Source organism: Odocoileus virginianus, chromosome 23, assembly GCF_023699985.2.
Source record: "Odocoileus virginianus isolate 20LAN1187 ecotype Illinois chromosome 23, Ovbor_1.2, whole genome shotgun sequence".
NCBI lineage: Eukaryota > Metazoa > Chordata > Mammalia > Artiodactyla > Cervidae > Odocoileus > Odocoileus virginianus.
Window position 1 is genome coordinate 11,919,241 of NC_069696.1, and position 69,135 is coordinate 11,988,375.

General features: G+C 58.6%; 1 protein-coding gene across 5 annotated transcripts; it reads left to right on the forward strand.

Moving 5' to 3' along the window:
- The first annotated feature begins 6,125 nt into the window (after positions 1–6,125).
- Positions 6,126–56,912, forward strand: PRR5 (proline rich 5). 5 transcript variants are annotated; one of them, XM_070453490.1, is made up of 10 exons: positions 6,126–6,231; positions 13,510–13,577; positions 32,989–33,111; positions 41,371–41,451; positions 43,320–43,368; positions 44,793–44,850; positions 49,456–49,542; positions 49,870–50,010; positions 54,324–54,459; positions 55,961–56,912. In XM_070453490.1, exons 3-10 carry the CDS (start codon positions 32,999–33,001, stop codon positions 56,367–56,369), a joined length of 1,074 nt encoding a protein of 357 aa, XP_070309591.1. In that variant the 5' UTR covers positions 6,126–6,231; positions 13,510–13,577; positions 32,989–32,998; the 3' UTR covers positions 56,370–56,912. The 5 variants fall into 5 exon arrangements, with proteins under 5 accessions (XP_070309591.1, XP_070309590.1, XP_070309589.1 ...); XM_070453488.1 differs by having other exon boundaries at positions 6,129–6,231; positions 49,451–49,542; XM_070453489.1 differs by lacking the exon at positions 13,510–13,577 and having other exon boundaries at positions 6,127–6,231; positions 49,451–49,542.
- Positions 56,913–69,135: the final 12,223 nt, after the last annotated feature.

The following is a 69,135-nucleotide window of genomic DNA, read 5'->3' on the forward strand; positions in this document are numbered from 1 at the left end:
TAGCGACTGAACAACATCAACAGTGTTACAGTCCTCAGCCACCAGCTGGCAGAATTGATTTCCAGGTCTGGTTTGCCTGCCCCCACCTCAGAGGTCCCCAGGGCTCCCCCCTGCATCCAGGCCCAAACTCAGAACCTAATGTGGACGAGGCACTTAGAGAACACTCCTTGACTTGAACCACGCTCAGCCCCTGTGACCATGGCCGGCGGGCCAGCCCAAGTCTTCAGAGGGACTGAAGCCAGGCGGAGGGAGGCCTGGCTTTCAGCTGGGGCCAGGGCTGGGAGCAGATCACTCCTCCAGGGCTGGAGCTGGAACCAGCAGGTGCAGAGCCAGGAGGCTGCAGCTGTCTGCTGGAGCCCCCACCCCCCGGCCGCCTGGCAAGTCTGCCCACTGCCCAGGTCGGGTCACCTCCCCCAGCCAGCCTGGCCCTGTCATCACAGCTCCAGCTCGGCTCCTACGTCTCACATCTTGTCTGCCCTATCCCTCTCAGCCTGAAAGTCGAAGAAGGGTGACCCACGGAGAGGGTCCCCACTACCAAAGCCCCCCCCGACCAAGATGGCCAGGAGCACCCCAGTGGGAAAACAGGGTGAGTGGCTCGCTGTTGCCTAGAGGGCGGACGTGCCTGGGAGCCGTGGGTGCTCGTAAGAAAGGATGTTGCTGGGTGATGGGTGGCTCTGAGTCCCAGATTGGACCTTCTCAGGAAGGGCGGGTGGTGCTGTGATCAGGACTCTTGGTAAGCCTTCTCCGCAGGGAGGGGAGCCTGGCGCGGGCAGTCACTCCTGCAGCCGGGAAGGGAGAGGTTTGGTCATTTTGTGGCCTGGCCGATGTTCACACTGTCATCTGTGTTCAGTGATCATCGAGCTGTTTTCGATCAGCTTTGTCTGGTACTGGTGTTCTGGGCAAGCTTATGTTCCGTGGGAGCGCAGGCTGTTTGTTCCGGGGAGGGAGGGGTCCTCAGAGAAAGGGGACAGCTGCATGGAGCACGGCCCCCTGAACATTCAGGAAAATTCCTGAATGCACCAGAGGCTTCAAAACCAGGGACACGCATGGCGTTTCATTTCCTCCATAGTATTTATGTGTATAATGGGCTTCCCTGGTGCCTCAGATGGTAAAGAATCTGCCTGCAATGCAGGAGACCCGGCTTCGATCCCTGGGTTGCAAAGATCCTCCGGTTGGAAGAGGAGCATGGCAACCCACTCCGGTATTCTTGCCTGGAGAAGCCTATGGACAGGAGCCTGGCAGGCTACAGTTTTATGTGTATAATATTCTTGTACCACTATGAGCACCTCATGAGAGGAAGATTAACCCGGAAGCACCAAGCCAATCTCCCGTCCAAGAGCCGCTGGACAAGGATCCAGGCCGGGGTAGAGCCAAACTCAGCTTCAGGAGACCTGACTCCCTGCCCTGGTCTCACTGCCTGTACCAGTTTCCTGCGGCTACAGATGGTCACAGGCTTAAAACACAAATTTATTCTGTTATAGTTCTGGAGGCCAGAAGTCAACAGAGCCACACGCCTTCTGGGAAGAATTCATTTTGTTGTTACTTTTTCTAGCTTTTAGAGGCCTCCTGCATCCCATGACTGGTGGCCCCTTCCTCCGTCTTCAAAGCCATAGGGGGAGCATCTTCCAATCTCTCTCTCTGTGCCTGTTGCCATAGCACCCTTTCTCACTCCTGCCTCCTCATAGGATCCTTGGGAGGGTATCAGGCCCACTGGGTAACCAGAATCATCTCCCCAGTTGAAGCTCCTGAATCACATCTTCAAAGTTCCTTTTGCCATGAAAGGTGATACCTGCACAGGGTCTGGGGATTAGGACATGGACCTCTTTGGGGGCCGTAGTGTGATGCAGGGCAAGTCAGTGCACGTTGCTGGCCTCCATCTCCCTGTCTGCCATCACTGGATAGGTGTCTCCAAGGCTCTTCCCCATACAGAAGAAGCTTGGAGAGCCCTGGGAGGCCTTGGGCTCTTTCCACATCCCACAAAAGCACCAAACGCCCCTCGTGGCCAAGTGGGATGTGTCAGGAGACTCCAGAAGGGTCCCCAGATCCACAGGGGCACTGTTGGAAATAGCAAGACTCACCCATCAGACAGCTAAGCTTTGCACAGGGCTTTAGATTTTTTTTTTCAGTATTGATTTTTATTTATTTATTTGACCATGCTGGGTCTTAATCGCCATACGTGGAATCTTTGATCTTCGTTGCAACATGTGGGAGCTAGTTCCCCAACCAGGGCTGGAACATTGGGAGTGTGGAGTCTTAGCCTCTAGCCCACCAAGGAAGTCCCAGGGCTTTAGATCTGCTAAGTAGGTCTCTTCCATGCCAGGCGGTGAGCAAAAGCTCACTAAATGATGTTCAGTGATTCAATCAGCCAATGAATAAGTGAAAGAACAAACGTGAAACTGACAAGTATGACCCTCCCCCACTGCACAGACAGGAGCCTGAGGCTCTGCAGAGTCTGTGTCCTTCCACACCAGGGCTGACCCGGCACAGGGCAGGGCTGGCCTCCTTCGGAAGGCAGGGAAGGAAACGGAAGGTCGGCGGCCGCCGCAGGGCTGGGCCTCACCTGAGCTGCCTGCGGTTTCCCACGGCCTCACGTGACCTGCAGATTAGCTCAGAGGAGACGTGTGTGCAGGCTGGGGTTTCCTGCCAGGCACAGGGACACATGCAGTTCTCACCCGGCAGCTGGAGGACGTGAATGGGGCTCTCGGGGTCGACTGCTTCTGGATAACCTGGGTCCCCTTCACACCTACCCTCCAGTCCTGGGCCCCTCAAGGGAGAAGAGCTCAAAGTCCCCCAAAACCAGAGGCAGACTTTAAACCAGGGGGTCCTGGGTTGGGACCACTGGCTCTGTCGTCACTTACTGACACGTGGTCCTGGATATCTTTTAAAGGCTTTATTTTTTTGGAATAGTTTTAGGTTTACAGCAAAATTTAGGTACAGAGATTTCCCATGTACTCTCTGCCCCCACACTGCAGAGCCTCCCCTAGTATCAACATCAGATGCCAGGGTGGTACATCTGCTAAAATTTGTGAACCGACACTGACACCTTATCATACAAAGTCTATAGTTGGCCTTAGGGACGGACATTCTTCGGGTTTGGACCAACCTGTAAGGACATGTATCCACTATGACAACATCATAGAGAAATTTCACTGCTGGAAAAATCCTCCGTGCTCCATCTGTTCATCCCTCCTCCCCTTAACCCTTGGTGACCTCTGATCGCACTGTCTCCATAGTTCTGCCTTTTCCAAAATGTCATCAAGTTGGACTCACACAGTATGTAGCCTTTTCGAACTGGCTTCTTTCACTTAGTAATATGCACTTATGTTTCCTGACTCTTAATGGCTTAATATTAATAGTTCCTTTCTTTTTAGCACTGAATAACATTCTACTGTATGGCTACACCATAGTTTATCCACTCACTGAAGGCCACCTTGGTTGCTTCCAAGTTTTGGCAAAATGACTAAAGCCGCTATAAATATTCGTATGCAGGTTTTGCACAGATTTAAGTTTCAGCTCCTCTGGGTAAATATCAAGGAGAGTGCTTGCTGGATTCTATGGTAAGAGTATGTTTAATTTTGTAAGAAATCTATAAGCTGTCTTCCAGAGTGACTGCACCATTCTGCGTTCCCACCTGCAATCAATGAGAACTCCTGTTGCTTCACGTCTTTGCCAGCATTGGATGATGTCAGTGTTCTGGATTTTGGCCATTCTAATAGGTATATAATGGTATCGCATTGTGGTATTGCATTTCCCTAATAATATTGGAGGCAAGGTATGTTTCATATGCTTATTTGCCATTTGTGTATCTTCTTTGGTCAGGTATCTATTAGGATATCTGGCCGGGCATGTTTTATAACCTCTCTGCTCCTCAGTTTCCACTTCCATAAAGTGGCAAAAATAATACCTATCTGTTCTAGTTCTGGTCCCAGGAAAAATATAATTTGCCCCAGGTGGTCCAAATAAGTCACGTGACTAAAGGGCCTGCTTACAGAGGTGTGGCAGTTTCAGGAGCACCCAGAGACTTGTGATGGCAGGAAGCTGCTACCATCCTTGGGCTGGAGGAACTATTAATAGCAGAGGAAATAATGTTTCCAGCAGAAGCTGGTGGGAGCTAGTCACAGAGGGCTTCCCAGCCAGAGTTGTGGTCATGGAGGTGAACAGATGGGGTCCATGTACAGCACATGGCAACAGGAGGAAAGGTCCCATCCTTTCTCCCTCCCCCTCTGATCTCCAGCTGTTGTCTCCACTGGCCAAACCCAAACAGGCATCAGCAGGGGATGCAGTCCACAGGACTGGCACAGAGTCTGGATCTAGGGGTGGCAAGGGATACCACAAGTGACAAGTGACTGGCACTGCTCCTCGTGGGGTCATTCATCCATGCATTCTTTCAACATCTATCTGGCACCTTACAAGTGCCAAACACTGCCCTAACCACCAGGAACCCTTTGGAGGTAGAAAAGAGACAAATCCCCACCTTGGGGAATTTACATTCTACTATCAAACTATGGGCCTCCTTGGTGGCTCAGTTGTAAAGAATCTACCTGCCAAGGCAGGAGGATTTGATCCCTGGGTCAGGAAGATCCCTTGGAGAAGGAAATGGCAACCCACTCCAGTATTCTTGCCTGGGAAATCCCATGGACAGAGGAGCCTGGTGGGCTACAGTCCATGGGGTTGCAAAACAGTCAAACACAACTTAGTGACTGAACAACAACAATCAAACTATATAATAAAGAAATAACCACTCAGAACGTAATGCCAAGTGCAAGTACTAAGAAGTCAAAGGAAGCAAGGCAAAAGAAGAGAACGGTGGGGCAATGTTAGATAGCTCAGAAAACATGCTAGAAATTCCCAGGACACATTCCATGTGCTTGCTCCAGCTGGTCCCTCCGTCCCGATACCCCCTCCCACCTTTGGGGATGCCAGGCCTGCTGCCCAGGCAGAGGTGCTCATCCCTGGGCCGTGGAGCACCCCTTCGGCACACTCCCTCTCCCGGACTTAGTCACCAGGAACGACTGCCATCCGACGGGCCCCGTTATGCCACTATTTCTGGGGGTTGGGTGGCTTAGCTGAAACCAGCACAATGATGGGAAAGATGTTTCAGTCCTGAACATGGACATACATATTTGCATAACTGCATTTCAAAACTTCACAACAATCACTACAGGTTAAAACATACAAGAACTGGTACCCATCTCTGCCAGCCCACCCCAGCCAGGCCACCTGGGCCTGGCAGCACTGTGACTTGGCTTCCAACCAGCACTGCCTGTTACTCTAACCCTGCCAGAGAATTCCTGGTGCAGGAGTCCCTCCCACCCCCCAACACTGTCAAAGAGGAGACAGAGTGAGTGTCTTTAAGTGAAGGGTGAAAAGAAGCCCTTTCAGACACTCTGGGGTGTGGAGCTGGGGCGCTGGGTGTGGGGTGCTGGGTATGGGGGTATTGGGGTGTTGGCTATTTCCACCGGAAGGGAACTTTTCAAACGTCCTGGGAGCTGGGGAATCACCAGGAAGGCTTGCTAAATCCCAGGTTCCTAGGCTCCATCTCCAGTTTCTGTAGGTCTGGGTGAGGCCGAGAATTTCCAGTTTCTGTTAAGTTCCAGGGTGATGCCCACGAAGCAATCGGCCACTCTGTGACGACCGCAAGCCCTGGGATATTTAGGTGCTGTGAGAGTTTGTCTGTCCCATCCTTCCCCTCTCCGCTCCACCCCACGCTCCCACTCCACTCCCAGCAAAACCCCAAGCCCCAAGGCAGGGACTGAATCTGAGCCTCTGATCTTTCTTCTCAGCTCCTGGAGCCCCGCGCGCAGGTTGCGGCTTGGGGAGGGGGCGCTCAGTGGGCGTTCGAGAGCGCCGAGGAGAGATGGATTACTGGCCCGAGAGCCGATGGGGCCGCCCGGGTGGCCGGGGACGCCCCCTTGCCCGGCGGGCGCCGCCCACAGCCTGCGCAGTGCACCCGGATGGGGGGATCCGGGGAGGGCACCCCCAGCTCGCGGCTCCCAGCTCCGGCGGGTCCCGGCCCCCCGGCCACCGCAGTGGGTGGGCGTGCCCGCGGCCCAGGCGGCCGCCTCCCGCCGGCCTCCGGCGGCCCCGGCGGCCCGGTGGCCGCGGCCGCGTCGGGCGCCCTGCGCGGGCCCGGGGGGCGGAGCGGGGCGGGGCCACCGCGGCCCCCTCCCCCGGCCCCGGGCTCCGGCTGTGCGCGGCGGCAGCGGCGGCGGAGGCGGCGCGGGGACCAAGGTGAGCGGCGGCGATGGCTCCGGGAGGCCCCCGCCGCGGGAGGGGGCCGGGGGAGGCGCGCGCGCCCCTCGGAGGGCTGGGGAGGGCCAGGCGGCGCCGCCGGGGTGGCGTGTGCGCGCGCGCGGGCGCGTGTCGCGTCGGGTGCGGGGACATGGGGTGGGGTGGGGGTCGGGCTGTCCCCTTGGTTGGGGGTCCAGCCTCTCCCACTCCGGTCTCCCGGGACCTCCGAGCTCATCTTCTCTCTCTCTGGACGCGCCCCCCCTCCACCTCGCCCCACTCCGCCCGGCTTCTCTGTCTCTGAGTTTCTCTCTGTCTCTGTGGGTGGGTCTCTGCATGTCCGTCCAGCCGCTTGTCCAGCTGTCTCTTTCCTGATCGCCCTCCCTACCCCACCCCGTCACTGTCCCCTCCCCCTGGCAGCTCTCCCCTCTCTTTCCACTGCCCCCCCCCTTAACAGAGCAAACAAAGATGGTCGAGGGAGGGAGACACCTCGTTTCTGAGCCCTGTCCTGGCTCAGCGTGGGGCCCCACCCCTCTGGCCTGTGGCCGGGGCCTGCCGCCACCTTCCTGCAGGGAGCTGGCCTGCAGAGCTGTGGGGGTGGGCTGGGGGCAGCAGGCACGTCTGAGGGCAGAGCCCCCCCCCCGCCCCCCACAGCGGGAGCATGTAGAACCTTGTGCCCACCACCTGGGGAGACCCCTCCCATCCCTTGAGAGGTGGCACTTGAGGCGGACCTGCCCGAACACAATCAGATCTGACTCTGGACCCTTTGCCCTCGGGCAAAATCAGATCATTCCCTGGACCCGGTTGGCATGAGCAGCACCTGACAGCTTTCTAAGATTCTTTTTTTTCCAATGGAGCTGAGGTAGGGGAGAACTTGCTGGGGCGGGGGAGGGTCCCTGGTCCCCGGGCCCTAGGGTGTGGTCCAGCCCTGCTCAGCCAGGCCACTTCCTGAGGGCGACCTCCATTTCCCCCTCCATGGCTCGGGGCGGCGGTCAGAGCTGCAGGCAGCTGCCATGAGGACCCCGTGGGACGGCCATCATGTCCCGGTGATTAGGTATGCTTGTGGCGAGACCAGGGCTGCACCCGGGATCCCAGAGGCCAGTCCCTGGACGCATCTGGAGGGGGAGGGGAGCGCCCTGTGCCCTCTTAGACCTGCTGCAAGGCCCAACCCAAGGCTTCTCCTGGAGCTCTGGGAGAAGAGGCTGGCACCTCTAGACCATCCTCGTTAACGACAGTGCCTGATACAATGCTGACTCCTGGGCTCCTGTCCTGACCTCTGATGGGGCACCAGGCATCTACATTTTACAGCTCCCCTCCGCCCTTCTGATGCACTTCAGGTGTGAGCGCTGCTGGGTGGTGGCACTGGGTGATCAGACAAGGTCACGTGGCTCCCTCTGGCTGGCAGGCGGTGAGGCAGACCCAAGAGGAGCCCATCCTAGGGGCATGGCCTTGCTGTGTCCCTGGGCAAGCCACTTGCCCTCTTTGAGCCCAAGTCCAATCGATCAGAGGAGGTTCAGGCCTCCTCAGCGACTTTACTGCTGAATGGGCTGGGGTTCTGAGGCATTGTTTAAACGGAGGTGAGGGGAGGCGAAAAACCCAAGCAGGCCTGGGTCAGCGTCCCAGGACCCCCGCTGGCTGGCTGTGTGGCCCTGGGCAAGTCACTCAGCTTCTCTGGTCCTCAGGTTCCTTATCTGGAAACTGGGAACCACAGCATTACCAACTCCTGGGGGGTGGTCGGGGTCCAAAGAGGCACCACGCCCTAGCACGGCAGAAGTCTATCTCGGATGGGGGGCTGTGGGGGGTTGGGCACCCGTCGTGCCAGTGGCTGGGATTCCTTGTGTCTCAGCTGTGCTCCCTGTCTGGTGATGGGAAGAGTCACATGGACGCAATTTCTCAGCAGCAGGGAAAGTGGTCTGTGCAGAAACGTTTGCTAGCTAATGGGGTTTTGGTTTCTAAAGGGCGGCTTAAAGGGCCTGTGGATGGCCACGCGGAATTGCCCGGACGGCACCAGGCAGCACTTGATGGCATCCGGCTGGGTGCCTGTGCCAGCTCTCTTGCTCAAGGCAGGCGCTTGGAGACAGCACGTTTGTCTGCAGGGCGACCCCTGGCAGAGTCAGGAGAGCGGAAACCCAGGACAGGCCGGGACGGGGGAGGAAGGAGAAAGCCCTGAGCCTTCGCCTGCTACCCCCAGTGGTGGGCATTCATGGACGTGAACAAAATCATGTTTGGGACATCTGTGAGGGGAGTAGAGCTCTTGAGATGCTCAGAGAGAGACAGGAAAAGTCATTCATTCATTCCCCAGAGCCTTCTCCAGGCCTGTTGGGTAGCGAGGGTCCCCAGGGAGGCAGAGAAACCTGCCCAGAAATGGGGAGGCCACAGACGTGAGCTGGTTGGGGATCTGTTGGGTCAGTCGGGCTGTCAGTGGTCCTCCGGGTGAAAATCGGGATCAGGACATCCTACGACAGGACTCACCCCAAGGCCCAGGGTGGCCCTCAGGGATACAGATACTGAGAAGAACCAGGGTCGTAGTCAGGAGATGTGAATTAGGGCTGTGGGCTATGATAAAGACCTGGGTTAGTGGGACAAGGAGGTGACTTCCTGGTGACAGTATAACCTTTTTTTTTTTTTAACCACATCCCTCTTTTGTCTCAAAGTCGAACTTCAGTGGGGGGAGCACCTGGGTGGGGGGGGCTTTGAACTTGGTGTGAGCAGAGTTCTGGTGACTCAGGAATCCTAATGTCTCAGGGGAGCAGCTTAGGGGGCACTGCCCATAAGACTTGGCTCTGACCCCAGAGCCCAGGTCCTGGGTGGCCTGGAGGAGGAGCCAGCAGGGGCCGACGGAGGGCCGCAAAGGCTAGAGACCCGAGAGCCAGGTCCACCTGGCACAGTTTATAGCTGTGTGGCTGCGGGAAAGTTGCCTAACCTCTCTGAGCTTCAGTGCTCTCATCTGCGTAGCGTGGATTGGAACACTCAGCTCAGGTGAAGGCCTGGGTTCTGGAGACAGGCTGCTTGGGTTCAAATCTCATCCTCTCCTCTCACCAGCTGTGTGACATCTCTGTGTGCCTCAGTTTTTTCATCTGTGAAGTGGGGTGCTCGTGAGGACGACGTGGCTTCAGGAAAGGGCCCCAGAAGGACAGGGTGCCCTGTCCCAGGGTGGTCGAGTGGACAGTGACACGGTCCTGCAGTGACAGTGACTTGTAGCCAGGCTGGCCCGGCCTTGGCCCTGGGCTTCCTGTCAGTATCAGTGTGAATGTTGGCATTGGAACCCACTTCTGGGGTCACATGATGACAGTGGGGGCTGAGACGTGTGCAGGGCCCCTCAGCACCCGGTGTGGGGAAGCCCTCAAGTGATGCCAGCCCCCATCTCTACCCTCTGGGGAGAGCAGAGGGGACCGAGGACACGTTTGCTACTGCGTTACTGCCGACCAAACCCAGAGGCAAGTGGGGAAGGGCTGGGGCCAAGTCCCTTCTGAAAAGGTTATCAAGAAAATCTATGTGGTTTGTTGCAGCGACAGGTTTTGCCCTCCGGGATTCTGACTCCAAAGCGTGGACTTGCCTCCAGAAGGAAGGAGGGGTTGACCATTCCCTGAACACTTAACTGTGTGCCGGGCCCTGTGCGAAGTCTTCCCCAGGCACCATCCCAGCCACCATCCTAGCCAACTCAGAAGGCAATCGTGGCCATGCCCAGTTAACAGATAGGCAGACTAAGGCTCACAGAGGCCAAGAGCTTCCCGGAGACCCTGGCAGCAAGAGGCAGGGCTGGGGCTCAAACCCCTGGGTCTCTGGCTTGAGGTATGCTTGCCGCTTTCCACGATGCTACATGCCTTAAGGTGAGGGAATGTCACCAAGACGCCTCACCATCAGGAGCTGCCACTATGGGCTCACCAACCCCAGCAGGGCTCCTGCTAATTTCTAGAAGGTTCTTGAAGTTTTGCTCTCTGTGTCTTCGGCTAGACTGGTTAAAGGCCTTCTTTATGTTGCCAAAGCAGTCTCTCCAGCAAAATCAATCTGCCTAGAGCCACTTACACCCATTTGAGTCTGCAATGGCTTATTCTCTGTGCCTCAGTTTTCAAACCTGTGGAATGGGAATTTTTATATCTGCACTACTTAGCTTCCCCCGGTGAATAGGTAAAACCGTGAAATAATAATAGTCAACATAGCCCTTGACAGGTATCTGGAAAGCATCTTCTATATTTGCTCTCATTTAACCCTCTGAGACTTCATGAGGTCATTGTATCAGATGAGGACAGCAAACCAGAGAGGTCAGGATCTTGTCCAAGTTCACACAGATGGTGAGGCTTTAGGTCTGATTAAGATGGACTGAAAACCAGCTATTGAGGCCACTCCTTGGTGGAGAGACATGAAGCTCCTTGTTTGATTTTCCCCAGTGACGGGGAGCTCACTACCTCATGAGCTCCTGTTGATTGTCAGTGCAGGACTTCAGTAGGTGGTGGTGATTGTCCCTGCTACAGGAGACTCCACACAGGGGAAGAACCTGAGCTTGACTTTGGCCGTGCTGGGTTTGCTGGCGGGCCCAACTGTGGAGAGGTGGAGAGGGTGTTTCCAGGTCCTTCTTCCCTCACGATGGTGTCCATCTCATCCCTCCCACAGACCTGATCTGAGGCTGAGTGAGGAGCAAACTTTCAGCACAGGGCGGACACAAGGTGCCCAATAAATCCTTGCAGTGGACCAGCCCTGTTTCTAAAGAAAATTTAAGTTATAAAACCCACATAGCTGTGCTGTACAAAGTCTGGAAAATAGGCCCCAGTTTTACCCATAAACTCTGTCCCCTGAGCTTCATCATCTTGTATATCATTTCCAGTCTGGTTTAAATAAACGCGTCTTGACGTAGAACTATTTTCCCATGACATCATCACACCACACGTAGCCCCGATCCTGTTCTTTTTCACTAACTGTAATTCTACAAGTGTTTCCCCCCAATTCCTTCAAAAGTCCATTAGTTCTAAAGAGTAGCGATTTACTGGCTGCATGATATCCTGTGGATATTTGTCGTCTGACTTGGACCGTCCCCCTTTTGGTGGCGTCTCCACGTGGACATTGATGTGAAAAGCAGATGTGGACCCCGAGGTCACACCCCAGAGGTCCAGCAGGACAGCAGGTCGGCCCTGCCAAGCTGTGTGAGCTTGGGCAGAGTCCTGCCCCTCTGAGTCTCAGGTTCCTGCTCTGCTATGAAACAGGGGTGAGAACCTCACGTCACAGGGCCTCTGGGAGGCGTAAATGAAGGGCTGTGATGTCAGTTGCCTGGCAGTGGCAGGGTCTTGAAATATGGTAGCTGTTATTCCTGTTGCTGTTATTATTATTATTGTTATTTAGGCCCTATCTCCCCAGTTAAATTGTGGAGCCCTGCAAGCAGGAGCTGGGCTCCGTACTTTCCTGCCTCCCACTCCTAGACATACTCCTTTGTATCTATTGATTTCATTCCTGGCCCCTTCAAAAAGAATGAGTCTCCATGTGGACCAAGAGCTGGGAGACGTTTCACTTACAGTCTCACCTGGTGCCCCATGAGTGGCGATCATCGGCCCCATTTTAGAAATGGCTCAGAGAGGGCAATGGCCCTGCCCAAGGCCACACTGTGGGAAGAAAAGAGCCAGGAATACTTCCTGGAGGAGGTGGCAGTGGCACGCGGCCGGCAGCATGGGCCGTCTGACCAGGCCAAGGGGCAGAGTGCTGGTGTTCTGGGGGTGGTGCAGAGGAGCCTCGGAGCTCTCCAGGGCAGGGCGGAGCCCAGCACAGTGTGGGGGCAGAGTGTGAGTGAGGCTCCGGGGGGCATCTGCTGAGCTGAGCTGAGCTGACCTGACGTGACACCAGGGCAGGAATGAGCTAGCCTTCTGGGCTCCTGACCCCGCCTGCACCCCTCCACCCAGCCACGTCCTTCTGTCCGGGCAGGAATGGGTGCTCTGCGGGATCCAAAGCTGCAGGCACCTTCCTGGGGCCTGCTCTGTGAGCAGTGATAAAATATTTATCAGAGATGCCGGCGGCCGGGCTTCCCCGCACAGGGTACCGCTGGGGGCGGCTCACCCTGGGCCTGCCGCCTCGTCGAGTTCCGCTGAGTCACGGGGGAGCCCGGTGAGCCGCCTGCCCGCGCCCTCCTCAGCCCCTCTGCCCTTTGGCCACATGCAGGCCTCATAATACGTAAGCCATTCGGCTGCCCACAGGGCCCCGGGCATCCAGCGAGGTTAGGGCTGAGAGTTTCAGAGCTCATTCGGCAGCCAGGGTCACGGGCAGAGGAGGCCAGCGGAGGGGATCCCCCTGCACCCACCCCTACGGGACCCCAGCTCCTCAGTCCCCACTGCACCTGGCAAGGTAGGTCCCCGGCACGCCTGTCTAGTGAGAGACCCCGAGGCACAGGGCAGGTCTCACGCGGTCAGTGGCCAAGCGCAGATGCGGCCCTTGGCTGTTCGGTCTCTCCCCCGAGGCGCCGGTGGACTGCGTTCCAGCCCCGCGGCAGGGCCTGGGTGTTCCGCCTGCCCCGAGGTGACGGCGGTCTGTGACTTCAGGTTTGTGCTTTCCATTTGCAGAGTAACAGCACCAACAAAAAACAGTAGCAGATGGCTCCTTCTTGCTGTGGGCAGGACAGGGCTTTCGGATTCTTTTGTTCGCTCATTCATAAAATACATTCTGGGTGCAGTGGCCAGGCCTGGGGACCAGTGGGGGCCACTGGGGCTGTGGTGGGGGGGCCCCTTGAGCCAGAGAGAGTTGGATTCTGGGCCTGGGCCCATGTACAGCTTGCTTACGTGCTGTGTGACCTCTGGCGGGTTGCTCCGCCTCTCTGAGCCTCCGTCTCCCATTTGTGAAGGGGGGTAGGGGTAGCCCTGCTTTCTCAAGTGAGGATCGCACCTGTGTCCTTGTGCTCCATCGCATCTTCACGTCGGCCTGACAGCATCCATTGGCCTTTGGGACAGGTCTGGTTTCCAGAGAGATCCCGGCAGGCCTTGCAGCTGGTTCTCCCAGGAAATAGCCCATAGCCTGTGCCCCGGGGCCTTGCACATCTGATGGATGAAGGTGGAAGATTCTTCCAAGCCCGGTTCTAAAGAACACTGGCCCCTGGAGCCACGCTCACTGCCCGCAGCTGTGGGAGGGAGCCCTGTGTGTGGCTGGGGTCATACCCTGGAGTCACCCCTCCAGGGTTACTGCCTGGAGGTCATCTCACACTCTTACTTGCTGTCCACCTTTTGCTCCTCTGGACTGTCCTCCCGCCCTTCTTCTGTCTGGAATTCTTTTCCTCCCTTCTTCACTGGGGGTTTTTCTTGGCTCTTTAAGCTCCTGCTGGAAGATGCCCTCCTCCTCCAGGAAGCCCTTCTGACTGCCCTGTGTGCACTCCAGGCAGGGTGAGTAGACACCCCTCCCCTGCCCCCAAGCCCTGGGATCTTTGCTCCTGTCTTTGATCCAGCACTGGACCTGTTCCCCAGTCTCCTTCCTGCCAGCCTGGGGCTCCAAGGGCAGAATTCTGCTTGATTCATCTCTGGGTCCCAGGGCTCAGCTTATGGCTGGCATAGCCCAGGAGTGTCTGAAAAACGAGGGAGTGAGTGACAGACCTCACGGCAGGGGTTTAGGAATGTGTTGCAAGAGACAGTAAGAGACCTGTAAAGTGTGCTCCATGTGTGAACTCGCTGTTTCTGTGGGGGACCCCTGTTTTCCTGGTCTTCACAGATGATGGATGTTCCGCTAGAGAGCAGATAATGACTTCGGGACCGAGACTCGTGGGGCGGGGTGTGCAGGGCCCTGGGGGTCAAGAGGGCTGGGCCCCTCCTGTTACAGCTGCGTGACCCCAAGGGACTCAGTCCCTCTGTCAGGCCTCAGGTCCATTCTGCAAGCCCAGCTTTTATTCATGGAAGAGAAGCAGGCAGGCTTGTGTTTATGGGGTGCTCACGGTGGTATCCAACATAGCCCAGCAAAAAAATAAATAAATACTGGAAGGAAATGCGCCAAGATGAGGGCAGTAACTTTCTCTGGGTGTTTGTTTCCTCTTCCAACTATTTCGTGTTTTTTCTAGTTTTCTCAGGTTCTTTCAGTGACTTTAGATGTGTGTTGAGAGCCTTGTGATGAACCCTGCGGGGCGACAGAGCCCCTGCTGCTGGGACACTCAATCTGATGGAGAATTAGTCCTTCGTCATCAGACTGACCTGACGCAGTCTGATGGGGGAGGCTGTCGGGACTCAGACCCAGGGTGTGATGGAGCTGTCACAAAGAGAAGCCCAGAGGAAGCTCTTGGCCCTCCCTGGGGTGGACGCAGGGCAGTCAGAAGGGCTTCCTGGAGGAGGAGGTCATCTTCTAGCAGGAGCTAAGAGCCTTGTGAAGCTGGGACCTTGCCGGGGGTGGTGCTGCAGGTGGGGGGTTGCTAGGGAGGCAGGTGTACTGGGGCTGGGAGGGCTGTTTGGCTGGAGACCTGGATGAGGGTGAGGTGAGGATGGTGAGAGATGCAGAGAGGGGCTAGACCAGATCCTGAGTGATGGGGGCAGGAGAGGGTGTGTGCCCCTGTTAGAGTCACAGTTGGCTGCATCCCCTGGGGGTCCACCCGCCAGCACCCCCCAGAGGGGAGGCACGGTGTGCTGAGGAGCCCGTGTGACCCTTACCTCTACGGAGACCCTAGGCTAGTGGCCCGGCTGTGGCCCCATTTTACAGAATGGGGAAACTGAGGCCAAGTGCAGTAAGTGACCAAGTTTCAGATCCAGGTCTGTTTGTCCCTAGAGCCCACCTTGGAACGGCTGGCCTCTCACCTGCAGCCCTTGCTCTGGGCTTCCGATTTGTCATTTGTAGAGTGGGGATTAGAACATGACGTCTTGGACCAAGTGACCACCCTTTGTAGAGCTGATTGTTAAGTCCAAGGATTGTTAAGTCCTTGACATTCACTGGGTCCACGATCTCTGTTGTCTGTGGTTGGAGCATCGCCCAGGGTGGCAAGTTAGGGGGACAGACGTGAGCACAGGAGGCACCTTGGGGTCAGGGCTCTCAGGAGAACCCTCAGAAATGGGACATGAGTTTGATGTCACAAGACCGACTGGAACGAGCTTCAAGCAGCCAAAAAGGACGTCAGCTCAGACCACCCCAAATGTGGACCCGAGGGAGTGTGGGCAGTGCGCCCTTGGGGGGCAGCAACCAGGCAGGCGGGTCAGAGAGGGGGCCGACTCTGCATGCTCTGGGTCTAGCCAGCTGAGGCAGGGGGGATCACGGGGGCCCACTGAGCCACAGCGGGGGCCGGGCCCGTGCAGATAGATGCCCTGTGCTCTACCTGAAGGTGCAGAGGAGAACCAGCCAATATGGAGAAAAGGCCTCCGTACTGATGGTCAGGGTCACCGGCCATCGCCTCGGTCTTTCAGCTGCAGGCCTTGGTGCCGGGCAGGGTGGGTGTGGGGGGTGTCGCTGAGCTCAGATGAGTTTCCTCTCTGCGTGTTTGCTGATACAGGAGGCTCTGGCAGGGGCTGTCGGCACCTGTGGGTGGGCAAGACAGGAGAAGGGGCGAGAGAGAGGCCTGCCCAGGCCCCAGCCAGGGCCCACCTTTTTCCCTCCATTGCTTCCGCCAGGAGAGGGTGAGGGTCCCCTGCTCCCTGTGGGTTTCAGTGGAGTGAACAAGGCAGGCAGAGGAGCCAGTGTGGGCTGCCGCCCCCCAGGGGCTTGGCCGTGTGCCCAGTGTGGGCCTCAGTCCCCGCTGGGAGAGTGAGGATAACTTCCCTCCGTCCCCCACAGCCTAGAGCAGTTACGAGGTCAAGTAGACGCTGAGGCCGCCACAGGGTACAAGATGTGGCCAAGGTCAGGTTCAGATCGCACGCTTGCTCAGGGGCTGGCATGTGTGTGTTAGATTCTCAAGAAGTACTTACTGACGGAAAGAAGGAAAGCGCAGACGGCCTTTAACAAGTTCTGTAACCCTCGCAGCCTCCACGTCCTCAGTGAGGAGAGCTGCCAAACGCCCCCCTCAACCCGGGAATGTTATGCAGACAGGCCTGCTATGTGGAGAGTACTGAACTGCTAGCCAGGTTGGAACTGCAGGAGCCAGCTAAGGAAGGAGACAGGAGCATGTCCTTAATAGTGAGGGATCTCAAAAAAATATATATATAGTGAGGGATCTCGCTCTCCGAGCCTCTGGGGAATGTGCCACTGCAGCAGGTGGCCTGGACAGTCCTGCCTTTCAAACGCACTTGTGTGTGGCAGGGCGGGGCTTGTGGAGAAGACATTGGTGGGGGAGGTCACTCTGAGCAGGGTTTTGCAGGATGAATAGGAGTTGGCCAACCAGACCAGGCTTAGGGAAAGTTACCTCAAAGAGTGAAGGGCAAGCATGTGGACATGCAGTGGACCAGGCCTCTGAGGACTGCACCTTCCACCAGGACACTGACTTCTGCTTTCATTTGTCCAGGAGGCTGCAGGGAGGCTCTTGGCTCCCTTCCTCTGCCCTCGGACAGCCCATGAGCTGACAGCCTACCTGGGAGGGGCTGTGACTGGCTGCTTCCCTGTTGTCTCATCTCTGTGGCAGAGCCCAGCAGAGCCCCCTCCTGCCCCCTGCCCCCGACTCTGGGGAAATCCCGTGGGCCCAGCCAGTGCAGGAGGCGCCAGGCGGCATGCAGTGGAGGCGGCAGTCTCCCTCCCAGACAGACTTCTCACCTCGGTCCCCACCCGCTCTGCCACCCGCACAAGGAACCTCAGAGAACAAGCCCAGGCCTCCGTGACTCAAAAACAGAAACTGCCAAGACCTGAGCGAGGAGCCGCTCGGGGGTCAGGCTGGGGGGCTGGGCAGGGCCGCCCTCCCACGCCCAGCGCCCCACAGGAGGCTGCCAGGGGGTATAGATGCCAGGGCACTCTGTCCCTGTGCCTGCTCTGGCCCGGCCCCCTCGGGCTGTGCCCCCTGCCTAGGTCTGGTCACTTGGGCGACCCTATGAAGGCCCGGGACCCCTGACGCTGCAGTTTCAATACACTCTCACCAAGGCAGCCAAGTCAACAAGATTCATTACTTACAGATCCCAGAAATGGGGTGGGAGCATAATGGGGGGGCAGGGAGGGCAGCCTGTCCTGTGAGCAGGACAGAGGGGGCCGGAGGGCACCCCTGTGTCTCAGGGGGACACTGACTTTTCTCAAGCTCAACTCTAAGTGACCCCCCTCCCTGCTGACAGCAGAGTAGGAACTTGGGGCAGGAATCCCGAGCTCAGGATGGTCCAGATTTGGGGCATGAGCAGGGTGGTCACCCTATAGAATACCTGGGCCGCAGCTCAAGACTCACCCGGGGCGCTTCCTGAAACCTTCCCCTCCCACCCCCTTAATGCATCCCGAGGCAGCACCGCGGTGCCCACGCTCCCTCCTAGCCCCTGGAGCTCTGGCTCCCGCCTCCCCAGGCTGCGTCTCCGGCCTCCGCTCTCTATGTTGCGTTCCCTCCCCTATGAGGCCTGGAGAAAGACCTTGCCCATCGGAGCACCAGCCACGCCCCCCCAGACCCCCACCCCGGAAGGCCACCTCCTGCCTTTGCCCTGTCCGTGGGGCCATGTGCTGTCCCCTCCAGAGCCCAGAGCCCCTCTGAGCACAGGGTCCTTCCCCTGTCGATGGCTCAGCCAGCGTTCTCATCGACTCCGTGGTCAGCCTAATTCCGGCCACCCGCTCTGCACCCCAGCCTAGCCCTGCTGGGCGAGGTCATCCCTCCAGGCCTGTTTAAAATGTCACTGCCTCTGGTGGTTCATTGGAGCTCCCCAAGGCCGTCAGGGTCCTCAGGGGTCCCAGAACCCTCCACCTGTTGCCTCCTTTGTTACTGGCCTCCTGTGACTCTCCAGGGAAGGGGGAACGTGGCAGCCTCTGGGGCCAGGCTCTAGCCTGCATTGGTGCTCATGATTACTAATGACTTGAAGGAGGGGTGGGGGGGTTCCCCCAGATTGACAGTGTGAGGTGTGTGGCCTCCAGGTCAGAACTGGGCTCAGTCTCAGCACTTCTACTTGCCTGCCAAGCAGCTGCCAGGTCTGTTCCCCTGGGGCCTCAATTTCCTCCTTGGAAAAATGAGGGTGGAAATTCCGACATGGGTGGGTTGCCCCAGGAGGGAGGGAGTAGGACCCAGTAGGACCTCAGAATTTCAGCCTTCTCACCACACATCAGGATATCCCTGTTCTGTGAGTGACCCTGCATGCCCCACCCCCTTTTCGAGGCCTCAGTCTTTCTGTCTATAAAATGGACAGATGGGCCACATAAACTCCGGGTACCTTTGGGCCTGGCTTCCTGGGAGACAGGGTGTGTGCAGAGGGCCTGGGAGGCAGCATTGGAGCCAGGTCACCCAGCATCCTTTCTCAGGAAGCCCCTTCTCTTACTTCCTCCTGTATTTACAGTATTGACTGGCTTTTCTTGCAGGCAAGGAGAGCCAGGTGGGTTTTGTTAAACGCCCTTTCTGAGCTGCTGTGTCATTTGCCAAACTTAAACTAAATTCATCGACCATAGGAACGTATAGGAACTGCAGACGCAGGAGGGGAATGTAAAGGAGGGCGGAAGGCTCATGGACCCCAGGGGCCTGGGACAAATGTACCTTTCCTCCAGACACGTCTGGGAGTGGAACTCTCTGAGTCCCTGCTCCCCTCCACCCCTACCCCCAGTCCCTCCCCAGCAAGCAGAGTCTGATGGCAGCTGCCACCCTGCTGTGCGGGCCACAGGGAAGATGCCCTGTCTGACGCCCCACTGCCCTGATCTGACGCCCCACTGCCCTGATCTGACGCCCCACTGCTCTGATCTCACCCCTCGTGTGTCACCAGGACCATCAGCAGCCCTCCTTCGGCTTCATCAGCCCCGTCCGTGAGGCAGGAGCGGCAGTACCCGTGTGAGAGTGTATCGGGACAGCAGGACTGTGCGTGTACATCCTTCAGGCCTGTGCCTGGCTATTAGAAAATGTTTATAGTGTAATACCTGTGGTTGTGTTATGGCTATCATCATTATCAAGATGTTCCTGCATTAAAAAACAAAACCAAACACATACCAAGAGATCACGCGTGAGGTATGGACTGATTTTTTTCTTTTTTTTTTTTTGGCCAAGCCCAGCAGCTTGCAGGGTCTTAGTTTCCTGACCAGGGGTCAAATCTGGGCCTCCTTCAATGAAAGCCCTGAGTCCTAACCACTGGACCACCAAGGAAGTCCCTATATGAGAAGGGACTGTGAACTTTTTACTGTGAGCTTCCTGGCAACCAAAGCAAAGAGGGAAAGAGGATCACTTACTAGTTTTCTGATGCCCTTAAGATGAAAACAGAGCCTTTCTTGATAATGAAACCGAAGGGACGATCCTAGAAACTCTTGCAAAGGGCTCCCTGTGTGACGTTGTGAGCAGCGTCTCAGTGCTCCTGTGAGCTGGCTGGATCCAAGGTCCGAGTGTCTGGAGCCGGACACTCAGGCTCTCCTAACTGCAGGGGAGATGGAGGGGGCCCCCTCAGCTGGTCTGCAAGGAGGACTCAGTGAGGCCCATAACCGTGAGATGACTGAAGTTTCATGTGCTATCTTCAAAATCCATGAGGATTTCACCTCAAGTCTGTAATTAAGCCATGCGGTGGTGGTGTTCAGTTGCTAAGTCGTGTCTGATTCTTTGTCACTCCATGGACTGCAGCACGCCAGGCTTCCCTGTCCTTTTTTCAGGACATCCCTGGTGGCCCAGTGGTTAAAACTCTCGCACTTCCACTGCAGGGGTGCGGGTTCAATCCCTGGTCAGGGAACTAAGTTCCCACATGCCACACAGCCTGACCCAAAAAAGAAAATAGTGTTTTCCTCCCTCCGTTCCAAACCTTTGGGTAACTGAGATGCTCCACACGACGGGCCATGCTCTCTCCTTGGCTTTGCCTTAAGAGGGGATCTCAGCCCTTTCAGAGAAGCCCGTGAAGCCTCTCTCCCCGCACCCTTCCAGTAAAAGGTACACTCACATTCAGGAGTGATGCAGTTTCAGGGCTTCACAGATCCTGTTGTCAAGCTCCAGGACCCTGTCTTGACAAGCTCTCATCTGGGGTGACAGAGGGGAATGCATCTTCTGGACCAAGCTCATGAATATTATTTCTTGCAACTGGGCTTTTGTTAGGCATGGAGCAACATAAAGCTCAAATTTACCGTGAAGCTGTCTCTTCTGTACAGACCCAGATGTTGTCAGCGTGACCCAGACAGGAGTGGGCCTTGGTATCTAATACCCTCCGAGACACGCCAGGCCCTTGAGTTGGTGGGCACTCTTACACAGACTGCGGGACGCAGGGCAGGGCAGGGAAGTCAGTGCTGAGGCGGCGTGGGCGTCTCCATCCCATTTTACACCTGGGGAGGTGCCCAGTAGGTGGGCTGCTGTTGTTATTGTTGTTGTTCAGCTGCTGAGTTGTGTCTAACTCTTTGCGACCCCATGGACTCCAGCACGCCAGGCTCCCTTGTCCTCCACTATCTCCTGGAGTTTGCTCAAATTCACATCCACTTAGTTGGTGATGCCATCTAACCATCTTACCCTCTGCCTCCCCCTTCTCCTTTGGCCTTCAATCTTTCCCAGCATCAGGGTCTTTTCCAGTGAGTCGGCTCTTCGCGTCAGGTGGCAAAGTTTTGGAGCTTCAGCGACAGTCCCAGATTTTATGACATCTTGTCTTATCCCTGCTTTCTTTTGTCTTTGATTATGTTAAATTCATGTTATGGTCTCTTTCCAATAGTTTCTTGGCTGAAGTTCTAGGAATTGCACCCCGACATTTGCTGTGTTTGCTTTCCTTGCCTCATGGTGGCCTGTTTCCCTTTGTGTTGTATAATTTGGATCGTGAGTTTATTTCCATCCAGGCTTTATCCGTGGAAACCCCGGGGGCCTGGCTCGTGCACCTGGCCCTGGAGAGCAGCTTTGTAGTTGCTCTGCCTGGAAGCCTAGGGCTAGCACAGCCTGGAGCCACTTCTATGTTAATCAGTTTAGGCTCTCTACACTTGCCTAACCCACCCCTGTCTGAAGGCAGACCCTTGACTACAGATTTTCAGGAGACGTGCAGGCTTTTTCCTACTTCAGGTTCAGGTGGTCAGAGACAAGTTTTCTTGTCCTCTCTGTCACCAGGCAGATCTTTCTCCCAGCCGCCCGTTTATTAGGGGGCTCTGGCTTTCTGTGAAGGGCTCAGTTGCATCTTCCGTCGTCCTGCTTGTTGGCGTCATATCTCCCAACTGCTGGTTTTCACCTCTCTGTCTCAGCATGTGTACGTGTTAGTCGCTAGTCATGTCTGACTCTTTGCGACCCTGTGGACTGGAGCCCACCAGGCTCCTCTGTCCATGGGATTCTCCAGGCCAGAATACTGGAGTGGGTTGCGATTCCCTTCTCCAGGGGATCTTCCCAACCCAGGGATCCAATCCGGGTCTCCTGCATTGCAGGCCGATTCTTTACCGTCTGAGCAACCGGGGAAGCAACCCCCTCCCTGCCCCACGAGGCTGCCGCTCCTTCATTTAACATCTGGGTTTTTAGTTGACAGTCTTTTCCTGTGATCTAACTGTTATGCTAACTAGAGTACAACTCTCAGAGTATAATAGTCAAGAAAGCAGACCCTGGAGCCGGACTGCCTGGGCTTGAATCCCAGCTCCACCAGCATGGGATGTGTTCCGTTTCTTCACCTGTGAAATGGGGATAGCAGAGAGTTGGAGTTGCTGCAAGCGCTAGAGGGTGTTGACAGAAAACAGTAGAACACCTGTTGTTTTGCAAGCAAAAACAGGTGTATTCGGGAATGGCAAAGAATTGCAATTCAGGATGTGCAACCTATGGCAAACCACAGGCAAGTCCAGGGTACCATTCTTTTATAAGAGAGAAGGGGAGTTTGGAGGGGCTGTTATAAACAAAAGATTCCATTGGAGGAAACGGGGAGTTCCAAGTGTAGTGGCTTTTCATTGGCTGAATTGCCCCAGTCTCTCATTGGCTGGGCTGTTGCCAGGCAGGGAGAAATTCTTCCTTCCTCCAGCTGGGTAGTAGAGTAGTAACCTTCTTCCTGTTGGAGATGCAAAGCTGTGTCTCTTACTGTTTTGTCTGCGTTGAAGGGGAGTGCTAGGGTGTGAGGGCTCCCCCTTCTGGCCTCCTGGCTGCATGTTAAATGAGGTTTCTGTTAAGATACTTGAGATCACTTCATATTGAATTATTGTATACTGCAAGCATTATGCTGGCCTTCAGTAAAATTAATAGTTGTTCAGTCGCTAAGTTGTGTCTGAATCTGCGACCCCACAGACTGCGGCACGCCAGGCTTCACTGTCCTTCACTATCTCCCACTGTTTGCTCAAACTCATGTCCGTTGAGTCAGTGATGCTATCGTTTTAATTATATAATAATTATTAGATTTATTATGTAAATTAATATTAGATATGATATAAACATACTGATAAGGAATATCTTAATGATAATACTAATGTTATTATCATTCTGGCCTGTGGTGATTATCCTCACTTTTTTACAAGCTCAGTTCTGTGTTTAGACGTGTATAATTTTTTATGCAGCATTTCTAGGGGATATGTAGGGAGGAGTTTTCATGTTGTGCAGTTTTCTAAATTGCCTTTAAGTGGTGAATGCAAAATAGTAACCATACTCTCCATGTATCGCTACTTCTTCCCAGGCACTTTCAGAGCCTGTATATACCTGCCTCTAGTTCTCCTACTAAGTTGCAGGCCATCTTTGGAGTCTGATGGAATCTGGCTCAGCCACATACCTGCCAGCTCTGACTCATCTTGCAAATCCCCCAGCCCTTATCTGGCCAACACCCTCGGGGCCAGATATAACGGCGGAATTCCTGTTATTTTTGAATGATGACACAGTCTGTTGCTGCCCTGTGGAAGGCATCCGGGAGGCATCCTGGGGAATGTTTTTGCAGAAGATCTCCACCATGTTAGGTAGACAGAGACTCTAAATAGCCTCACTTCTGGTCAGATCAGGTTTTGTGGCTAAATAAGCCCTGACAAAAATCTGAGTTTTCAAAGTTCTTTGCATTTCTGAATCTCGGATGGAGTCTGGCAGAGGTGGGGGCAGCGACTGGACCTGACTCCCACTCCAACAAGTCTTCCCAGGTGGCTCAGTGGTCAAGAATCTACCTGCCAAGCAGGAGTCATGGGTTCGATCCCTGGGTCGGGAAGATCCCCTGGAGGAGGAAATGGCAACGCACTCCAGTGTTCTTGCCTGGGAAATCCCATGGACAGAGGAGCCTGGCGGACTGCAGTCCATGGGGTCGCAGAGACTTGGGCAGGACTGAGCGCCTGAGGACCGTGTAGCGTGAACAAGGACACGTGGGGATTCGCAGCCAAGGAGCGGGGGAGGGTGAGTGGATGGGAAAGCTGGACGAGGAGACATCCAGAAAGGGGGACTCCTATTGACCCACTCCACCGAATTCTAGCTGGAGGCCCACCAGGGTGGTGAGGCACGGGGAGCTCAGACAGCAGGGGTGGGGGTTTTCACTAAACTGACTCAGACTTCTCGGTCAAAGTGGATTCTGCAAGGACAGAGTGGAGCCCAAGGTCAGCCCTCATCCAGCAGAGAGCTCCAACGAGACTGATTAAAGCTAGGTCGAGAGGGAAGTCTTCGTCTGTGTACGCTGGGCATTTCTTTTCACCTCTGCCTGGAGGAGCGTCAGCCTCGGGGGGCATCTGATGAAGGAGGCAGCCCCAGCCCCGAGATCCTCACAAGGACAGAGGGAAGGCAGCCTAGGGATTGTTGGCCAAGTTGGGCTGAAGGGAGAAAGGTCCTGGGGACCCGGGATCTAGGGGATGCTGGAGGACTGGGAGTGGAGAGCAAGAGGCCAGCTGGTGATAATTGCTAAGGTTGATGAGCACCTACTCTGTGCCAGGCCCTCCCGGAGCCTCTGACATCGCTGAATGCATTTACAGTCTTGGGATCCCCGGGGGGAAGGTGTTCTTCTGATTCTCATCTTCCAGATGAGGAAACTGAGGCACAGTTAAACAGAGGAGAGGTGATCAGCCCAAGGTAGTCAACTGTTAACTGGTAAAGCCACCGTCCAGCCCAGGCCAGCTGGCTCCAGAGTGCACACCCCAGATCATGGCTCTCTCCTCCTTTTACTGTTAATACCATCACTGAACAGGAGACCAGTTGGAGGGCAGGGACGGGGCATCCAGGGCGAGGCAGAGGCTGGGTAGAGGCCTGGAGGTGGGAAGTGGGCAGAAAGACTGGGGAACAGTGCTCGCTTTGTCTCCTGGTGGGGGTGGGGGTGGGGGGGCTCCAGGAGGGGGTCTGGAGGGGCTTCATAGGAGTTGCAGCAGAGACCAAGGAGCAGCTGCCACGGTCTGCAGAGTCTTGGCCACCTCGCTGGAAATTTGGAGCTCATCCCGCAGGCGGGGGCCTCCGCTGAAGCCCCGGAGCCGATGGGCAGCTCACGTCTGGGTGGCAGAGTGGCTCGATCAGCCAGCAGCGGGGTGGAATCCTGTAGACTGAGAGGCCAGGAGGCCAGGTCAGGGGAAGGGGAGGTGGTGAAGTCTGGAGCCCTTGGGGTTTCGGGGCCCAGAGGTGGGCAGGTTCCAGGGGCAGGGCCCGGACCTGTGCTTGCTGAACCAGCAGTGGCTGGGGGACAGCGGGGGCCGGGGGTCAGTGGGGAAGGGGCGCTACCTGCCCGGGCTTTGGGTGGGGAGGGTCCCAGCGTCCCCCAGGAGCGGGCCGGGGTTCAGTCCACAGCCCACCATGGAGGAAGCCAGGACTGGGATGGGGACTCCCAGCATCCATCCTGGCCTGTGACCGGCCAGGTGACATCAGGACCTGGAGCCTCCATGTCCATTGCAATGGGGGAATCAGGCCACCCTGCTGGCAGGGAATCAGGTCCCCAGGTGGGGACCGTGGGTCAGGCCAGCTGGGGCCAGCCCTCAGTAAGGGGTCCCTGTTGCTGGAGGAGGGGGCTCCCCTTCACACCTCCCAGCGAATCTCAGCAGCATCTTCTCCTGCATTAAATGCGTCACCTGGTGGACGGAGCCACGTCCTTGCAGAAGCAGGAGGATGGTGGTTGGGGGGGGTGTCCCCTCCTCTGGGAGCGAGGCCTTAGATTCGGCAGAGTCCAGCTGACCCACCGTCATCGCCTCCTCACTGGCTCTGCAGGCTTTATTTACAAAGTCAAGGATGCAGGCTCCCTCCACAACCGTCAAGCCCCTGGAACTAGTCATTCCTGGAAGAAATAGGTGAGGAGACCTTTCTGGAGCCCCCAGCTCCCCCCGCTCCGGCCCACGATCACAGGCTCCTCTCCTGGACTTCCCATCGTCAGTCTGAGCTCTGGCGGCCTGCACAGTCCTCGCTCTTTCCAAGGATTCTTCTAAGAAAAGGCTGCTGGCCAGGAAAGTGCCTGGGAAGGAGAGAAAACTGGACGTCAAGCCCAGTCCACCCAGCTCTGCCCGGCGTGGCCCCGGTCCTCCTGGCTGCGCCGTGGGGATGCGCCTCGGAGCTGCATGTATCCGGGTCGGGAAAGGCAGAGCAGCCCCCCGCTCTGTTGGCATTCAGGGGCCACGATGCCTTAGCCAGAAGTTACCTGTCACCTTCCGTCTCCTGGAATCTGTGTGCTCCTGTTAGAGAAGCCGGAAGTAGGGGCTGAGTGCGTCTCTGCTTTGCTGGGCGTTGGACCCCGACCTTTCCAGATTTGTCTGTGAGGTTTCCCGGGCACAGAGGTCAAAGGCAGGGTCTGGGTGGGCCGGGGTGCAGGCTCTGTCTGGAGACGGCGATGCCCTGGTTTCTCGGGGCTGCCTTCACCAATTGCCACAGACTGAATGGCTTAAAACAGAAATTGACTTTCTTATAGTTCTGAAGGCTCGAGACTTCCCTGGTAGCTCAGGCGGTAAAGCTTTCCACCTTCAGTGCGGGAGATCTGGGTTCGATCCCTGGTTCAGGAAGATCTCATGGAGAAGGGAATGAAGGCTCATTTAATCCTCACGCTCACCCTGGGAGGGACACTCTACTGGGGAGCCAGAGACTGGGGGGGTAGGGGCTTTCAGAGGAGGTGACTGAGCAGGGAGCAGACCCAGTTTGGAGGACTGGGAAGCCTGGATTCTCTCCTGCTCTGCTCCCCTAACTGTAGCACAGGATACCTATCTATAGACCAGAATTAGGGTTCCACAAAAAACCCAAAGCTCCAATACTTTGGCCACCTGATGCGAAGAGCCCACTCATTGGAAAAGGCCCTGATGCTGGGATAGATGGAAGGCAAAAGGAGAAGGGGGCGGCAGAGGATGAGATGGTTGGATGGCATCACCGACACAACAGACAGGAGTCTGAGCAAACTCCGGGAGATACTGAAGGCCAGGGAAGCCTGGCATGCTGCAGTCCATGGGGTCGCAAAGAGTTTGACATGATTAAGCAACTGAACAACAAGGATTGCACAACACTCGCCTGGGAGAGACCTTGAGAACTGATCGTTGAAGACGGGAAACTGAGGCTTGGCAGTGTCTCTAGTGGATGCCGTTTTGGGATCTAAGAACGGGGACGTCTCCTGGTCAGAACCCCATCCCCACCCCACCCCAGGCCTGGGATCCAGAGCAGAAGGAGGAGGGGAGGGTTCTCAGGGCAGAGGGCAGAGGCCACTGCTGTGGGGAGGGGGCCCCAGGTGGGTCCTGGTGGCAGCGGGGTGGGGGCGGGAGCTCCGCTGGGAGAGAGAAGGCTTGAGGGGACCGTGAACTGTCAGGAGATGTCAGGTGGCAGAGCTCAGATGGGATGGTGAGCTCCCCTCCTGACAGTAGACACCCTGGTTTTTTTGCCCCCTGCTGTGTTCCCAACACCTAGTGCAGTGCCAGGCATGTAGTAGGTGCTCAATAAATGTCTCCCACATTTATTAAAGCACTGGGAAGGTGGGCTTTGTCCCTCCCAGCAGTACAGCATCCCTGTCCCCACAATTCTTAGCTGACAACTTAAGCAAGCAGCTCACCTCCACTCACCTTTACTGTCCCCATCTCTGAAACAGGGGTAATAATAGCCGGTACTGACTCTGAAACCACCAGAAGGGACACCTTCCCTGGAGCATCTTGGACCGCAAGGAGATCAAATCACTCCATCCTAAAGGAAATCAACCCTGAATATTCATTGGAAGGACTGAAGCTGAAGCTCCAACACTTTGGCCACCTGATGTGAAGAGCTGCCTCATTGGAAAAGACCCTGATGCTGGGAAAGATTGAAGGCAGGAGGATAAGGGGGCGACAGAGGATGAGATGGTTGGATGGCATCACCAACTCAATGGACATGAGTTTGAGCAAATTCTGGGAGACGGTGTATTACAGGAAAGCCTAGACAGCCTCAGTCCACGAGGTCACAAAGAATTGGACACAACTGAGTGACTGAACAGCGACAACAATGAAGCCAGAGAGAAAAGCTCCCCACATCTGAAGACTGAAGGCGACGGGAGACATGGGCGGCACAGGGCAAGGTGGTCGGATCGCATCCCCGACTCAATGGACATGGATCTGAGCAAACTCCAGGATGTAGCGAAGAATGGGAGTCTGGCGTGCTGCAGTCCATTGGGTCGCAAAGAGTCGGACATGACTTAGTGACTGAACATCAACAACCTTGAGGGCAGGACCCACCCCCCTCTGGTGGTGTTGCCCCATCCCAGGCTGGGCACAGGGGCACCTCCCCTCACCCATGAACTATAGAACATACTGCTTCTGATGGCCCGATGCCCATCCAGCCTGAGGACTGGTTGTCCAGCCTTGGGACAGTTACTGAGAACCGTCGCATTGCAAAGCCTTCGGGGATGACCAGTCTAATCGCAAGTGATGCTGGCATCACCGTGGAAGATAGGGGCTCAGCCCCGACTCCGGTCTCTGCAGTGCAACTGTCACAGCCAGCAGTAAAGCCACCCTTTGGCGTGCACCCCACGACTGTGCGAATGGTCTCGTCCCACCTCCCCGCATCCTGGGAGGGCTTGCCCACCTCAGAAAGGAGACACGGGCCAGCAGTCTCCTCAGGGCTCTCAGTGCCTGGATGAGGCCCCGCCGGGGTGTGCAGGCCCCCAGGGTGCAGAGCCCTTGGCCAGTGGGATTCCCCAGCGAACTGGAAGCATGTTCCCAGCCTGCTGGGGGGACACCAGCCTTCGCCACCAGGGGGCGGAAGTGCCCCTCCAAGAGGACCGGGTGCAGCTGGCTGAGGTCAGCGCCAGCAAGAGGGTGACAGAGCTGGCGGCTGGCTCTCCCCCGCCCCTGTCCTCACCCTGGAGGCCTGCGTTCCAGGGCCGCACGGACTTCCTGCCGTCCTGCTCCCAGGCGTCAGGCTGTCCATCTGTGAAGTGGGCACATGACTGAACCATGCCCAGGGGTTTGCAGAGTCCCTGAGATACTTCCAAGCAACCGCAGGCCTCACCCCCAAAGATCCTGGCTGGAGTTCCCAGCCCCGGAGGACTTTCTGACACCAAGTCCCAGTGCCTTGAGCCCATCCTAAAGGTCTTTGCCAGTGCTAGCACCTTGACCATGAAGACAGAACCTCTGGATCAGCCACAGCTCAAGGATCAAAGACACCTGGGTCACCATCTCCCGCCACAGCTGCAAGGAGCACGTGGCCCCTAAAGGGCTTTGTTGCTGTTCAGTCAGTAAGTCGTGTCCGACTCTTTGCAGCTCCGTGGACGGCAGCACGCCAGGCTTCCCTGCCCTTCACCGCCTCACGGAGTTGGCTCAAACTCATGTCCATTGAGCTGGTGATGCCATCCAACCATCTCATCCTCTGTCGTCCCCTTCTCCTCCTGCCCTCAATCCTTCCTAGCCTTAGGTTATTTTTCAATGAGTCGGCTCTTCGCATCAGGTGGTATTGGAGCTTCAGTATCAGTCCTAATGAATAGACAGGGTTGATCTTCTTGCAGGGGAAGGGTTTTATGGGGTCTCATTCCCACGTCCCTAAACCCCATCCATCTTACCAATGGGCAGACCGAGACCCGAGAGGTCACCTGACTTGATGGCAGGTCCAGTGGACCCCAGTTCTGGCCCCCCCAGCCCAGGGCTCCCTCCCCCGACATAGAGAAAAGCCCTGTGGGTCCCCCCTAGTGACCAGGGTCCTGTGCCGGGTACTGACCTCCTGCTGGTGGGGGAGGGGCTGGGAGATGTTTGGCTCCTGAAGGAGGAGAGGACATGGTTGATGCCATCAGGCCTGGCACAGTTCTTGCACCAAGGTTACTCTGGCAGCCACGGGGGTGCATGAACGGGTACCCCTGTCTCCCATTCGCTTGAACGGAGGGCATTCCCATCCCTGAGTCCCAGGCACACACAGGCCCAACCCAGCCCCACCACACTATACAGTTGCTCAGTCCCCAAGCCCTTACCTGGCACGGAAGCCTCCATAAGTGAGTAGAGGGCCTGGTGGGCACCCAGAGACCCCATGCCTGCCTGCAGGGTCAGCAGCCCAGCCAGAGCGGTCACATGGGGCCTCAGGCCGGGAGGCCCGGTCATCTGACATTTCCCAGGAAGCCAGAAATCAGGGCTTCTATGTCAGTGTCTCCATTGTGAAACCCTGGCTGTGGGCAGTTTGGGTTTTTTGTTTTTCTCCCCCACACCGCGAGCTGTGCAGAACATGTGTAGGGCCCGGATGTGGTCTTCGGCCTCCCTGTTGTCCCCTGCTTTGGGGGCTGGGATGGTTTGTCTCCTCCTAGCCTGTGCCTCAGATTCTGGCCCTGGGGGCCGCCTGCTGCCCTGGCTGTCCAGCCCCCACCCACCCCGGGCCCCTCCCTGCCCGTCACCAGCCCAAACACAGAAGACCCCTGGGTCTCCACTATACCCCCAGCACTGGGCCGTTGCAGACGGATCGAACAGAGGTCTGCTGCTGGGCTCAGGGTGGGGGGTGGTGGCCAGTTAAAGCACTTAGCACTGACGGGGCAGGGCTTTTAAATCCTTCAGCCAGCCAGCCCCACCTCCGGCATTTCTGGCTGGCCACTTTCCCCAGCTTCTCCTCTTCTAACCCCCCTCCTGCCCCGCTCCTTGGACTGCCCTTACCACCCACATCCAGAACCGTCCAGCCACCCTCTGCACGGAGTTGGCCCCTCGTGCCAGTGGCTGGGTTCTTCCCACCTGAGTGCACCAAGAAGATGAAGCCAGCCCCCTCCTCCGAGAGCCTGCCTTCAGCTTGGGAACCTGCCCTTCATCCTGTCCACCGGGATGTGAACGGATCCTGGTGGTTCTCTGCGGCATTTACACCAGGGGCAGTGACAGTGGTTCTGCGTCTGTCCAGTGTGGCCACTTTGTTTTCGTATATAATTTTATTCGCTTCTTTGCCTCTGCTGGGTCTTCCCTGCTGCACGGGCTCTTCTCCACTTGCTGCCAGCAGGGGCTCCTCTCTCGTTGCGCGCACAGGCTTCTCATTGCGATGGCTTCTCTTGCTGCAGAGCCACGCTGTGGAGTGTGCGGGCTTCAGTAGTCGCGGCCCGTGGGCTCAGGAGTCGTGGATCCCCGGCTCTGGAGCACAGGCTTAATAGCTGTGACTCAGGGGCTTAGTTGCTCCGAGGCTTGTGGAATCTCCCCAAACCAGGGAGCTACGTTGGCAGACACGTTCTTTACCACTGAGCCACCAGGAAAGCCCCAGAGTGGCAGTATTTATAATGCACCGAATCCCTTCCCACCTGTGAGACAGATGTTTATCCATCCATTTAACCAAATATTTACTGCATGCCTATTGTGTACTGGGTTCAGGAATGTAGTGGTGGACCAGTTATCACAGTCCTGGCCCCCCTGGCTTAAGGCATCACATGGAAAAGTCATCAGATGACCAGAGGGTAACCCCTGAGCCCAACCCAAGGTGAAGACAGTCAGAAGGGTGAGCGAGGAGAGGCGGGACAGCCCTCCAAGGATTCCAGGCTCTGGACTTGATCCCCAGGGCACTGGGAACCAGCAGGAGCTCCAAGTGCAGGAGGGCGCATGGTATGCCAAGGATCACCGCGGTCACCACCTGGAGGACAGGTTTGTCCAGTGACCTGGGTGGTCCCAGGCAGACCAGGCAGGGAGTGTCTGTTGTCCTGGGCTGGGGAGGTGATAGAGGAGGTGGAAGGAGCAGCCAGGGTCCACAGTTGTTTCTACAAGGGTGTGGAAACCACCAGGTCCTTCCTGGCCTGTCATTCACGCTGGGTCATGCAGGTCTCAGCCTTGGGGCTCATGGACTCTGGGGGAGTCAGAGGTCTCTGATCCCTCGATTCTGACCTCAGGGCCAGGGGGTTTGCCGGGCCCTGAGGATGAGGGTAATGTCTGGTGTGCCGTACGTGCTTGGGAAATGTTGGTTGATTTTCCCTGGACAGTGTCTCCTCCCCAGTCCATACACCTCATATGAGGCTCTCCTTGCTCCTGGAGCCACAAAAGACGCTCACTGGTTGCTCAGCCTGGGCCTAGCAAACCATCCCACCTGGGGCATTCAGCAGAAAGAGCCCCGGCCTTGGGGGGAGTTGAGCCAGACCTCCCCCAACCCCCACCATCACCACCTCCTCCACACTAAGGTGCAGACTCCAGTCTCTGGGTGGAGACAGTAATGTGGACCTCCACTGTGTCGGGCTGAATTTCCAGGACAAGCCGGGTGGGAGAAGGGTGGCGGCAGGTGCTTTGGCTCTCTCATTGAGTGGGGTATCTCATACAGAGAGCCCGGATAGGGGGCCTGGGAGCCCCCGGGTCTCTACAGCGCCGGGGGAGAAGGTCTGAGCACCCTTCCTTCCCATGCTGAGGCTCTAGGCTCCGCCCCCCTCTCCCCCCAGTGATGCACGCGGGACTCATTTATAGGAAGATGTGAGGCAGGGCCTCTGGTGATAAAGGCCTTGCTTCGGGAAAGGCCGTGGGTACACAGGAGGGCAGCGACACTGTCTTGCCCTGTCTGATGGAGAGGGCAAGGGCCAGGGAGCCCTATGGGCATCCCAGAAGCTGGAGGGATGTTGTGCCATGGGCTCAGGAGGCCTGAGTTAGGTCCAGCTTTGCCGTTTGTTCATTGTTTGGCGTTGGGCAGGTTCTTTCGCCTTCTGAGCCTTGGTTTTCTCAGCTGGAAAATGGGCTGAAGACCTCGACCTAGTTAACCTTCATGAGAACCAGGGAGGAGTCTGTGTCCACATGGCGGGGTCTTAAGAACTCTGCCTGGGCGCAGCCTTTAGTGGGGAGGGATGGCGAGGTAGAGGGCACTTGGTATACCAACTGCCGCAGGGGTCCGGGACCAGACTCGAAGCTGAGCACCGTCGGGGTGAGGCCGCAGGGCCTGTCGCAGGGTGGACGATTGAGGTCGGATTGTGCAGTCGTGCGTGTTGGTTTCTGGTGGGCACTCGTGGCCCTTGGAAGAACAGAGGGGACCCAGAGCACGACCCCAGGAGGGCGGACTCAGGCGCTAAAGCCTTTTACCGCTAAGGTTGTTGCGGAGGCGCCGGCCCCGCCCCCAGCTTGTGGCCCCGCCTCTGAACACGCCCTCTCTTGAGGCCCCGCCCCCAGCTCGGTCCCGCCTCTGCGATGCCCTTTCCGGAGGCCCCGCCCCAGCTCGAGGCCCCGCCTCTGTACACACCCTCCCAGCGGCCACGCCCACGCCCCGCCCCCGGCCCTGCACCCCCGCCCCCTCAGTCCGGCCCCGCCCCCGGGCCCCTTTTGCGCCGGGTCCGCGCCGTATCCGCCGAGCTCCGGGCGCTGCGCGCCGCGGCCGTTCGGAGAAATGATTAACCCGGCTCGGCGGCCGGCGCGGGGCCCGGGGCGGAGGCGCGGGGCCGGGGCGGGCCCCGGGAGGGCTGCCCGGCTTCCTGCTTTCGCCCAAGTTTCCTCGTAGAGGGCGCAGCGCCGGCCGGGGCCCGCGGCGCGGCGTGGCGCAGGGCGCGGCACGGAGCGCGCGTGGGCGCTGAGCCCGCCGCCAGGGGAGGTCACCATGAGGACTCTCCGCAGGTTGAAGTTCATGAGTTCGCCCAGCCTCAGTGACCTGGGCAAGAGAGAGCCGGCCGCCGCCGCCGCCGCGGACGAGCGGGGCACGCAGCAGCGCCGGGCCTGCGCCAACGCCACCTGGAACAGGTAAGGCCGCGCCCTCCCGGCCGGCCCCAGAGAGTCCCAGAGCCGGGGGGCGGAGGGGGGCCTGGAGCTAGGGACTGTGCCCGGGGGGCAGCTCTGCGCCCGCCGGTGTGCGGAGAAATCGCTCCGCCGGAGTTGTGCGAGCGAGGAGGGAAGTTTAGTGCAACGTGTTTCTAGAACGGAGGGACGAGACCGCGGGCCCGGGGCTGGTCCCAGGGGCCCCCCACCCCACCCCGCAGCTCGTGGATGGTGAGTGGGCCTGGTCCCGCACGCCTGCCTTCCCCCGGGGGTCTTCCTACGTCTCCGCCCCCCTCTCCTGCTCATGGCAACCTGGGAGGTAAATAGAGCAGGAAGTATTTATCCCATTTCGCAGATGAGCTTCGCGGGCGCAGTCGGTGGGTTGCTGTGCTTCCTGTTTCTGCGTTTAGGTCCCTTCGGTCTGGAGTGGGGGCGGCTGGCTTTCCCTTGAGCGCGGGGGGAGGGCCGCTGCCCTCCCAGCTGTCAGCAGGGGTGCAGCAGCAGCAGCTGCCTGGCATTCCTGAGACGACCCTCCCCCAGTGAGCCCTTCCCAGACAAGCAGGGGCCGTGGGAAGTCCCACCCCCACCCCACCAGCTTTGTTTGAAGAGCGAGGCTGAGGGAATCCGGAAAAAGAGACGATTTGTTTAGTGGGATTTCCCACCGTGTTTGCTCAGGAGCCCTTTTCGAAAACATAATTTCCACCGAAAGGAAAGCGGGAGGGGAGGAGAAGAGAGGGATGCAGGCTGTCCCGGGAGGGGGGCTGTGGATGCGAGTGCCCCACCAACACCACCACACACGCCCTGCCAGATGCTCCACCGTCTGTGGTCTGGGCCACCAGGAGACTGACTGTCAGCGTGGACACTCGCCTATTCCTGAGCGTGGCGGGAAGCACAGGGCTGCCAGCCTGAGACCATCCTCTGTGCCCTTTGCTTCTGTCCTCTACCAGGTTGCGAACGGCTTGAGAGTTAGGGACCAGTCGGCCTCAGTTTCCCCAAGGGTCAGCAGGCACAGGCGTTTCTTCTTACAGGACTGGTGTGGGGACAGGGAGGGAGGGACTCCCCTCGGGGCATCTCCCGGTGACCGCGTGCAGCCCTAAGAGGCAGTTCCTCCGCCTGCAGCTCTGAGAGAGAAACAGTCCCCTTCTCGTCTCTGTGCCCTGATCCAGCCCCAGGAGACAGTTCACATTCCAGGTCTGCCTCTTCCCTGCTGCGTGGCCTTGAGAGTCGCTGAGCCTCCCTGGTCCTCAATTTCCTTGTCCTTAAAATGCCCACCTCCCAGGCCGTTGTAGGGATTAAAGGTGAAGATCTATATTCGAGCCCTCAGCATGTGTCTAGCACATGACAGGTCCTTGGCAACTCGCGACTCTAGCTCAAATTCACGCTGGGGACATGTCAGGCTGGGTCTTGTAGGGATAGGTTTGCGGGGGGGCGCTCTCACAGGTTCCCAGGTGGCCCTGGTGATAAAGAACCCACCTGGCAATGCAGGAGACCTAAGAGACGCGGGTTCAATCCCTTGGTCAGGAAGATGCCCTGGAGAAGGGAATGGCTACCCACTCCAGTATTCTTGCCTAGAGAATCCCCTGGACAGAGGAGCCTGGCTCCCGTCCGAGGGGTCACGGAGAGCCCGACACGACTGGAGCAACGGAGCACACGGGCATGCTCAGGAGTTTGCTGCTTCCTGAGCTTTCACCACCAGCCGCTTTCTCCCGCAGTGGTCAGCGCTACTCGGGGGTCTCCAGGCAGAGATGGGGGCACCCTAGAGTTGGCTCTGAGTCTTCCAGAGCTCAGGGGGCTGCCTGTAGGAAGACGCCAAGTGGGGCCCCCCACTGTCTTGTTTTTTTTTTTACCTAAAGGAGCTTTAGGACCTTAGCGCCTTCCTGGGTCACGTCCCTGGTGGACTGTGGGTGTGGCCCAGCCGGCAGCCAGCTCCCCCCAGGTTCCTAGACACCCAGCCTTGGACCCCTGCAGTTCGGCCTGCCCCACCACACTCCTGCAGCCAGGCCCCTGGCTCACTTTGCCTGCCTCCATCCTAAGCCGGCGAGGGAGATGTGATTACTCCCCCCCCCACCCCCATTTAGAGGGGCACACCCAGAGGACCAGGAGGCCTGCCCGTGCTGATGCCGCAGAGCACAGCGCCTGCTGTCCTCCCCCTGGCAGAGAGAGCCCTGAGTCTGGGAGGGGCAGGGTCTTCCCACCGGTGCTCTGCAGGGACCTCTGGGGGGTCGGGGCCTCTTCTGACTGCAGCCTGCCTGCTGGCCCACCCCGATTCCTTGCACTGTTCCCCAGGACAACAGCCTCAGAGCACGGGGCAGTGCGGGACCTGCCTTGCTGAGCTGTGGATGCCTCATTTCGAGTCCAAAGTGAACCCCCTTTTTCTGTGTGGCCATGTTAGTTTCCCAGGGCAACTGTGAAAAAATTGGCACAGACTTGGTGGCTCAGAACAACAGAAAGTCCTCTCCCAGTCTGGAGCGCAGGAGTCCAGAATCAGGTGTCCGCGGGGCTGCAGGGGAGGGAGTGTCCTTCCTGCCTCTTACAGTTCCCCGTAGCTCCTTGGCCTCTGGCCACGCTGCTCCGTTCTCTGTGTCTGTCTCCACCTGGTCTTGTCCTCTCTGTCTCTACGTCCGAACTTCCCTCTCTTTCCTCTTATACAGACACCAGTCGTTGGATGTAGTGCCCAGCCTAAATCCAGACCGGTTTTGTCTCAGAGTCCTTTACTAATTACGTCTGCAAAGACTCTGTTTACAAATAAGATCTAGGGCATTGGGAGGACATGAATTTCTAGGAGACCCACTGCAGTGACCTGGCCCGGTCCTCTGGCTTCCCTGGGCCCCTGTGCCCTCATCCGGATGTGGGACAAAGCACAGAGCACGTGCCCGTGATGGTGGCGTCCATGCATCCACCTGGCCGTTCCTTCCTTCGTCCATTCATTCACCCACTGGCACTGTCCCAGCCCCAGGTGTGGAGTCGGAAGTCGAGGAAGGGAGTCAGGAGGTAAACAGGGCCGCAGGTAAACCCACGAGGCCCGAGCAGGTGGTAGTCAGTGCTGGGAAGAGGATAACCATGGGGGAGGTCCGCTGACCACACATGGCGGAGGACCACGCTCCCTTCTCCCGTGGGTGCACAGGGGATCGCTGGGTGCAGTGCTGGCCGACTGGGCTGCACTCACACCAGAAACTAGAACAGAACCGTCGAAAGCTGTTTCCTAAGCCCCTGAGGCTGCTTTCCGGGACAGGCTTGTGCCCCGTGCCTGGCCCAGGGCTGGCCCTGCAGAGGGGTGGGCGCCTCACCTGTCACCCCACCCACAGCCCCTCGTCCCCTCCCTAGAGGCGGCATGCTGTGTCCCCCTCTGTCCCCGTGCTGGCCCCAGTTAGTGCCTCGCCTGGTCTGGACCCTTCTGTGGGGGGTGGCCTTGAACTGCACAAAGGTCATGTTCCTGAGCTGAGGGGCCAGCTGGGGGACAGGCAGAGCCCCCCAAACCCTGGCCTGAGTCCTGCGTTTGGGCCAGAGGGTATAGACCATTAAGGAGCCCTACTCCTCGCCCAAATGCCTGAGCCAGGCGCCTGCCTGCCTTCCGGCTGGGGGAGCCCGTGCAACGCACGGGCGGGGCCCTCTCACTCCTGCAGACCCATCTCCAAGGCTGCGATGGTGGTCTTCAGAGAAACCGAGGCCAGAGAAGGAGAGGGACTTGACCAAGAGCCCCTGCTAACGCTGGGTCTGAACCCTGGTCCAACTGGAAGCCAGGGCCCAGGGCTCATGTCCTCTGGGGCAAGGCCGGGCAGGGGTTGGCAGTGAGAGCGCAGAGCCTGCAGCCCGCCCTGCTCGTCCGCCCATCCCTGGTCCTGGAGGGGCGAGGCGGGGGGCAGGGAGCGCAGAGCGTCCTGGGCCCTGAACACTGCGTCCCTCCGGTGGGGGTTTCCACCCCCAACAGGTATTGGGCCCCGTCCCAACCCTAGGTGTGGAGGGGGCTGCCTTCCTTCCCTGCAGCAGCCTGCAAGGTGGAACTCCTGCCCCCGTCTTCCAGATGAGGACACTGAGGCTCGGAGGCAAGGGGGCCTGTCCAGTTCTAAGTCCAGCGCTCTTGCCACCACTTCATGGGGGTCTCTGGGGGGGCCGAAGGAGGCTGGCTGAAGCCTCCAGGGTGACCGGTGGTTGGGAGGGGGAGGCCAGTGGGGGCCGGTGCTTGGCATCCCCGCTGCCCCCACCTACTCACTCTGGGGCACCAGGCAGTTAGGAGGGTGAGGGGCGTACCTGGCGGAGGCCTGCACTCCTCTCTTGTTTCCTGAGGCTCCAGAGGCAGGTCCGGAGCAGAGTAGGGCCCACGAAGGGGCAGGCCTCCACCTCCAGGCCTCGCCCGCGGCCCCAGCCTTTCCAGGAGTCCCTGGAGGCGTGTTGTGTGACCTGCCAGGGCTTTGTTGCCTGCTTGCTCTCTGCCAGGGTTTCCTGCACAGACAGATGAGTGACCCTGAGAGGCGTGGCCAGGGTCCTGCCCTGCTGAGGTCCCCTTGCTCGCGGCCCCACAGCTGCAGCAGCCCACACCAGGGCAGCCAAGGCAGGCCCCCCCAGAGCCCCATAGTCAGCCCTTCCTGCCCCAGCCTCAGCACGGGTGCCGTGGAGCCTCACTCGGGGGTCCTGGGCTTCTCCCCTCGCCCTGTGCTCGGGTGACAGGTGCTGAGACTGCTTCCTGCCGTCCTGTCTCCCTAGGTGGGCGGGAGGTCTGACGAGAACCTCCAGGCAAGAGGAGGCGATGGGTCAGCGTCCACACGGGCCCCTGGCCGCCTGCAGTTTCCATTGGGCCACTGCCCGTGCCCTCGCTGGGCCTGCACGCCTTCCTCAGGGAGGCCATGGGCTGGGGTTTCACTTCTGTTCTGGGGGAGAAGTCCCACAAGGGCCTTGCCTCTCCACTCCCCTCCCCCCCCCACCTCCCTCCTCCCCCCCTCCCCCCAGTCTCCTCTCTATCCCAGCAGGGCTTTATTCTTGACCGAACTCAAAACTTTAGTAACACCGTGGAATGTCAGCTGCAGAGAAACGGGAAGGGGCAGGACCTTGCCTGGCCTCCACCCCCATTTGGAGCAGCCACGTGGGGTGGGAGGACCGTGGGCCCCGGGCTCCTTTCTGGCCCCACCAGGCTTCAGGTTGTATGACGCTGGGCGTCCCCTGGCTTCTCTGAGCCTCACTGTTTCCTTCTGCAGCTTGGACTGTCATAGTCCCCACCTCATGCCATGGTTAGAATGAGATGGAGAAAAACCCGGGGCAGATGGTGGAGCCGTGGTGGATGCTTCCAGGGGCACCCCCTGCCCCCCGACCCCCACAGTCGATTCTGATGATGTTTGATACACATAACCCCACAGGGCGCTATCCGTTCCCCAGCATCTCCTCCAGGGGCTGTGATTATATGAGTCCCATTGTACGGATGGAGAAACTGAGGCACGAGTGGTCCGGTCTTAGCAGAGGTGTACAGCTGGGACCAGCCTGGGGGCTGGAGGTGGGCAGGGCAGGATTAGGGTCCACAGAGGCGGAGGCCGGGCTGGCTGGGGAGCTCGAAGGGGACCCCAGGGCTGGGCGGGGCGCTGCTCAGATACACGTAGCGCCGAGTGAGGCCTGGGCTGCTGGCAGCCGGCGATAATCCAGACAGACCTCTCCTCCTGCAAAGAAGATAGGGTCAAATACACTCCCCACACATCTGGGAGGGGAGAGGGTCCTCGCTTCACGGTGAGCCTGCAGGAGAGGGGCCAGCAAGGACAAAGGCCTGGGGCAGACCGGGGGTGGCAGAACCAGCGGGTGCTGGGCCCTTGAGGGCCTCGGGCGGACTTCTCCCAAGAGCCAGTCTTCCCATCCAAAGCCACGTGGTTAGGATGGCCTCTGGGCAGCGGACCAGAGGGGGCCGGGGTCTCTCCGGAAGGTTCACTGGAGGAGGAGGAAGGACTTGGAGAGGCTGCTGAGGCCCGGGACGCTGATGAGGGCGCCCCCGGGCCGTTCCTCGGCCTGACGGAGACCTGGGCCCCAGGAAGGACTCAGCCAGGCCCCGTGGGGCCCCACGTGCCAGCGCCCCGGGCTCCCACCGCCGGCAGGACTGGGAGGGGCTGACCCCCCGCAGCCCGACCGGGCGCGAGTCCCCGGCTGTTCGGATTTCAGGGTGGCAGCTGCAGTCGGCTTCCTGCAGCCGTTCGACTTCCCATCAGACTCTTACTTTTTTTAGCCTGTAAATGGGGAACAGCCTGACTGTGTCAGAGCCGTAGGCCGGGTCCACACGGGCCTCCTGACAGAGGCGAGCGCAGTCTCAGCTGGGTCCACACTGAGGCTCGGGCCTGGCCAGGCTTTCATCCTCCCGGCAGCCTGGGGACAGGCATGCTTGTGACCCCCATTTCTCAGGCAGGACACAAGTGGGAGGGCGTATGGCCCTGACCGTGTGAACAAGCAGCATTCCAGCAGCAGGCCCCGGGGTGGTCAGGCCTCAGGTCAGGGGGCGAGGCACCTGGCCTGGTCCGCAGGCGTATCCCTGCAGCGCTCAGAGCTGCCTTCACCCACCCGGGGCGTGTGGGTCTTGCCCCTGCCCTGCCCCTTCCAGGGTGCGAGCCGGAAGCCCTGCCCACTGCTGGTTCCACAGAAAGTAGGGGCAGCTGTTGGGTGCGCTCGGTGGCCTCCTGGAACCTGGCCCCTCCGAACCTCCGTTTCCTCATCTGCAAAGTGGGTGGCCTGTCCACGTTACTAGGAGCGGTGGGGCTGGGAGAGCAGACAGAGGCTCCAGGAACTTGCTGGCCGCCGCCTGCCTCGTGCTATGCACAGCAGCAGGCATCCAGCTGTCCCTCAACACCAAGAAGCAGTCTCTGGTGCTGAGCTTTACTGCAGCGACCGGATCCTGAGTTGGAGGGCGGTGGAGCCACCCAGACCTGGTTCCCACCCTTGGGAGCTTATGGCCGTTGGCAGGAACTACAGAACTAACGTGGAAGTGAATGGCAAAGTGCCAGGACGTGAGTCTGCATGGGAAAGGGAGGATGTCAGGAGGGCTTCTTGGAGGTGCTGGCTTCTGAGCCAAAGCTCCAGGGTGAAGAGCTACTTGTCTAGTAGATAGCATGAGGACCACCCACACACACCCCAGGTAGAAGAAATGGATACAAAGACCCTAAGGTTTAGCACCAGTACTCTGTCAGACTAGGGTGTGGGGTGCCTGGTGAGGAGGAACCATTCCAGACAAGCCTTGAATGCCACATTCAGGCCTTAGGCTGTATCTGCAGGGCCTTGGGTGGGGGCGGGTGCAGCGAGGAGGCCGACTGTGCAGTCAGAGGTCGGGTGGGTGTGGAGGAAAGACACGGTGCAGCAGAGATCTGGGGGTGAGACGGGCAGGGCTTCAGGGCCAGTTGGATCTGCAGGGCTGGGGAGAGTCAGGATGAATGTCACTCGCCGACTCATGGAAAAGACCCTGATACTGGGAAAGATTAAAGGCGAAAGGAGAAGGGAGCAGCAGAGGACGAGGTGGCTGGATGGCATCACCAGCTCAATGGACGTGAATCTGAGCAAACTCCGGGAGATGGTGAAGGACAGAGGAGCCTGGCACGCTGCAGTCCACGGGGTTGCAAAGAGTTGGCCAGACTTAGGGACTGAGCAGCATTTACGGGCTCTCCTTCGAGCTGGGTGAGAGCACGCAGTCACTAATGGCTCAGGGCATCTGCTCAGGTTTACAGATAGTGGTGGGAACCAGTCCATCAAACAAGTCTCGTATAAACACATAGCTGCACATTGATGGAATGTAAACACGGAGATCACCTGGGACCTGAAGGAAGGACACGTGCAAAGGCCCTGTGGTGAGGGCAGCCTGTCCAGGGGGCCAGGTGCAGATAGCACAGATACCCAGTTCAGGGGGTCAGGAGCCAGCTCAAGGGCACCTGGAAGCACAAGGTGGTGATGTTTGGGGGTGCAGAAGGCCATCAGAGGGTGTTCCCTAGTTTCTGGCCTGGGTGCGGAGGGTTCAGGGATATGGGAAGGGAGGTAGAGTATGTAGAAGTACCCAGGAGCTCCAGGAGAGGTGACCGGTCACGGGCCTGGAGCTCGAGATGGGATCTGAGGCTCTGGGGCGCATGGGGTCCCACGGGGGCAGCTGACCTGTGTGCTCCAGGCCTGCCTTCTCTGCCAGAGGCCGTTGCCCAGCTTCGAGCGGTGCGGGCGGGGCGCCACAGGAGAGGGAAGGTGGGCTGGGGCTCAGGGCCTCTGGTCGGCAACCCTCCTCTCCCCCTCCACCACCCCCTGCAGCATCCATAACGGGGTGATCGCCGTCTTCCAGCGTAAGGGGCTGCCCGACCAGGAGCTTTTCAGTCTGAACGAAGGTGTCCGGTGAGTGGCTGGCTGTCCCGTCGTCCGGGCCCGGGTCTGGGAGCGGTGGGAGGGCCATGCTAAGAAGTGGGGGGCTAGGTCCCAGGCAGGCCCCCCAGTCCACTAGCCCCAGGTTCCGCCCTTAGAGCTGAGGTGGGCGGTGACTGCCCTGTAGACTGTGACCCCAGTCATGTCCCGTGGCCTTCACACTGCCCCCCCAACTTGGCCCAGGACTGCTTTGCAGGGGAAATGGGTAGGGACTTGGGCAATGGCTCAAGATGACGCCCACATTCCCAGCTGCCGTTGAGCATCGCGAAGGATATTTATTCTGTTAAAAGAGGAAGGACCCACCTGCCTAATGACGGGAGTTTTGTTCCGAGAAAGGCCATTACAGCCCAGTTGAACACCCCTCATTTCCTGCGAACAGTTGAGACCTGAACTCGGGTGCGGGATCTGGGACAGACCAGTTCGAGGGCATCTGGGAAGGCCAAGGTGTTAGTCCTACATTGTAGGGAGGAGGCTGAAGCTCAGAGAGGCCGAGAGACTTGCCCAGGGTCACACAGCTACTGCAAGGAGGCATCTCCCAGCTCTATGCTCTTTCTCCCTCCTGCCCCGGCCTGCAGCCAAAGAATGTCTGGGGAAACAGGCAGCAAACCTCCCCATCAGCCACAGGCGTAAACGACGGATTGGGATGTGGTCACCCCACCCCAACCCTGAAGGCCTAAGGTGGCCCTTCAAAGTGTTAGTCAGTCAGTTGTGCCTGACTCTTTGCAACCCCATGGACCGTAGCCCACCAGGCTCCTCTGTCCCTGGGATTCTCCAGGCAAGAATACTGGAGCGGGTTGCCATTTCTTTCTCCAGCGGATCTTCCCCACCCAGGGATCGAACCTGGGTCTCCTTCATTGCAGGCAGATTATTTACTGTCTGAGGTACCAGGGAAGCCCATATATGTTTGGTTTTTTTAAGATACAATTTATCCTTTTACAATGTACAGTTGAGTGGTTTTTAGTCCATTCAACAGCTTGTACAACTATCACCACTATTTAATTCCAGGACATTTTCATCACCCCTCCACCCCCCCACCCTGCCACGAAAAAGCCCAGACCCCTTAACAGTCACTCCCTATCACCCGCCCCCACCACCAGCCTCTGGGAGATTCAGTCCAGTTCATCTGCCTGGGTTTGCCCGGACGTTTCCTATAAATGGAGTCACACGATGATGCATGTGGCCTTAGCGTCTGCTTCTTGCCCTCAGCCCGATGCGCCTCCACGCCCGGGGCTCATCTGGGCTGGAGCGAGTAGCAGCGCCTCATTTTTTTTATGGCCGGATAATACCCCATTGTATGACAAACACGCCCTTTTGTCTGCCCAGTCCCGTGCTGAGGGGCGTTTGTGTCGTGTGCACCTTTCGGCCGCTCGGAGCATCCCTGTAGGAGGCCTTGCATGGACCTCTGTTCTCATGGCTCCTGGGTCTGCACCTAAGGGTGGGGTTCGGGGTCTACACCGAACCATTTGAGGAGCTGCCCAGCCGTTGCCCACAGCAGCCGCGCTGTCTTGCGTTCCTTCTCGCCGTGTGTGAGGGATCGGTTTCCCCAGCTTCTCCCCGACACCTGTTGCAGCCCAGGGCCTTGATTGTAACAGCGCTGGCGTGGGTGTTGGAATCTGGGTTGGGTTCCCCTGGTGACTGACAGTGGTCAGTCTTCCCCTGACCTGACCAATAACATCTTCCCCCGCGTTATCAGCCACTCGTCTATCTTGGAGAAGCATCTAGCCACATCCTCCGGGCTCCGGGCCGAGGGGGTTGGTCTCCCGCTGCAGGCGGCCCCCACCCCACCCCCACCCGCACCGTGGGGTCTCTGACTCCTGCCCCCCACCCCCCCATCCCCACAGGCAGCTGCTGAAGACGGAGCTGGGGTCCTTCTTCACGGAGTACCTGCAGGTGGGTGCGCTTTGCTTGCCGTCCGGCCCGGGGGCACTTCCTGAGTGGGCTGGAAAGGACGGGGTAGGAAGGGGGTGTCTGCCTGGCTGTGACTCAGCTTCCCCAGCCAGCCAGCTCGGGTTGTCGGGGGCGGTTACGCGACCAGAGGCAGGTGAGGACTCAGAGCCCTGCCTGGCATGGGGCTGAAGGTCACTTGTGTGGTGGCTGGCCCGCCTCTTCCTGGAAGATCAGGGTTAGTCCCCAGAGTCCACGCTCGTCATCTACAAGCCCTGGTCCGTGTCACCCTGAGCTGCGTGGTGACCGTTGTCAGCGTGGCGCCCGTGTCACTGAGGTCACTGTTTCCCAGGTGCTGCAGAAGCCACAGGCCTGCAAAGACAAGGAACACACTGGACCTCGGGGCCCCTGAGGTCACACAGGCAGGAAAGCTGAGGTGGTGCAGGCAGGGGTGTGCTCATGCAGGCTCAGGTGCTCAACCCCACCGCTCCCAGGAGAGGGGGAGGTGAGAACCAACCTGGGGCTCCTTCCCATCCTGTGGGTTTAGGGTTGGTTTTTTAACTTAGCAGCTGTATTGAGGTGTAAACTGATGCATTGCACGGCCTGTCCACTGGAAAGTGTGCAGTTCAGTGGTGTTCAGCATACTCACAGCTCTTCTCAGGGAGAGACAGCTGTCCCCACTGTCTGATCCCAGGCCTTTTTTGTCACCCCAAAGGGAGACCCTGTATTCATAAGCCCTTCCCCTCTCCCCACAGCCCCAGGCCACTGCTAATCTATTTTCTGTCTGGATTCACCTGTGTGGACATTTCACATCAGTGGGATTGCATAGCCCCGTGGCCTTTTACCCTGGCCTCTCTTACTGAGCACAGCGTTTTCGAGATTCAGCCACGTTGGGCCTATGTCAGAATCTCGTCTTCCTTTTTTTTACGGCCGAGTAATGTTCCCTCATGGGCTGGGACTGTTCATCAGTCCTTGGCCCCAGATTGTTTCCGCTCTCTGGCTGCTCCAGCTGTTACAAAGACCTCATGGTGTCGTTCGAGGGTGGTTCAGGGGGTGCCGTGTGAGCCGCAGGTGGACGGTGGCCACGCTCACTCAGTCCTTCGGTCACGGGCCCCTCTTGCCTGAAAGACCCTCCTTCCACCTGGGGTTCAGGGGTGGCTACCTGCCCACACGCTCAGCCTGGAGCAGGAGCCCCCAGCCTGGCCCATCTTTGGGGGGCAGGTTGGGGGTTCCTTCCCCTCTTCTGTCTCAGGACAGCCCGGTTGGGTCAGTCACCCGTGTCCACTAGGAGAGCCGAGGTCCCGGCTCTGGAGCAGGCAGGCTGTGGGTCGTCAGCCTACCCCTCTGGGCCTCGGCTGCCTGCTGGGAAGTGTTGGGGGCCCCAGGTCCCCCTCCGGGGCGGTGACAGCATCTCCACGTGTGCCTTGCAGAACCAGCTGCTGACGAAAGGCATGGTGATCCTGCGAGACAAGATCCGCTTCTACGAGGGTGAGTCTGGTGGCTCGGGGCCAGGAGCGGGTGCCAGCTATGCTGCTTGAGGGCGTGGCCCCTGGTCACCCTGGCTTCACCTGGGCTCCACCTGGGGCTCTGGGGAGGTGGGGTGGCCCTCCCGGGCAAGGGGCTCAGAGGGGCAGGAGTGATGCCAAGATTGTGGGGCCAAAATCTGATGTTGGGAAGGAACCTTGATGGGGCCAGGTGGAAGGAACCTTCATGGGGGCCCTGGAGGTCTGAGGGATGTTGGGTAGAAGGCCTCTGCTTCACCTCACTACCCATGAGGCCCTCTGACCCCCGTGAACCCTGTCCCAGCAGCCTGGGAGAACCCCCATCAGGATCTTTGAGGACCAGAGGGGGAGTGGTCTAGACCCAGGACGCGGCAGAGCGGGGAGCCCCCAGCTTGAGGAGCAGCTGACCTGGGCTCCCAGCCAAGGTTTGGGGCCCCTTGAGGCCTCTGGGTCATTGTACCCATTTCATAACTGGGGTCAGGGCAGCAGTGGCCCTCAATTCACCCAGAACCACAGTACGGGTAAGAGGTGGAGGTGGGATTGGAACCCAGGGCATCTGAGTCCAGCGCATATCCCCTCTGCCCTTTTAGGGATCAGGCCAGGAGTGACAGCCTGGGCCCAGAGCTCTGGAAGGACAGGCCGAGTCCCAGAAACCTTGGGCTCCCCCATGTTTGTGGGCTGGCGGGTGACAAATGCAGTGCACGCCTCCCAGTAGGGGTAACTTGGCGTAGAGATAAATCGGGTTATGCAGAGAACCCAGCTCAGGCTGATTATGTGCTGTTGCGGGCCTGCTGTGTGCCCCGCCCCATGCGGGGCAGGCCCCTCTGTGCCAGACCCGCGCCCCACATGCACTCCCCTTTGCTGGACTAATCCCAGGAGCTTCCATCGCCCAACTCCTGGGTCACCCAACAGACCCATGCAGAAGGTTCCATCGTTGTCACTGAACGTTGGGGACACTGAGGCACAGGGGCTGGATCACTCGCCTGGGCTACACAGCCCCTCCCTGGCAGCCCAGCGCCCAAATCGGCACTCCTCTCTCTGTTGCTCCAGGTTCCCCCTCACATCCTCACTGACCCTGGAAAGCAAGGGCCTTAGCCCATTTCACAGAGGTGGAGACTGAGGCCTGGGGGGTCAGCATTAACTCAGAGCTGTGTCCTGTGTTCCTTCTGCACCAGCTCTGTGTCTGTTGGGTGGAAGCGGCCAAGGCAGGAGCCTGAGAAGGGCCGTGAGAACCACAGACATGGGGACAGGAGGCACAGGCCACTGGGGATCGGGTCAGGCTTCCTGGAGGAGGTGGCACCTGAGTCTCCAGGAGGATTTGCTGGCGGAGGAGCCCTCCCACACGCCTCTCCTGACTCGGCACATTCCAGCAGCACCCGCCCTCCCACCAGCTCCGGCCCAGGGGAGCTGGGCCCTTTGGAGAAGAGGCGCTTTGTGCAGCTTGGTGGAGTCTTGCCCATGGTGGCCGTGGCCGCCAGGCCACCCAGCAGGGAGTACTAACCCCATCCAACCTCCCCTGGCCTCGGGGACAGGCACAGAGCCCCAGGCTGGGGGCCAGAGGGCCCAGCCTCCAATCCCCAGCCAGCCACAGACACGTCGTTTCCCTCTGTCCCCACCTCGGCGCTGGGGGTCAGACAGGCTCCATCAGTGCCCTCACTACAGGTCAGGCCCCGGGGGGCCTCCAGGGAGCTGGAGGTGGACCTGGGCCCTGCCTGACGGGCTCACAGCCCGGCTGGGCACACAGACGTGGGCCAGACAGCGACAGTCCAGTGTGATCGGTGTCAGGAGGAAGGGAGGCCCTGGGGAAGGGAGGGTTGGCTCCACCTGGCAGTCAGGGAGGGCTGCATGGAGTCAGGCCTTGAAACGTGGTCTTTTCAGGAGGACATGTGGCCTCCTTCAGCCCATGCAGCGGCAACAAGGGCCCAGCCACACCCCGAAGGGCAGCCTTGGGAACCCACCCCACCGCTTCTACCCCAGTTTAATCCCCAAAGACTGCTCCCTGTGGCCAGCCATGTCCACAGCCCAAGCCTCTGCTGGGATGCCGGCACCCCACACAGGGCAGCCCCATGACCTTGCCACCTACCCACTCCAGCCTCCAGTGAGGCCTTGAACGTTGCTCCCAAGCAGACTGATTCCTGGAAATGTGGGAAGCCCGCAGCGGCCTTGAAATGGCAGCCTCCCTCCAGGGAACACATTCAAGGTGACAGTTCCATGGGCTCAGCTGCAGCTGGGGTCATTTCTCAGCAGGCAGACACTCGGGGTCTCTGAGGGGTGCCCCGGGGTCTTGCATAGGCTCCAGGCCTTGGACTCAGCCTTGTCCTGCAGGAACCCCGGCCTGTTAGAGGTCAGGCCACCCACCTCCACTGCAGTGACCCTCACGCGCGCACCTCTGAGCCCCTGTGGTGGCCTTTCCAGCTGCCCTGGGGCCACTGCTGTCCTCGCAGTCTCGCTGCCTCGGGCCGAGACCCGAGCCGAGGTCAGCCTGGCCCATCTCTGTCTCAGGGTCCTGCATGATCAAACCAGAGGAAGGCAAGCAGGCTGACCAAACCCCCATCCCAGAACCAGCTCAAGGGCTGTCCAGGCCCTGCTGAGCAGTCGCGAACCACACAGGCCCACCAGTCAGCATCACGCTAACAGCGAACGCCTGCTTCGTGGCAGCACTCAGCCTACTGAGCGTGGATGCATGGATCATGCCCATTTCACAGAGGACCACGCTGAGGCTTGGGCTGATGGGGGCCCCCTGGGGGGCCATGTGCCTGCCTCACCGCTGACAGCCCCAGTGCCCCCCGCCCCCAGCCCCCGGGCGGCAGAGGGCCCAGCCAAGAGTTGGGGCCGAGCCTCCTGACCCCTGATCTGCCTGCGGCTCCGCCCAGGCCCACGCTCGGTTTTAACAAGATATCCTTTCCGCTGTGTTTCCGCCAGACTCCCGCCTGGCACGCGCCCAGGGCCGCCCCACGGCCGCCCGGGAACTGAGCCGCCTTTCTTCTCGCCGGCGACGGCGGGGACCTCAAGGGACCTTTGTGTGCAGTCCAAGCTCCTCGGGGTGGGCACCCACCGTTCTGGGTTCCATGCAGCCCGCCGTGGGGCCCCCGCAGAAGACCAGGAGCTGGCCACCGGGCAGACGGGTCATATGCAGAGACCCCTCCTCCCCATGGTCACCCTCCCCCCGCCAGGCTGCCCTCTCGGAACCTGGCACCTCCACAGACCAGGGGAGGTGCCAGGTCTGTGGAGGTTGGGGGGAGACACCCAAAATGCAGGGAAACGGAACCGAAAAGGCAAGGGCCCTTCAGCAACCTGGTTCCCAGGGAAACCTCCAGGAGCTGGGCGTGGGTGGTGTGGTCTGGGAGGCTGGCCAACCTGCAGTCTGCGGCCCTGGCCACTCGGCTCCCAGGGACACCCACCCACCACGCCCGTGTGTCCCTAGCCGACAGCTGGTCTGGCTTCCCGGTGGGGGTCCTGGCCAGCAGCAGAGGCCTCAACGACACACCTCGGCGGCCTGCTTGTCCTGAGCCGGCAGCCTTCACCCCAGCTAACCGCTTGTTCCAGGCAGAAGGGCTAAGGGTTCAGCACTTGGTATTTCCTGGGGGTGCCCAGAGCCAGCGTGGGGGCCCCTCAAAGTGTCCCTCCCCTGAGGGTCTGTCCACCCTGTGGCTGGTGTCGCTCCTTCCCGTTGTCCACGTGTCTGCTTCCCACACATCTGCCTCTGTGCTTTCTGTGCCGAGGGTGTCAGCGCGCCAGGCAAAACCCTCCTGAATCAGCTCGGCTAGCACCTCCTCCAGGAAGCCCTCCCTGCCTGACTCCCTCCTACCTGGGACAGGTTTCAGCTGCTGAAGGCAGTCATCCTGGCTCCCCAGGTCCCACCCTAGGCAGCCCCAGGTGGCGGGGACGCGGGCCCTGGAGGGAGAGACCCTCTCCGAAGCCCAGCTCTTCATCTGCCTGGTGGGGTCACTCCCCACCCCCCTGCCCCCCAGCCAGGATTGCTGCTGTTTGTCAGTGTGGTGGGACTCGGGCAGTTCGGGGCTCAGCTGAGTCCCTGGTGCCAGGCCTGGCACAGTGTAGGTGCCCTGTGAGTGTCTGTTGGGGGAGACAGACAGACAAGGTGTCGGGGGGCAGTGGATGAGACCAGGGTGTGAGTGGAGCACCTGGGGGCTTGTGTGTGGTGGAAACAGGAACACGCACCCCCCACCCCCATACCCTCTCTGCCCCAGGCCTGCTTTGTCTGGCTTGCTTCCATCAGCTCTGGGAGCAGAGTATTAACAGCTCCCCCATCCGGGCCTTTTTTTTTTTTTTTGGCTGCACCGAAGTTTGCAAATTTTAGTTCCTAAACCAGGGATCGAACCCACACCCCCTGCAGTGGGAACACGGCGTCCCATGCCCTGGGCCACAGGGAAGCCCCCAAGTCCCACTGTTTTCATGGGGAAACTGAGGCACCAGGAAGAGAAGTAGGGGGTCCCGGCTCCAGAGCCCCGCGTCAGCTCCAGGGACCGCGCCCTCCCCCGGGTGCAAGGAGGCGATGCGTGACCTGGGAAGACAGGAAGTGTCTGCCGGAGCCCTTGGGGTGGTGGTGACGGTCCCCGTGCCCACAGGACAGAAGCTGCTGGACTCGCTGGCGGAGACCTGGGACTTCTTCTTCAGCGACGTGCTGCCCACCCTGCAGGCGGTCTTCTACCCCGTACAGGTCAGCGGCCTGGGCCTGGGCCTGGGGGTGAGCGCACCTCCGCTCTCCTGGGCCGTCTGCGCCTGCGCACATGGAGATGGACGGAAGGCAGCCCCCTCCCCAGGGCCCCAGGAAGCCCTGAGCGATGCTCAACAGCCCACACGCAGGAGGGGTCTCTGTGTGTGTGACGGTCACCCCTCCCTCTCCCGAGGAAGCCACGTGGGACCCTTTCTCCTCGGAACAAGAGTCGTCTGGGGAGGAGGGCAGGGTGGACAGGGGTCTGGGGGTCAGCGGGCCCGTCCCGGTGTCTGCGGGCTCTCGGTGACAACGGCGGCCGCGTGTCTGCAGGGCAAGGAGCCGTCGGTGCGCCAGCTGGCCCTGCTGCACTTTCGGAACACCATCACCCTGGGCGTGAAGCTGGAGGACGCGCTGGCCCGGGCCCACGCCCGAGTGCCCCCCGCCATCGTGCAGATGCTGCTGGTGCTGCAGGTGGGTGGGGCCCCGGGCGCCGGGCAGGCTCCCTGGGGACAGCCTGAGTCTCTGACCTTGTCCACGTGGGGACCCTCAGGAAGAACCTGGGAGGGAGAGGAGGCAGCCAGGGCAGAGGGGGAGGCTGCCGGCCCGGGACCCCACGGGGAGCCGGGGTGTGTGGACAGTGTCCCTGCGGGGCAGCGGGGCCGGGCCTCAACAGGCCCCCATCCAGCGCTGGGTCTGGGGACCACCGCCTCCCGCTCCCCACAGCAATTCCAGACCTTCCTGTTGGGCCTTTCTGCAAACCGCCGCACCCCGCGGTGAGCACAGCACCCTACAGTGGTGAGCTCCGCACCCTACAGTGAGCCGGCTCACCTCGCTGTCACAGGTCGGGGGGAGCACCGTCGGCCACCCCACCTGACAGGCTCCCAGGAAACAGGAGAGTCCTTGCTCGCCCGAGGCCGACAGGCTCCAAACCCAGCTCACTGTTCTGAACCCACACACGCACGTGCGAGCCTCCTAAATTAGGGTCTGTGAGGCTGGTCACGGGGGAGGCCCAGGGCAGCTGGTTGAAGACTGCAGAGCAAGGAAGGGGCTGATGAACCTGGAGGGCTGAAGGGTCCAGGGGCTGCTCTTGGTGGGAACTGGTGGTCGTCCTGGCAGTGAAGCAGGGTGCCAGGCCTGCAGTCAGGATTTCAGTGGGTTTTAGGTCCAACCTGGCTGGGTTTCTGTTGATGGGCGGGGCTGTTGATCTAATTTTCTGTTGAAGGCAGGAGGAGAAGGGGACGACAGAGGATGAGATGGTTGGGTGGCATCACTGACTCGATGGACATGAGTTTGAGCAAGCTCCGGGAGTTGGTGATGGACAGGGAGGCCTGGCGTGCCGCAGTCCGGGGAGTCACAAAGAGTCGGACACGACTGAGGGACTGAACTGAACTGGCTGGGATGCCCCGGGTGGGGGCGGGGCAGGGAGCAGCTGGAGGGACTTTGCATCTCTTGGCCTGTTTGCTCATCTCTGTGATGGAGTAGAACCACCTCCCTGGGGGGAAAGTTCAAGGATGACGGGAAGAAACCGGTGCCGAGTCCCCCCGTGGTGCTTGCTCTTGGGGGCAGGAAGTGGTGCCGCTGGGATTTCCAGCCGAGGAATAGGGCGTCGCCTTGGTCCCAGCTTCCCTGGTGGCTCACGTGGTAAAGAATCTGCCTGCAATGCAGGAGACCCGGGTTCCATCCCTGGGTCGGGAAGATCCCCTGGAGGAGGAAGTGGCAACCCACTGCAGTATTCTTGCCTGGAGAATCCCACGGACAGAGTAGCTTGGCGGGCTATAGTCCACGGGGTGGCCAAGAGTGGGACAGGACTGAGCCACCTCACTTGGACCCCAGGAGCAGCCCCTGGGTGGGGGCCGGGCCAGGGCAGCGCTGACCCCTGCCGGCCCCTGTGCCTTGTGCAGCTTCTGGGCTTGGGCCGGTTTTCCCCCAGCTTTGTCCTGCCCCGCCTGCCTGCCATCCGCTCGCCAGGCTCAGCCCTTTGCCCTTGCCTTGGCCTCCACTTTGAATGTCCGTGTCCCAGCCCCGCGGTGAATTGACCCCAGTTTTGCAGCCTCAGCTGGACCTGGTCAGCGTGTGTTGAGGGCCTGCTGCGTTCTCTAAGTGGAGAGTTCCCCAGCCTACTGAGCTCCACCTGTAGAGTCACAGTTCCTTCTCATGGGGCCCCGGAAGCTGAAGAGCAGTCGTGTCTGACCCTTCGCAACCCCACGGACTGTAGCCCGCCAGGCCCCTCTGTCCATGGGGATTCTCCAGGCAAGAGTACTGGAGCAGGTTGCCACGCCCTTCAGGAGATCTTCCTGACCCAGGGACTGAGCCCGGGTCTCCCACATGGCTGCAGATTCTTTACAATCTGAGCTCACCCAAATAACGCAGCACCGGGGCCCCATTTCCTCACTGTGCAGTGGGGAGCAGAGACCAGGCTTCACAAACAAGTCCTGGGAATGCAGGGGCATTCGGTTTGTGCAACGGCCAGCATAGCTCAGCAGTAACATCCTCTCCCACGGCGCTGTGGTTGGGGCGGGGACAGTTCCTCCATGTTCATCTGGATGACTTCTGGGGTCATCCATAGGGCTCCCCAGGTGGCTCAGGGGTGAAGAATCCGCCTGCCAGTGCAGGTCTGATCCTTGAGTCGGGCTGTAGCCCGCCAGTCTCCTCTGTCCGTGGGGTCGCGAAGAGTTGGACACAGCTGAGCACACATCACTATGGGGTCTGTGATAAATGTTCCTTCTTTCATTTCTTTGTTTTGTCTGTTTATTTGTGGGGATTTTTGTTTGTTTGTTTTGGGTTGGGTTTTGCCATGCAGAACCTTAGTTCCCCAACCAAGGACTGAACCCATGCCTCCTGCTTTGAAAGCACGAGAGTTTTAACCACTGGACCCACCAGGGAAGTCCTCCCCTCTTTCATTTCTGATATTAGTCATTTTTATCTTCTCTTTTGTTCTTCAGTAGCTTGGCTAGAGGCTTGTGGATTTTTATTGATCTTTTCACAGCTTTTGGTTTTGTTGGTTTTCTCTACCCATTTTTGTTTTCCATTTCACTGACTTCTGCTCTCTCTATTTCTTTTTTCCTGCTTAACTTGCATTGAGCTTGTGCTTCCGTTTCTAGTTTCCTAGGGTGGAAGCTTAGATGATTGATTTTAGACTTTTAATTTTCTAATGTATCCATTCAGTACTTTCAGTTTCCCCCTAAGTGCTGCTTTTGATGCAGCCTATAAATTTGGATGTTACCTTTTCATTTAATTCAAAATATTTAAGAATAGGTCTTGAGATTTCTTCTTTGACCCATGTGTTATTTAGAAGTGAGTTGTTTAATCTCCGTGTATCTGGAGATTATCAGTTATTCTGTTTCTGGTTTAGTTCTTCTGTGGTCTGAGAGTAGACATTGATTTCTGTCCTTACAGATGTGTTGAGGTGTGTTTTATGGCCCAGAGTATGGTCTGTTTTAGAGAATATCCTGTGTGAGCTTGAGAAGAATGTGGATTCTACTGTTGGACGAAGCTGTCCATAGATGTGATTATATCGGCTGATTGATGGTGTTGCTGAGTCCATCTGAGTCCTCCCTGGTTTCCTCTGCTGGATCTATTTCCGAGAGCAGTGCTGGAGTCTCTAGCTGTGGGGATGGGTTTCTCTGTTTCTCCTTGCAGCCCCATCACTTTTGGCCTCCGTAGTTTCCTGTTCTCTTGTTAGGTGTGTACACATTAGGGATTGTTGTATCAACTTGGAGAATCAACCTCTTTATTGTTAGCTAATGATCTTCCTTATTCCTGCCAAATTTCTTTGGTCTGAAGTTGGTCCTGTCTGAAATTGCTTCTCCTGCTGTGGTCGGTGAGCTGTTACCACGTATAATCTCTGGCATTCCCTCGCTTCTGTGTGTGTCTTTATCCTTTAAGTGGCTTTCTTATAGGCAGCATAGAGCTGGGTTTTGTTCGTGTTTTGAACCATCATTTAACATTAACCTGGGTGTGTCTTGTTTCTTAACTGCTGGCAGTCCTTTGAGAATGATCCATTCATTTGGAAACATCCTTCATTCAGCCGCGCTCACTAAATCCTGCTGTGTGCCCAGCCCTCTGCCAGGGCTGCTGAGGACCCAGAGCTTGCCCCCTGACAGCTCACAGCTGGGCGGGCAAGACCAAGGCTGTCCTGTGGGCTGCCTCATTCCTCAGGCCTTGGTTCCAGTGAAACAGGAGCAGGTGGAGAGCCCTTCAGAGCTCCGAGTGAGGGGAGGTGTTGGGAGGAGCTGGATGGGACCTAGCAGTGTGGGAGGGGGATGGATGGTGCTATTGGATGGACAGGGCTTGACCGCCCAGCTTGGATGCAGACCTGAGCCTGGGCCTGGCCCCTGGGGGCAGCCTTGCCTGCCTGCAGTGCTCCATGGGACAAGTGGGTGGGTAGCAGAGGTGGGGGACAGCGATGAGCTTGGCCCCAGGGACTGCCCAGAGCCTCTGGGAAGCCAGCTCACAGAAGGGGATACGCAGCTGTCAGGGGTGGGGGTTCAGGGTACCTGGCCTGATTTGGCCTCAGAGCCTTTTCCACGGACATCGCAGCCTCCCAGGCACATCGGCTGCTGTGTGCAGCGGGCCCCCACGAGGGCATTGAAGCAGGAAGCCGCTCAGAGGTTCCAAATGGAGAGACGCCTGGAAAGGGAGGGTGCAGTGGCTCCTGCCATGGGGGCCAGGACTGGAGAGGGGGTGGATCGGGCCGTTCGTGGTGGCCTCTGAGCTGCGCCCGGCTGGGCTTGGAGGCAGGGGACAGGCTGAGCAGTGACCTTGCTGCCCCCTCCCTCTCACAGGGCGTGCACGAGTCCCGGGGCGTGACGAAGGACTACCTGCGCCTGGAGACGCTGATCCAGAAGGTGGTGTCGCCCTACCTGGGCACCTACGGCCTCTACTCTGGCGAGGGGGCCTTCACACACTCCTGCATCCTGGGTAGGGGTCGCCTGGGCCTGGGGTGGAGGGCGGGGTGGCCCCTGGCCCCATCCACACCTCTGCCTGGGAACCCCGGCCTCCAGTGAAAGGCCACACCGAACCAGAGGTGCAGAGGCAGCAGGTCTGCCCCGAGTACCCACCGGCCATGTGGCGTGCAGGTCACTGGGCACACGGGGTGGGTCACCTGGGGGTCCCTCCTTTAAAGGCTGCCCTGGTGGGCAGACAGCATTAGTGGCGTTGCCGTGGCTCCTCTGAGAGCCCCCCAGAGGCCCGCAGATCCCCCACAGAAGTCACGTCCGAGCTCAGTCCTGGGATCGGGGTTTTACAAGGACCCAGCACATGCAGTGGCCCAGAGCCCAAGAAATCCCAGCTTGTTTGGGGGCTCCCGGGGGGTGTGGAGGGGTTATGGGGCTGGCGTCCTGGGGCTGCCTGGCCCCGTTGGTTCAGGCAGCAGTGTCAGCTGAGCACCTGCTGGATGCCAACTTCTGCTCTTGGTCCTGAGGTCCAGGGGGGACCACACCCCACTGTCAAGGGTTCTTGCCACCAGGGGAGGCAGACCAGTGAGGAAACCATCCCCAGATGAGTGCCCAAGGTGACCCTTGCCAGGTGACATGAGGTGACCCACGCCGTGGGTGAGGAGCTCAGGAAAGGCCAGGCCGGGGTCTCCAGGGCAGGGAGAACCCAGGCCTGGGATGAGGAACGTCAAGAGGATCCCGGGGGCAGCTGTGGGAGGGTTCATCTCTCGTCCAGAGGGCCCACCCACCTGCAGGTCTGAAGCCTGCCCAGCGGCATGCCTCCGCCCAGGTGGGCCCCAGCAGCTGGAGGAGAACTTTGGGCCGCCCGAGACCCCTGCCAGGCCAGGAGGGAGCCTGTCTCCTGTGGTCCAGGAGCGGCCCCTGGGCCGCTGGCCACGCTCAGCCCTGCCCCCTGGCGGTCACTGCGTGGAACCGCAGGCCCTGAGCGGGGCGGGATGGGGGGAGAAGCCTGAGCCCCGCCCCCATGGCCGTCCTCCCCCACCCCGGGGTCTCCCCCGCCCCGACGCTCAGAATAAACCCCAGCCCTGCCCTCATCCGCTGCCCCAAAGGAGCATCTGCCGCTGCCAGAGCTGTGGCCCCCAAAAGGGGTTTCTAGTCTTCCCCCCTCCCCACACACAGACACACAGTAGGAGCAGCTCTGAGGGCCGGGGCTCTGTCTGCCTAGGAAGGTGCTGGCGCGTAGCGAGTGCTTGGGCCTGGTGGCTTCCCGCGGGTGGGGACGTGCAAACGGGCGATTCCGTCGAGCCCCGCCCCGTCCAGGCCGAGGGGGCCGGCCCCAGGAGAGGAGGGACCCCCCCCTCCCCCACCAAGGATGGCCACGGGGTCCGCTGGGGCGGAGCCCCGACTGCCCTGCCTGGAGCGGCCGCCGGCTGCGGAGCCCGGCGCGCGGTGGGTGCGGGAGCCCGGGCTGCCCCGCGCCTGGCCTGCCGTGCCTGATGACGCCCTCTCCCTCCGTCTCTCCGCAGAGAAGCACTACCTGCGGCGCTCCCGCTCGGGGGACGTCCTGGCCAAGAACCCGGTGGTGCGCTCCAAGAGCTACAACACGCCGCTGCTGAACCCCGTGGCGGAGCACGAGGCCGAGGGCGCGGCGGCTGGCGGCGCGGGCATCCGCCGGCACTCGGTCTCCGAGATGACGTCCTGCCCCGAGCCCCAGGGCTTCGCCGACACGCCCGGCCCGGGGCCCGCTGGCGCCTTCGGCACCTCCCCGTCGTCGCCCCCGTCGGGGCCCTGCCCCAGCAGACTGTACCCGCCGGCCCAGCCCCCCAAGCCCGGTCCGGGCTCGGCCCGCGGCTCCCCGGCCTCCTCCAGCCCCGAGAACCTGGTCGACCAGATCCTGGAGTCGGTCGACTCGGATTCGGAGGGGATCTTCATTGACTTTGGCCGGGGCGGCGGCTCGGGCACGTCCGAGTTTGAGGGAGCCGGGGGCCGGCAGAGCGTCGTGTGATTCCGGCTTCGCGATTCTACCGAGCCGTCGTGTGTGTGCGGTGCGTGAGCGCGAGCGCAAGCGTTTTCTACTCTCCCGTCTGGACCCCTGTCGACCTCGGCCACTTTGGCCTTAATGTCTTTGTCAGACTGTTGCCACCCCCTAGATTCCCCCCCAACCCCCGGCACCTTTGTTCTGGGGCGTCGGGGGCCCAGCAGGTGCCCAGCCTTGAGTGTGTGTCTGGGCATGGCCTGCACCCCAGCCCTCCAGCGTCCACACCACAGAGACTGTGAACCCCTCAGCTTGGCCAGGCCCCTGCAGAGACCCCAGGGGGGGTAGCTGACCCACCTTCCCTCTGCCACTCGCCTGGGGCCACAGCGAGACCACCTGTACGCCACCCTGCCCCAGACCCTCCGAGCAGCCTGCCCCCGCTCTGCCCGGGGCAGCCGTGGGCAGGGGTCAGGTGGAATAAAGCCTGTCTACCTGTGTCTGTACACCTGGGCCAGCAAACTTCCTTGCAGGGTCCTAAGCCCCAGGCCACTCACCGGCTCACCAGGGCCTCCCTTTCCTGTTCTTGGAGGGGGCAGGTTCCCCAGGCTGGGGTGAGGGGAGACCCGTGTCCCATTCCAAGGGCTCCCTTCTCATGGAGTCAGGGTTTGGTGGGAGGTGAGGACTGGGCGGTGTATGAGCAGATAACAGGATGGACCCAGAGCAGGTGAGCAGGTGGGGTGGGTACTGCCACTTGGGTCCTGGAGGCAAGCGTCAGCCCCTGAGAATCTGCACGGGGAGCTCTTGGTGGGGACGAGTGTCTCCTGGTGGGAGAAACAAGCCAGGAGCCCCTGCTCCAGCCCAGGGGGCGGGCGGAGCAGGAACTCAGCTTCACGGTCTGGTCTGGGGACATCCTGACCACGCGGGGCCTCGTGACTGCTCCAGCACTGAGAAGGTCCCTGGAACAAGTGGCCGAGAGAGCAGCCTTGGGAAGCAGGTTTGGGAGATGGGGCCGGGAGCCTGTGCCTGATCCGAGAACCAACGAGGATGTAGCCACGCGGCCCAGCTGGTGGGGCTGAGATCGCTAGAGCAGCCCACTTGGCTCCCTGCTCCCGTACAGAACCCCAGGCTGGGCCTGGGACCTGCTTGGGATGGGGTGAGCGCATCATGGGCCGGGTCCCCTCTAGACTGAAGGACCAGGTGGGGGGCGGTGGTTGAGGTGGGGAGCTGGCTGCCTGGGCTCTGCCTGCGGCGGGGAGGGCCCCTCAGGCCCTGTTCTGCCCTCACCTCCCCAGCGCTGGAGATCTGAGCGCCCCAGGCCCATCTGATCACTGCGGGCTCTGACACCAGCTGACACATGGCCCCACGGATCAGGTGTGACCTTTGTCTGTAGGAGCCTCTGAGCTGTTTGACAGGTCACTCCACCCTGGGGGCGGGCACCCCCAGATACCTGCCAGAGGCGGCAGGGGGAAGCGGAAGCCCGAGGGGCGTGGGTGCTGGGCCCAGGCACCACAGCGGCTCAGGCGGGCCTCCAGCCTGGGCTGCCCCGACCCCCCATTAAGGGGCAGGCTGCCAAGGTGGGCCTCGAGCGTGTGCGTGTTTTGTACCCAACATTGTTGGGGAAAGCTCGAGGTTCTCTGCGTCAAAGCGTCTTGCTGTGAATTGGTAAATTATAAATGAAAAATCAGGACCAGGGAACTCAGATTTGAAGACCAGGTACTCCTGGTGCCCCTAGATCCACAGAACTATCATATGCAGACGTGTGGGCCTCGGTCCAAGGTGAAACCCAGGTGTCCTTCCGAGAACCAAACCCGACACTCAAGGTAACACCACTGACCACGTCCCACTTTGGCCTTCAGGGAGCTCAGGCCAGGCTTCGGCTAGCTGTGGCCAAGGCCGGCCTGTGGCCCTGTGTCTGCTCCGTCACCTGCCTGCCTCCCACCCCCGAGCCATGGTCTCCTCTCCCACCTCTCCCCCACCACCCGTTTCCCCACCGATTCACAACACTGATCAGTCTGAAATTCAGGCCTGAAAACAAGGACTGCGGGATCAGAAGCTTCCATGTGGCTGTCATTAAGGGCAGAGTGGAGAGAGACAGTGGGAAAAACTATTAATATATCTGCCTGGAGCCTGAAAGAGGCACAAAGGTCTTCATGAGCTCCTGGGAGATCCTCCTGCCAAAATGAGTTCATTATGAAGTTGTCTCCCCACGAGAAGGCAGCCCCGTGCGGCAGGAAGGCCCCCTACCCTTTTCCCACGGAGCCCCCAACCACAGCTCAGTGCCCAGCACGTGTAGGTTCCGTGGTTAACTGAAGGTTGGTTAGCAGGGGACCTTTCTTCAGTGGATCATCTGTCTGCATCTCCAGGGCTGGGGTTCGAGAGACCAGCGCACTGTTTTTGTGTTTTGTTGGTTGGTTGGTTGTAGGTTTTCCAGGGGACCCGCCTGACCACTCTCCACTTTGCTCCCAGATGCAGAGTCTCAGACCGGCCCGCACCTGCTGATGCTGGATCTGTGTTTCAGCCAGATCCTGGGGGTCCGCGTGCCTTGAGCTACACCGGATACCAGCTGCACTTGGGTCCCAAGCACATAGCAGGCCCACACTTCCCAGTCTGGGTGGTGTGCTGTGACCAGCTCTGGCCAGCCAGTTCTGAGCCAAGGGGCCCTTTGGTGCTGGATCTTTTCATTGCCAGGCTGAGATCCTCCAGAGCTCTGCTTTTCTCTGCGTGGAGATTGGCAGTATCCAGATGGGGCTGCTAGAGTAGGCGGGTTCTCAGGGGGTTGCAGAGGGGCAGTGTGCATGAGAAGTAGACCCAGGTTGATGTAAGCCCTGAGATGGGGGATGTTTGTTATGGCAGCATAACCTGGCGTGACTAACTGATACACTCCTCTTTCCCAAACACTCTAGAGGAGAGTGGTCTGTGGGTGGGGAGAAGGCTGATACTGAGTGATGGCATTTTATATATTTACATGTGTTGCATACCCCTCGTGGGCAAAGCCAGGACCTAGGGTTCTGATCCTGAATTGGTCATGACCTTGCCAATTCATGTGGGCCGAGTCACCCATCCTCAGATTCCCGATCTGTAGTGAGGGTCTTTCCAGATGTCATATCCTGTGACTGGCGATGTTTTTCTGCTCATCTGTGCACTGTGGACACACAGCAGGGGCTGTAAGATGATGAACCCCAAGTTACCAGGCATCCTTCATGAAGAAGCTCTATGCAGGTGACAGGGTGTGCAGCCCAACAAGCACTTAATGGGTTTTGACCTGAAGGCGATAATGGGTGAATAAATGATGGTTTCAGCCCTGAGACCCCTTCCCCTCATTGACAAATGTGTTTTCAGAGAGCTCAGAATTGCTTTAACGGGCTGTAAAATGCTATAAAAATGTAAGGTATCATCAACATCGTCACAAAAAAATTTCTCATGCTGATATTACTCTTTTCACCGTGGGAATTTATGTCAGCCTGTGTTGGGCAGGGGAGGAGGGACAGGGTAGCCTGAAATAGAAGGGTGCGGGGCCAGGCAGGGCTCTTATTTGCAAGCCACGGAAGTAGATTCTGGCAGATTACACAGAGAAGGAGTTTGTTAAAGTATGTTGGGGGCTCCTGGAGTTGTCGGGGCTTCCCATGCAGCACAGTGGTAAAGAACCCACCCGCCAAGGCAGGAGATGCAAGAGACAGGGGTTCCGATTCCCGGGTTGGGAAGATCCCTTGGAGTAGGAAATGAAAACCCCTCCAGTATTCTTGCAGGGAGAATCCCATGGACAGAGGAGCCTAGCGGGCTACAGACTATGGGGTCGCAATGAGCCGGACTTGACTAAGCGACCAAGCGCACACACGTAGCTGTCAGGAGGTGGGGAGGGCCAAATTAGAGGCTGTTTCCAGGAACAGTGCCTCAAACCATCGCATATGACAGGCCTGATGGGAAAGCTGCCCCTACTGCGACCACTGCACAGGGATGCTCACACCCCATAGAGATACTCCCATTGCAGAGGGAGGCTGCTAAGGCACAAGAGATGCTCCTACCGCAGGGAGATGCTCCTACCACTCAGAGATGCTCCTATTGCAGAGAGATGCTCCTACCACTCAGAGATGCTCCTACCGCTCAGAGATGCTCCTGCCATACAGAGATGCTCTTACCACTCAGAGATGCTCCTGAGGCAGGAGATAGATGGGCCCAAGGCTGAACAGCTGGAATTCGTCCCCTGTGGACAGATATTCCAAGATGAAGAGGAGGAGCTGAGCCCTGCCCAGATGAGAGACCACATATTTCTCATTGTCGAGGTCAAGGAGACATTCCCAACTATACATGCGCAGGAAGACTTCTTGGAGATCAAAAGGGAGCGCTGTCAACCTATTCATAGGCTTCTTCGCTAGAATCTATCTTGGCTGAGAGATGTGTGTGCAGGCATAGGAGGACACTGGGATAAACCGAATAAACGGAACCAAGCGAAGGAGATGCTTCCAGCTACCATGAGGGCACTACTCTCTCTCTGAGCCCACCCGTGTGTCTAGCCACACGTACTCTTTTTTTTTCCCGTTCTAGTAAACACTTTACTTGTTTCACTATTTTCCATTTCTTGGTGGAAATTCATTTTCTGCAAAGCCACACGGCCAGGGCCTTGTCACTGGCCACCGATCTAGTGGCTGGGATTCAGTGCTTTCACTGCTGCGGCCTGACTTCAGTCTCTGGCCAGAAACCAAAATCCTGCTTCAAGTCGCTGCAGGCTGAGGCCCCCCTGAAATCACGCCCACCATATGGAAATGCTCTCACCACATAACAGTGCTCCAATTATCCTGGGCCAAACCCACGACTGTCACCAGCACCAATAGCAATCATGTCCCAGGTACTTAACCTTGTATCCACTGCAGCACACCCCCCCCCCCCCCCACCGCCTCCCCGCTCCCTGCCCGAGCAGAACATCTGAGGCTTCCCTTTCCCATAAAACGTTGCAGGGCCACCTTCTCTCTCACGGCGTAGCTCACATTGGTGGAGTCTAGTCAATGTCAGGGTCCTGGTTGCCAAGGACTCTGGGTAAGCCCCTAGGTCTGGCCCCCTCGGGTGGAGAGACTAATAAGGTCGGGAGTCCGCACACAGCAAAGGCATTTGAAAGGTGCAGGGTGTCAGAGGACACAAGCAGCCTTCCACCCTGATACCGAAAGGCATCAGGAATGGGACCTGCTCAGTTGTAAATCCAAAGGGTTTCGAGAATTAGGTGCAGACAATGGCAGCAGACACAAGGGGCGTGTACTCACGTGCAGTCAATGCCAACAACCAGACGCAGTTGCTTAAAATTTGGACCAGGGCACGTGATGGGAGGGTAGGCGGTCGGGAGAGCTTGCTCGGGTTCCTGGCTGGGCTGCACAGCAGCAAAAAAAGCCCCTCACCTCGCCCGGTCTGTGCCCACGAAGGGGAGGGTTGGGACACAAACTCCTGGATGCCTTTGGGCTCAACGTGGATATTATGCCCAAGCTCACACTTAGTGGGGAAACTTTGGTTTCATGGTTTTAGTAGGATTCACAGCAGACCACATCTTGGCTCAAGCAGCTGGCAGGGAGAGTTAAATTTGGGAAAAAAACAAACGAGAAGCGCAAGACCACAGACGAGGGGTCTTTCTTTCCTCCTTCCTTTCAAGCTCCCATCCCCCCGCACTTATTAAAGTGGAATTTACGGCTCAGGGGAAAAGCAACTCTCCGACTTCATAAACATTTGTACAGAGCAAATTTAATAAAGCTGGGAATAATACCGTTCAGATGTAATTCCTTCATTTTGCATTATTATTCATTCTTTTCTATAGCAAAGCATTTGAAATGCAAGGAGACATTGTTATGGCTACAAAAGGGAATGACTAACTGGTGGGTGACTGATTAGACGTGCTGGGGGGGAAAAAAAACGAAGAAAGAACCAAAAAGGGAGGCACTGTGGGTCTCACAGTTTCTTTCTATTTCTTTTGCCTTTTATTATGAATGGCGGGATACACCTGCATTCTTTCCCCAGAATCATTCTGTATGATTGCTTTGTTGTATATGTTTTAATATCACTAAGCTGTGGTTGTGGAATTTGTATGAGATTTTCACAAAACACAGAAGCGAGGAGGGCAGCATTCCCCCCGACACATCTTAATACCATGAAATTACATTGCTAGTCATAGACCAGCTGGGAAGGGGAGGGGGGTGTTTTCTCTTACTTCTGTCCAAAGGCGCTTTTTGAACCAGAAAATTGTCCCCGTTTCTTGAGACTGATCTTACCTTGATAATAAAATATGCTTATATTCCATAAAAGGAAACGAGAAGGCAGCATAAACACTAGCTGAAACCCATCAAGCATGTAAGTCATGGGGCATCTCCTCCATTTCCTTGTCATGTGTTGAGAGGGAAGGAGAGTTTTGATCTAGAAATAGACCCCCTTCCCAATCCATCCAGGGGCTCAGATGTGCACGTGCCTTAGAGGTCAGGCAGCACCATGGACCCCTCCGTCTTCTCACCACCAAAGTCCTTTTGGAGCAAGGAACATGCAAGTGTTTGCCTGTGGCTCAAACGGGAAAGATTCCACCAGCAATGCAGGAGACCCAGGTTCAATCCCCAGGTCGGGAAGATCCCCTGGAGAAGGAAGAGGCTACCCACTCCAGTATTCTTGCCTGGAGGATCCCCACAGACAGAGGAGCCTGGCGGGCTACAGTCCATGGGGTCGCAAAGTGTCGGATACGCCCGAGCGACTAACATTTTCACTTTCACTTTTTGGTCTGTATGAGGTGAACAAGCCCACATGCCAGGATGGCCACAGGTTCTTTGCACAGAAAAAGGCAGCTGCTTGGGGGACAATAGAGAGAAACTATTGTCATTCATTCATTCATATTGATTGAGAACAGTGACTATCATGTGCTGGACGCCGGACTGGACACTTGGAGATACTGCAGTCAGCAAACAGCCTCCTAGTGCTGGCCTGCCTCGGAAAGGTAACAGCTAACGTTTAGAGCCAAGTACTGGTTCCCATTAAAATTAACCTGTATTCACTTATTTCATGCTTACCATTAGCACAACTGGCGCGAAGCTGTCTTTTGCTTTATATTTATTTCTATTTATTTGTCTGTGCTGGTTCTTAATTGCAGCACATGGGGCCTTCATTGCCCCACGCAGGGTCTTTTAGCTGTGGCATGCACACTCCTAGTTTTGGCATGTGGGATCTAGTTCCCTGATCAGGGATGGAACCTGGGCCCCCTGCATTGGGAGCTTCTTAGCCACTGGAACCCCAGGGAAGTCCCTAATCTGTCTTGACCTTGGGGAGGATAAAGTTTTGGTCTGTCTAACCCCCTTCCTATCTCTGGAATGGTCATGTATCTCGGGCTCAGCCACCCAGGTCTTCCCTGGGTTTTGTTCTGCTATCGTTGTAAGGAGAGAAACTCTTTGCAATTTGGTTAAAAAGCATAACGATGTTTTATCAGAGGATACTTTTGGTCATAAGAAACAGAAAGTCCAAACTAGTTTGAACAGTAAGAAAATCTCTTGGTGCCCAAGGAAATGTGGGTCTCAGCCAGGTTTGATCCAGGGGCTCTACAGGGTCGCCGAGAACCCAGTTCCCTGCCATCTCTGCTTTATCCCAAGCCTAGATCTCTTTGTGGCCCCAGGATGGCTGCTTGCTATCCCAGGAGCACCATGCTTCTTCATCTAGGGTTGGGGAGAGGAAAGGACAGAGCAGGACTTTTTCCTTCCCCAAACTTCCAGGCAAAGTCCAGCTCATCCCACTGGAGTGTCCTAAACTGCTCGCTGAGCCCTGGGGAAGGCCCGCGTGCTCGGACCCCGCACCAGCAGAGGGTGATACCGCAGTGTGGTCTCTGCAGCCTGATCCCCCGCCCCCTAGAAATGGGGAGGGTCAGTACACCCCATGGTCTGGGTGGTTGTACACTGGCCACTGGGGACCACAGAGCCGCTACCTGCAACCCCAGAGCTGCCAGCAGCCACGCCACCTTCCATGCATGCAGTCTGGGAGCGTGCCCACGCCCTCTCCTGAGAGGAGGAGGGGAAAGAGGGGGCAGGACAGCATCTCAGGAAGGACCACCCCCCACTCCCCCACCCCCTGCCCCGAGCTGCTGTGTTGATACAGAGGGAAGGGGGCAAGGACAGAACCAGGACATGGGTCAGGAGCCTGCTGCCCTAGGCCACGTGAGAGATGCTGGCGGCCTGGGCCACTTGGACCAGTGTGGGTGGAGAGAAGTGGTGGCGTTGTGACACGTCTTCAAGGAAGAGCTATTGGGGCTCACCCTAGGACCACTCGTGGAGGGTGAGGGAACAAGGGGAGCCAAGGATGCGCCCTCAGTTTGGAAGGGGCTGGTGGAGAAGGAGGTGGAACGCCCGGGAGAGGAGTCCAGATGGACACATGGAGCTTGAGCTACCTTCGAAGGCCTGCACGTGGAGACGTCAAGTGGGCGTCCAGAAACAGGAGTCTGGATTCAGGAGATTTAGTTGATCATCCTGTATTGGCTGTTTTGAAAACAGGAGGCTGGGGAATGGGTAGAGATGAAAAGAAATGCAGACTCAACCCTGAGGCAGTGCTGACCTTCGGAAACCAGGGAGACTGTGGGAGAGGCGATGGAGACAGAACCGCAGCCAGAAAGGTGGGCGACGGGCACCCGGCCTGATAGAAAGATCCACCTTTAGAATGCCACTCCTGAATTGCTCTCTGGATGAGAGTCGAAAGCGTTAGTCGCTCAGTCGCGTCCGACTCTTTGCGACCCCATGGACTGGAGCCCACCAGGCTCCTCTGTCCACAGAATTCTCCAGACAAGAATACTGGAGTGAGTTGCCATGCCCTTCTACAGGGATCTTTCCCACCCGGGATCGGAACTCGGGTCTCCAGCATTCCAGGCAGATTCTTGACTGCTGAGCCACCTCTGGATTCGAATGCAATCCTATCGGAAGACCAGTCCTCCCCTTGCCTGGGGCCCCGGGCTCTTCAGTGGCACCTCCAGGGATGTGGGGGCTTTCCTTGAGTGTATGACACCCCGCCTAAGGGGGTCAGGAGGGCTTCCCTGGTGGCTCAGGAGGTAAAGCGTCTGCCTGCGATGCGGCAGACCTAGGTTCCACCCCTGGGTCAAGAAGATCCCCTGAAGAAAGAAATGGCAACCCACTCCAGTACTCTTGCCTGGAAAATCCCATGGACGGAGGAACCTGGTAGGCTACAGTCTATGGCGTCGCAAAGAGCCGGACACGAATGAGCGACTTCATTTTCACTTTAAGGGGGTCATGGCATCATCCACACAATGGACATGGAGAGTTGGTGATGGACAGGGAAGCCTGGCGAGTTTGCAGTGCACGGGGTCGCAGAGTCGGATGCGACTGAGCGACCCAACACCGGCAAAGGGCTGGGGCAGAGGCTCCGCCCATGCGCAGAAATGCAGCCCTGGCTCGCGGTGACCCTGGGTCACTCCAGTCCCGAGCTCCAGGGAGACGGCGCCGGAGGGGCGGCGCGAGGGGCGCGGCCTCGAGGGAGCCACGTCCGGGGCGGGGCCAGGTGAGTCGCCGGGGCTCGCGGAGCCCAGGTGAGGCGCCGGTGGGGCTGCGTCAGGTAAGGCGGCGGGGTGTCCGCGGGAGGGAGCCCGCTTGGGCCCGGGCGGGCAGGCGGCGAGGCTCTGAGGCCCGGCCCATTGCTCCGGCGGGCACGCCGAGGTGGGGCGCGGTACCCGGGGGGCCGCGATCGCCCCAACCCGGCCCGGCCCCCGGCCCCTCGCCCACCCCCGCACACCCCACCTCCAGTTTTCCACGCGCGCGCGATTCCCCCGCGCCCGCCCTTCTCCCCTCCCGACCCCGCCTCTCCTCCCAGCACCCTCCTTCACCCCCGTCCCCCGCCTCCCTCCCTGCTCCGTCGCTTCTCCCGCCTTTTCTTGTTTGGGTTTGTTCTGGTTGGGCCGTCTCAGCCCAAACTTTCGCCGACCTCCCCGTTTTTCCTCCCCTCATTCGGGGTCCCCGATCGCCCACACAGCAGCTCCCTCATCCCGAACTTGGGAGGCATCGACCTGCTTCACAGATGAGAAAACTGAGGCAGAGCCTGCACTGAGTCTCTTCAGACTCAGGGGCTCCAGCTGGGGGTTACGGCCTGCTGGTCACAGGGGATGGACTCCCCCCCAAGACTTAATACGCCCCGAAGTGAAATCAGCCTCCCAAACTGCCAGTTCCGGAGAGAGCCCCAGGCTACCTTCCCTTTTCGCAAACCCTGGCCCAGGGCCACTGTCCACTGCGCTGGCTTGGGGGTTCCCCAGGGCCTGGCCAGTTGTGTGGAGAGCTCCCGCAGAGAAGGCAGCAGGGGGTGGGCGGGGAGGAATTCCTGAGGTGGGCGGGGTGGGGACCTGGCTTTGACTGCCTGGAGCTCCAAGACTGGAGGTTTTGTGACAGAGGGCTGTGTGGATTCCAAGGAGTAAGGTGCTGCTTGTGCGTGAAATGCGGTGTTGACGTTTGTCCTGGTGAGAACTCAAAATCTAAGTCACCACCAGATATCTTTTGGTCGGTCTGTGTCGGCGGTTTTAGCCTCTTGTTTGTGAGTTTCTGCTTTAACTGAGTGACCTTAAGCCATTTCTCAAGCCAGCGGCAGAGCAGGGGTGAGGGCCTGAACCCATCTGGTCCTTGTGGACGCCCCCCCGCCGCCCCAGCCCCTGCCCAAGGGGGACTCGGAGTCAAGCCTCTGTGTGACATAGGGAAGCCAGAGGCTTGTGGGAGGTCTGGGAGGGCTTCCTGGAGGAGGTGACCATTGAGTTGGGAAATGGGTGAGAGGTAGGCAGGAAAGAGTGCAGCACACGAAGATCACACAGAAGCTGGGGGGCTGTGGCCTGTCTGGGGATAAGTCACATGCGAGGTGGGGACAAACCTGGGCAGCATCTGACCGGTGGTCAGGTGCAGGCGGTAGGAATGCATTTATTTGGATGATATCACTGAGTCACTGAAATGCAGCCTCCGTGAGATGCTTGTCCATTTGTTGTACTCGTTTGCTATTTAGGTTCCACAAGTAAGTGAAAACAAAGTATTTGTCTTTTGTTCTGATGTACTTCGCAAAGCAGAATGCCCTCCTGGTCCATCCGTATTGTGGCAAATGGCATCATTTCATTCTATATGGCTGAGTAGTATTACATTGTGTATCTATGCCACATCTTTAGCCACTCTATCAACGAGCACTGTAATGACATATTTTGAGGTCTGGAAACTTGACTAAACATCCCATGGATCTTGGCATCTCCCTGACAAGCCAGTGCCATGTGAGGCCGTCCTGCGCACACCATGGTTGGTGGCTTTCAGAAAGGCTTTCATGGATGGTTACAAGAGCTCCGCCACCCTGGAGGTGCCCGGCGGGCACAGCCGCCTCCTGGTCGTACCCTCTTTCACCAGTGGGGATGCCGAGGCACGGAAGCAGCTGGATGGGGACAGGGAGCCCCAGGAGGAAGCAGGGACCTGGTTTTTGAGCAGGTCACTTTCCCTCCTGGGGACTCAGCCCTTTGACCTGTAGAGTGACGCCCTTGACCGTCCTTCCCGCAGAAGGTCACACTCACCTTTGCTGGGGCTCTCGGGCCCTCCCTGTGTGCTTTTCCTTTTTTTGGCTGCCTTGGTTCACGCGGGATCTCACTGCGGAGCACGGGCTCTGCACTTGTGGTGCGTGGTCTTAGTTGCTTCACGACTTGCAGGATCTTAGGTCGTCAACCAGGGATCGAATCCACGTCCCCTGAACACAAGGCGGATACTTAACCCCTGGACCACCAGGGAAGTCCCCTAACCGCACAATTGCCTTATTCTTCACTCACACGTGCCTCACAGGGGCTGTTACAGATGAGGAAACTGAGGCAGGGAGGTTTAGGTGACATTCTGAGGTCACAGGGCCAGCCAGAAAGTGGAGAGCCAGGCCTACCATGCTGTGACAGAAGCATCCACGCCCTCCCCAGCGGCAAGGGGGTGGAAAGGGAGAGGATGGGCACGTCCCAGGGCCCTGAGGTCTGCCTCCTGGGGGAAGACATTCCAAGTCTTCTGGTGACTTCTCTTCTAGTCCGTGTGAGAGTAGCTTGGAAAAGAAATGCTTTCAGTTTCCTTTCAGGTACATTAACTTTTCCTTCAATTCTTTTGGTTGAAACTGATGCTCAAGGAAGTTGTGACGGGTGTATCCAGGGGCTTCCCCGGCCGCCCAGGGCACATCAGCGGGTCCCCTTCTGGGCCCGGCACCGTGGGCGGGGTGCCCTCAGACATGCCCTGGGAGGCTCAGGCTGCTGGCAGCCGGATCGGGCCTCTGTCCAGTTTCCCGGGTCCCCGCCAGGCAGGAGACCTGGCTGAGTCAGGTTCCCGTTTTCTCCCCTCCCAGGCGGGCAGGGTGTCCTAAGGCTTGGAGCAGGCGGGCTGTGCTCTGGCCGATGTTGCCGCTGGCGCCTGCCTCCCTGAGCCCTCATCCCGGCCGGGTGACCGAGAGTTGCTCGCCAGGAGCCGGTCACCCCGCGCCCTGGTTTCCCCATAAAACACGGGCAGTGCTGTCACCTACTCATGGGGTTCCTGGGAGGAAGAAACAAATGTAATTTGTGCGGAGTGCCTAAAACAGGGCATGGCAGCTTTATCCGTGTTTACCCCTCTTAGGACTAGTCGCCTCCCTCCCCCCACACCCAGGGAAGACTGTAGGGACCGAGCTTGGTTGGAACCTGGTCCCCAGCCGTTCTTTCTGCAGTGACCCTGGTCAGAGCAGGGTGCAAGAAGTTGGATGGTTGGAGCCAGT

Coding starts and splice junctions, on each gene's coding strand:
- PRR5 (XM_070453491.1), top strand. CDS start 7,242: ATGAGGACCCCGTGGGACGGCCATCATGTCCCGGTGATTAG. Junction 33,112..41,370: donor GCCAACGCCACCTGGAACAG/GTAAGGCCGCGC, acceptor CACCCCCTGCAG/CATCCATAACGGGGTGATCG. Junction 54,460..55,960: donor CACACACTCCTGCATCCTGG/GTAGGGGTCGCC, acceptor GTCTCTCCGCAG/AGAAGCACTACCTGCGGCGC.